Source organism: Frieseomelitta varia, unplaced genomic scaffold (genome assembly GCF_011392965.1).
Source record: "Frieseomelitta varia isolate USP_RPSP 00005682 unplaced genomic scaffold, Fvar_1.2 scaffold_259, whole genome shotgun sequence".
Taxonomy (NCBI): domain Eukaryota; kingdom Metazoa; phylum Arthropoda; class Insecta; order Hymenoptera; family Apidae; genus Frieseomelitta; species Frieseomelitta varia.
Window position 1 is genome coordinate 234,554 of NW_025109989.1, and position 71,679 is coordinate 306,232.

Consider the following 71,679-nt stretch of genomic DNA (forward strand, 5'->3'; position numbering starts at 1 on the left):
TGAAACGTTCACTCGTCCTGTCGATGGCAGTTCATTTTCTGTTGTACGAGCTCATCCTCTTGCCTTTCCTTGTCACTTCCCTATTTCGTAACTCTGATGGCTAGGAATTCGAAATTGTTTTAATTACAGCACCAGCGATCATCAATCTTTCATCGAATCGCCAGGAGCGAGGTATACGTCTCCCAAGGACGAAAGTGAAGTACCGTTTCTGTTCCTGTTAAACTACTTTCATATCTGTCTGCCCTCGTCTCTCCACACATTTGCCTCTCCCCTTGTCATCTTTCTTCCACTCCGTTTTTAGTGTGTCTCCTCCATTGCTTTTCAAGCCTCCGTGAAATTTTCCAATTCTCGACACTTTTCTCTATCTCAGCGGCAACGGGTGAAGAATGATCCATCTCGTCCCGCAACCGCCAGCAAAATGTACACAAAGATTTAAATTACGTTGCGAGTGGAAGAAAATTTCAGATTTCGCCAGATGCGAGGAGTGCACGGTGCACAACACGGTGAAATAAATACATCTCGCGAGAAGGGTGAAGATTGATCGCGGCGACGAGGAAAAAAATACGTAAACTCGTTCGGAAGATTGGCGCGATTACAGAAATCGCGCTGGGGATCGCGAGGGAAGCCAGTTATAAACGTGATTTAATAAACACGAAAGGATAATTCGTCGGAGGTTCGTGGAAAAAGGTCGAAGGAGAGGAACAATCGGGCGCAGTCATAAAAGTGGAAAAGTTGCACGCGCACGCAAGCCGAGGCCAATTGCTTTTACGTAACAGTTATCTCCCGAAACTAATTTCCTATCTTCCCTCCGTTGACGCGCCGCTGTCCGAGAGATAATCATCGGGAAAAACTATTAAGCAAGTTCCTCGAGTTAATTTAGCCATTCGTGACTTCCATTTATCCTTGCTCGTTTACCTTCCATTTTCACCTCCATCTCTCTCGCTTCGTAGCATTACGTGCGTTAACTCTGCGATCTCCTTACGAGTTTTTTTCTTAAATCTTTAATCATGCTTCACGGAATGAACGTGGAACGTGCCGGCGATTTTCGTCGAAGAAAGCGCCGCGGTGCATCGAATTCGAAAAGAAATTTTCGCGGCGATGCATCAATGCCAGGCGTAGCGTCCGCTTTATCAAGCATAAAACGGTTCGCCTCCGGTCATTTATTAAATCTGAACAGTCCGTGGCACCGCGTTGCGCGATGCGATTTATGCACGATGAGGATTCCTCTCGGGTCTCTCGCAACGCGGCCGATGTATAATAAAACGGACACGGCGCGATACAATCGAAACTGTTCTAAACCGATTAAGACGAATTTCAGGATTCGCCAACGCCATAAATCTCCGATCAGTAAAAATCTTAGATACCCGCCGCGCTATCTTACTCGTGTACGATGAGGTGCTGATACAATAAACCCGTGATGCAATCTTGCATAATGTATCCCTATCTTAACCAACATCCCACGTTGCCACCACCTGTATTCAGCACGAGTTCACTGATTGCACAAACTTTCATGCATCCAGGATACGAACGTGTGTACACGTCGTTGGACAGTTGAATCCGTGTGTCTGCGTGCCCTACTAATATAACGACGAGCGACATTTTTTTCTTTTCGGGATCGACACAAGCCAGATTTAATTGCCCGAACGAACGATATTAATCGAAGCACCAGGTTGAATTGAAGCGACCGATCAACGCGACTTTCATCGACATTTAACGATTACCCAACTAAACGCACTCGACGACAATATGTAGATTACAAAGATAACACAAAATATAGATTTTTAAAAATATCTGAGAAAGATGTTGCATTGTATCTCAATCGCCATTACTTTGAAAGCCTTTCAAGTTCAACAAAAAAAAAAAAAACAATCGCTTTCAGAATTCAACTTAAAAATCGTCGATCAACTCGCGGTTTTATGCAGCGATGAAAACCGATTTGTATAATTTGATCGGTATCGATGTATTATCTTCGGTCTCTTTCATCCATGTAAGCCGGTAACGACATGCCAAAGAACATGGTTGAGATGCATGAATTCCGGTCGATCGGGATTCACTGTATGTATGTGCATCTCAAGCAGCGATGTTCTTAACCCTTTCGTGTTTCAATGACGTGCACCTCGTAAAAACGCATGAGAAAGTCTCGCTGGCAGAAAGCACGTCGTTGCCTTAACCGCATGCGACATAATAGGTTTAATTGCCATCTCTCCTTTTCAAGTCCTCCCTACACGATGAATTACACGATCTAACTTTTTGTAGAATCCTTCGGTATCGTCTCGTGCACGGTTCCCTTTTTTCTTCTTTCTTTTTTTTCTCTCATTTATTCGTCGAACTCGCTCAGTAAAGAAAAATTGTCGGAAAATCCGAAAGGTCCCGAGAAACTCGATAAAGTGAGAAAAAAGTTCGTAGAATATTAACTTTTCTTTTTTAACTATTCTTTTTCTTTTTTTTTTTTTTCTCATTTATTCGTCGAACTCGCTCAGTAAAGAAAAATTGTCGAAAAATCCGAAAGGTCTCGAGAAACTCGATAAAGTGAGAAAAAAGTTCGTAGAATATTAACTTTTCTTTTTTAACTATTCTTTTTTTTTCTCTCTCTCATTTATTCGTCGAACTCAGTAAAGAAAAATTGTCGGAAAATCCGAAAGGTCTCGAGAAACTCGATAAAGTGAGAAAAAAGTTCGTAGAATATTAACTTTTCTTTTTTAACTATTCTTTTTTTTTTTCTCTCTCATTTATTCGTCGAACTCGCTCAGTAAAGAAAAATTGTCGGAAAATCCGAAAGGTTTCGAGAAATTCGATAAACTGAGAAAAAAATTCGTAGAATATTAACTTTTCTTTTTTAACTATTCTTTTTCTTTTTTTTTTCTCATTTATTCGTCGAACTCGCTCAGTAAAGAAAAATTGTCGGAAAATCCGAAAGGTTTCGAGAAATTCGATAAACTGAGAAAAATATTCGTAGAATATTAACTTTTCTTTTTTAACTATTCTTTTTTTTTCTCATTTATTCGTCGAACTCAGTAAAGAAAAATTGTCGGAAAATCCGAAAGGTCTCGATAAACTGAAAAAAAAATTCGTACAATAGTAACGTAACCATGTTTAAAAGAAACACTTCGCGTTATGTCCAACACAAGTGAATCGTATAATTTGCTTCGCTGTTTATTCCTTTCAGAATTCTTTTTTCGTTTGTGAAAAAGGTTTTTTCGAATTATCAATAGTGAAAAGGGACATTTTCGGAGAGATTTTACAACGAAGACACAATTTAGGATTCAACATCAAACAAGTGAAAAAATAGTCAATAATGATTTCAAATTTCAAAGAACGAGGATCATACGCGCCAACATGTTGAAATTGTTCTTCCGCTGTTGTACTCGTCAGAATTAATTTTATCTTCTGCAGAACCCCTGAAATCATCGTTAAGTACGACGGTGATAAAAAAAAAAAGAAAAAAAAGAAATAGTAATAGCGAAGCACACGCGGCCGTTAATGGACCAACGTTGCGAAATCGAAAGTGTGAGGAAAGTGTATTGCCTCACGTAAAAATTTGTCTGTATCAAACCCGTGACATTCGGTCGATCGAAGGCTACTTATCGCTTGCGAAATTAGACGGATGATCACGGGGATTGCATGGGAGGCAAGCGACGATTAACAAAAGAAAGAAAGAAAGAAAAAAAAAAAAACGTTTCCGAAATATTCGGGCTACCGCGTTTTGTAATCAATTACACGATCAAGTCGAAGAACCACTTTTTACGTTCTGAAATTACGCGTTCTGAGTTTACGTTAATAATAGCGGCAATTTCATGGCTGCGAGAATCATGCCCCAAGCACTCACTTCAAGTATTTTCTAAATAATAATTTCTACCTCCGCTCTTGCGATTGATAATCTATTATTATACTCTACGTTGTACAATATTGTACAATATTGCATATTTTATACGTGCTATACTTCGTCTATGCTCTCTACGAGCAGACGCACATGTTGCAAACGCGTATACGTACGTTTCACGAGCGCGCCAATTCCGTTTCAACGAAACGGAGATCACGCGTCGCGTTGTTGCACCCCGAGCTCTGCCGAGGTAACCAGGTACGAAAAGAGATTCGGATTTACCGGCTAATTAATCAGCCGGCCAGAAGCGTTCTATTAATCATCGTTTCGTATCGCGTTAAACAACATTCTGACTTCTAATTAGATAGTTACCTCTGTAATTAGTACGTTCGCTTAACGTTGCCTAATGTCTCATTCGGCCCCGGTCTCGGTTGCCCCGATGGAAGAGAATCGAGCGCGTCAGGGCATCGAGCGCACAATTTCGTGAAAGTTCCCGATGCGATACGAGAGACGAGACGAGAGCAGTATTAATCAAGCCTCGGTTAACGAAGACGAGCGGCCGCGAAGTTGCCATCCTTAGAAGGTCCGCATCCTTACGGAGGTCCTGCATCCTTGCCTCGCTTCTGACGTACCTCGCGATCCGACAGAGAGGCGAGAGAACGAGATGCTCCAAGTTAATGATGCGCCGCATTGCGTTACAATATAGGATTCGTAACCCGTGAAATATGGAACGAATCCTCTGTACTCTAGGTGGCTGAACGCGGTCCCACTCTTCTTCGCTCACCATCACCACCGTCACCGACTTGATTCAACACACCACCGTGACACAGTTACACCGGTGCGCCTCCGCTGTAAATCCTCCAACGCGCTTGCAACCAAACCGTGATCTAGAAACACGGATGAACCCCGGGATATATAAAGCGGATTAGAACCAAAGTTTGTCATTCCCTCGACACCATCCAACGGTGGAAGGTGTAACAGAGGCCGAAAGGTAGAACCGACGGAAACGCGAAGCACCGTCGCGTGAGGCGTCCATCGTCAGGCTCACCTTCTCAAGGATAAAACGGGGGAGAAAAAGAAACGGAGGTGCGCGAGGCTTATTGTTCTTCGCACGGAGGAAAGAGCCCATCGGCCCCAACATGTCTAAGGTGAGAATTCACAGAGCCAGCTGAGAAATTGTATCTGTTGCAACTGATAGGCATCTGGTAGGAAGAAGCGCGCGGCGCGTGAATTGTTTTCGTATGTCAAAATGTCCCGGGCTGTGTTTCGAGCTACGTTTCGAAGTTGCTTAACGCAAGTGGGAGAATTCATTCTCACCGTCTCTGTGGTAGAATTCGACAATGGGGAAATTTTGTTCACGAGTTATTGTGCACTCGTTCAGAGTTAGAGAAATTAAAACGATGGATGGTAATCAATGGAATTGCGATTTTTGCGATCATCTTTCAATAGTTGAAAAAAACGCGACGACTCAAGGTAGAGAGAGATCTAGCCAAATTCTTGTTTTTAAAAATCCCGAACTAATCATTCGTGTCATATGCCACCTAGACAATAGCTCTTTAATTAACCTAGACAACAGCATGTACAAAGCAAGTGTTTAAATCTTACACGTGCAGATTGGATTAGCACTGTTCATCGTAACGCTCACCCTGGCGCGCTCCGAGCCGCCGGTGAACTCGTACTTGCCACCAGGCGGCGGTGGTCCCGGAGGTGGTAACGGAGGAAGCGGCGGAGGACCGTCGAACAGCTACGGCCCACCTGGTTTCGATGGCCAGAATGGTATCGGAGGAGGCGACAACGGCCGGAACGGTTTATCGAACAGTTACGGAGTGCCTACCGGTGGAAACGGTTACAACGGTGGTGGTGATCACGGGAGATCACCTGGCTCAAACGGCGGGAGAAACGGCAACGCCAGGGGGAACGGTTTCGGTGGTGGTCAACCATCTAGCTCGTACGGGCCGCCGTCGAATGGACTCGGTGGAAACGGAGGTCCAGGAGCTGGTAGACCGTCCGGCAGCTACGGAGCACCTGGTGGAGGAAATGGATTCGGTGGTGGAAGCAACGGAGCTGGCAAGAATGGGTTTGGCGGTAGCCCATCGAGTAGCTACGGCCCGCCAGAAAGTGGGAATGGTTTCGGTGGCAACGGAGGCGGACCTCTGTCGGGCCTCTATGGACCTCCTGGAAGAAACGGAGGAAACGGCGGGAACGGTGGCAGCGGTGGACGACCGTCGAGCAGTTACGGAGCACCTGACAGAAACGGAGGTAGACCATCGAGTAGCTATGGAGCACCCGACAGAAACGGAGGTAGTCCATCGAGTAGCTACGGAACACCCGACAGAAACGGAGGTAGTCCATCGAGTAGCTATGGAGCACCCGACAGAAACGGAGGCAGACCATCGAGTCTGTATGGACCACCGGGCAGAAATGGAAACAATGGTGGTGGAAATGGAGGATATAACGGTGGCAATGGTGGCAATAGTGGATATCCATCAGGTGGACCGGGTGGTAACGGAGGTGGCTACCCATCTGGAGGTCCGGGTGGGAATGGTGGCTACCCATCTGGAGGTCCGGGTGGCAATGGCGGATATCCTTCTGGAGGTCCTGTTGGGAATGGCGGATATCCTTCTGGAGGTCCTGGTGGGAATGGCGGATATCCTTCTGGTGGTCCTGGTGGTAATGGCGGAGGCAACGGCGGCTATCCTTCCGGACCGGGTGGAAACAATGGCAATAACGGAGGTTACGGCAGCAATGGGGAAGACGAAAGTAACGTAAGTTAGATAGTTACGTACCGTGACGAATTATTTGCTGGCGTCGTTTATTTTGTCATATATTATTTCGATGCCAATTCAGGAACCAGCGAAGTACGAGTTCTCTTACGAAGTCAAGGACGAACAATCTGGAGCTGATTATGGCCACACGGAGAGCAGAGATGGAGATCGTGCACAGGGAGAGTTTAATGTACTGCTTCCCGATGGAAGAAAACAAATCATTGAGTACGAGGCCGATCAAGATGGATTCAAACCTCAAATTAGATACGAAGGTGAAGCGAATAATCAAGGATACGGTTCTGGCGGACCAGGAGGCAATGGTGGAGATAATGGATACCCAAGTGGTGGACCCAACGGGGGTGGTGCTGGAGGCAATGGTTATCCGTCAGGAAGACCAGGCGGAGGACCTGACTTCAGCGATGGTAAACAAAACGAATATCCACAAGTATTAGTTTAATTAATTAGTAGTAAGAAGACGCTGGTTTTTTGTTGAAATTATTTTCGTATCTAATTCAATATTTCAGTATTGCGAATTTAACGACTTTAATAACGACGATACATGTACCATCGTATCAAAGGCATAAAATTTTTGATATCGTTTCTCAATAAATTTTTGTGCGAATACTGGCTAGATATACGTAATATTTGAATTCTTAGGAGGATATCCATCTGGAAGACCAGGTGGTGACAATGGGGGTTACAGAAACGGAAACAATGGTGGCAACGGTAATGGAGGATATCCATCCGGAAGTGGTGGCGACGCCGCGGCTAACGGAGGATATCAGTACTAAATACTCATCTAGGTGTAGTAATATATATCGCGCGTATTACAGAAAGGGAATACATAGGGCAACGTTTATCATAACGCATAGGATAGTTTCTGTCTGGAACAGTAACAACGCGGCTGTAACTGCGAACAATGGGAATTTTAGCAAGATCGAATCTCTGTGTCGATGTCTATTCTGTTTCTGAATCGTTCTAGAACATTTTCAACTGAACGCTGACAGAGTGAAAAGAAACGATCGCTCGTTTAACATTGATTACGAGTTTTCATGTTGCAATGCTTCGTTTGTTTCAGACGTAGTATCCTTTCTAGTATAAAAGAGAAATAACTATTCGTAGGATAAACATAAAGACCTCAAAGTTAATCCTTAGATATAAACGATATTGTTAGCTATTAATGTGCATGCAACCTTTTGATATAAACTGACGGAATATACGTTGCAATAATTAACGATATCGTTTAATTAACTTAGCAAACGCAGTGTTATTATCTTTTTAATCAATTCCTCTTTCAATATATATATATATTGTGTACCACTCGTGTCTTTATACATGTTCTTGAAAAGAACATTCGAAATAACTATACTTCCTTTAACATTCGATGATTTATGTACGATTTATAACCATCACCAGATGTATACTAATTTTTAACGTTTGTTAAGATATATTTTGTATTTATTACTATTTATCATACTATACATATATATATTTTAACAATGTTTAAAATGTAGTTGTAGAAACGAACGTCCGCATAAATAAAAATTGCGGTAGGCCATAATGTGTTCAGTCTTTCACTTACACCTTTCATGCTATGTAAACGGTATTCTACAATTTATGGTATAGGTGTATAATTATTAATATTAAATGAATGAATGATTAAAAAAGGAAAATATGTACGCGAAATGATAACATATAATCATACATATTAATGAACCGCTTGTTTGTAATATAATTATCGTCTTGGATGCTTATGTATAACTCGCTCTTTTCATATTTGTAAATCAAATTCCTAGATATGTCAATAATGAAAAGAACAAGGAAGAAAAAAATACTCATAACCGCGAAACAAGTAACGAATGCTATTTCAAACAATTATTTGTTAAATACCTGTAATTTCACACAAAGTAGTATATTTCATTCGTAAAATACAGATCACGTTCACAATACAAGACAAAACGTGACACGTCGAGAATATGACAAACACTTTAAATCTAACGAATCAGTAATACCATCGTGCAAACGTAAACCTCGGTATTACGTAAGTCGAATATTTTCTTCGAAAATAAATAAAAATGATTTTACAAAAATTTTGTTTAAATTATATAGATAAGAAATACTATACCATAAGTTGTAGTACATTAAACGTTTTTTATTAATATGCAAAGAAAATATTATAAATATAATTATTGGGATCTCTGTTCCATCATATTTAATAGCGCTATTGAATCAACAAACTCAAGTATTCATACAATTCAGAATGAACTGAATGCATAATCATAAATAGCAAAAATTATAAAATATTTTAATCGCTCTTAAAATTCATTTTATACACTCAAATACAAAGTATATTTTAATAAATTTTAGCAAAATTAAATTATTCAATTATCAAGTAACATTTGAATGTATCAAATCAGTTATCGCTTTTTGCCTAAGTGTGTACAATTTTTTCACCCATTTATCAAATCTGGCTTCTTGGTCGATCATTATCTAAAATGAAGGAAACACAAGAAGTTGAAATTTTACAAGTAGAATTTCGCTGAAATTTTTATAGAAAAGGAAAAAAATATATTACCGACGAATGAAATATACTTTCGGAACTAGAAGGAACTTCAGCCACTGCTGGAACTTGTATAGTATCCGCATTAATATCTATAACAATGTTCTTAAACTTCTTTTCCTTCGTATTAGATGAAAACTGTTTAGGTGTAAAACCTTCAGAATTGATTTCTTCTAACACTCCTTCTTTAAAACGAGGTTCAATTGGAAAGTCATCTAAAAATAATAATCATATTAAATTAATATAGTTATTTTAAAATAACACTAATGTTGCCTTTACAATCGATACTGTCTCTATTTCAAAATAACGTGTATATATACCTTTTATTAGAATATTTTTGGTTTTCTCTGACACAATAGTTTTTACATTAGATTGTGAACTACTTGAACGACTTCCAGACTTTTCTCTTGAAGTTGATCTAGCTTTTCTCTTGGAACAATCCGAGGAGCGTGATCTGGAATGATATCTATGTCTCTCTCTCCCTTTTGAATTACTGTTTCTAGAGCTTTTGTAACTTTTTTGGCTTTGATCTCTATCCCTCCCTCTGCTTCTCGAATGCGAGCGATGCCTACGCTTTGTTTTTGAATGTCTGGAAGATCTTCGTCTATGGGGAGATGAATCACTAGAATCTGAGCTGGATGATCTGAAATTGAAATGCATGAATGGAAATGATGATGTTAAGCATAAAATTGTAATAAAATAAGACGCATAAAATTACATAAAAATAAAATGAAATCGAAATTATTTACCTAGATCTCCTACTACGCCTCCGACGATATCTGTTACTATGATCCGAATCTGATTCACTAGAGTATCTTGCCATGACTGTCAGTTAGTTCTTCGCCTACTTCCCATTTAGGTTAAGCTTAATATCACTGCTGCACAGATAATACGATAGCGCTATCTATACGTATAAATTTAAAGGCACATGGATTATAAATAATTTATTATTAAAGGGCTTATAACGAATTTAATAAATATCATTTAGACAGTAACTTTTTGGGTAAATTAAGTTATTCAATTTCTTATAAAAAAAACACTGAAGATTCTATTAACAGTTAGTGTTAATAATTTTACATGCATTAAACATTTAAATACCATATATACCCATTTATACTGTAATATTATTTCAATGCCCTCTGATCTATCTAATCTGTGCAATGCCCTCTATCAATATTTATTAAACAAAGCGTCCGATACTTATAAGTAAAACTTTCAAATATTTGATACATACTCTGAAATTTATTAAAATTAAAAAGTACTTTACAATAGAGCATTCCCTGAAATATATATCTTTGATTTTTGATGCTCTCTTGATAATTTCAATAATTTGTCGATTGTTTCCGGTAATCGGCTGTAAATTTTTTCAAATATAAATAGTTTACGTATTGGTGTTGCTTTTCAAGAAGTTTTAAAGTTAGTAGAAATTTAATGTAATATAACATGGCGCCGGTAGACAATTCACCAACAGAAAACATGGGAGCGTTTGATTTTATATATTCGATAAAAGCGAATGATACGATACCGGTACATATTTACAAATCTAGAGATACTGGAATTACGGTTTGTATAGCGGACGTTGAAGGGCCTGTTGTAAATGGTTACTTCTGTCTCGGTAATTTGTTTTTATATTTCTTGTGTTTTTTTTTTTTAAACATGATGTTTACTTAGTTTACTATCTTATACACATAAAAATATCATTCTTATAAATTTAGCTACTGAAGCGCATGATGATGACGGACTACCTCACACACTAGAACATCTTATTTTCTTGGGCAGTGAGGATTATCCATACAAAGGTGTTTTGGATTTATTGGCTAATAGATGTTTGGCATCTGGTACCAATGCAGCAACACAAATTGATTGTACCTTTTATACCATGACAACTGCTGGAAGTGAAGGATTTTTATCTTTAATGCCTATATATCTAAACCATATATTCTATCCAATGCTCACGGTACAAAATATTTATGATTATTTAATTTAATTTATTATTATTACTTAATTAATAAATCATAACGTAAGATGTTTTCGACAATAAAATTAAGTATAAAATTGTTCATTAAGGATGCAAGTTTTCTTACCGAAGTACATCACATTAATGCTGAAGGTGAAGATGCAGGTGTAGTCTACTGTGAAATGCAAGGAAAAGAAAATATAGGAGAATATTTGGTATATGTAGAATTATCTAGAGCAATATTCCCTGGGCGCTGTGGTTATAAGTCTATTGTTGGAGGTAAAAAATATATATAAAATTTTCTAAAAAAATATACATAAGTTATTTTATGTATTACTATTTTTATAAGAAAATCATCTTTTTTATAGGAGCACTGAAAAATTTAAGAGAAAGTACTACTAACGAAAAAGTGAGACAATATCATCAGGAATTTTATAGGCCAGAGAATTTAACAATAGTAATTACTGGCCAAGTGAAACACGCTGATGTGTTTAAGGCATTACAAATTATAGAAAAAAAAATAATATCAAAAGTATATATAATTGTTTGTATTTTAATTCTTCACTATTTCCAACAACATGATTAGAATTAAACAAATGTTGTAGGGAAATAGAGGTTTCTTTAAAAAACCGTGGCAGGATTCTGTACCAGCTTTCACTCAAAGTGTAGATTTGGATGTGTATTATCCTTGTGATGATGAAGATAATGGAATAGTAGATGTTGGCTGGCGGGGACCGTCTCCTACTACCGAAATGTATGATCTCATTGGTTGTACATTACTTTTAAAATATCTTACAGATACATCAGTTAGTCCAGTGCAGAAAGAATTTGTTGAAATTGATGATGCATATGCTAGTAATGTTGGCTATTCTTATTGTAAATATACAGTATCTGTATTATATCTCGCATTTGAAAGTGTACCAAAATCAAAAATTCCTTTGGTGCAATATCAGCTGTTAAAAGTATTAAATGATGTATATAAAAAAGGTATTGACATGAAACGAATAAGGACAGTTGTTCATAGACGCATCCTTGAAGTTTTGAGTAGTTTGGAAAACGAGCCTCATGATACAATTGCACACATGCTTTTTGGATATGCGCTTTATGGTAACACTAAAGAAGATGTAAGTGCTTGTATTACGAAATTTTACTACTTAAAGTCCTTGTAATAATCATACATTTATTTTTGAAATTTTAGTTGGATCAGAGGACCAATCAGATACAAACTCTTAAAAAATTTGAAACTGAACCTGAATCTTATTGGCTAAATTTGTTAAAAACATATTTTCTTGATTCTCCATTTGTTTTAGTTAAAGGAATTCCTAGTCTAAAAAAAAGACATGAATTAACTGAAAAAGAAAAAAATCGTGTGGTTAAACAAATTAAAAATTTAGGTAAAGAGGGACTCCAACAGAAAGAAAAAGAGCTGCAAGAAGCAATTGCTAAAAATGATGTACGTAAGTTTACATTCGTGTATATATATCAGATATAATATATTTTTTAACATTTTATGTATTTTAACATTTTTAGATACCAGTACCAGATGAAATATTAAGTTCTGTTCCTATCCCATCTACTCAACATATCAACTTCCACTATATAAAAAGTTATACAACAGAAACCAATAAACAACACTCCAGATTTGACATATCCAAGTTACCGTTTTATACATACTTGGATCATGTTAATACAAATTTTGTTTATGTATGTATTTATTATTTATTGTTTATTTGTATTTAAGACATCATTTGACTAATTATGTATTTTTTTCATAGATGTTTGTTATTATGAATACTGCAGATGTTAAAAAAGAATATAAACCTTATATTCCATTATTACTGGAATTATTAATGGAATGTCCAGTAATGAGGAATAATCAACTCATTCCATACGAAGAAATTGTAGCTGAGTTAGAAGCAGATACTATATCCAATGATACTAGCCTTGGAGTAACTAGTTCTTTAAGGTTTTCATGTGGGCCATACAGCTATACTGCTTTGTTAATGCTTCATGTAATGTTAATGTTTATTTATGTTAATGTTCGTTTAATAATTATTTGATGATCCCAAATAATTGTCTTTTTGTAGCTTGAAATGGAAAAGTATGAAAAAGGTGTACAATGGATTAAAGAACTTTTGTATGAAACTAAATTAACTCCAGATAGATTAAAAATAACAGCTACAAAAATAGTAAACGATGTCGCTCAATTTAAAAGACAAGGGAATAAAGTTGTGAACGATTTGATGCAAGGATTAATATATAAAAAGGGTAAACAGATATATAAAATTACGTGTACACATGCATGCATATACGTACGATTATAAATAATGTTTATATTTTTTTATTTTTAGAAAGTAACCAATTCGTATCTAGTATATTGCGACAACAAAAATTTCTTAATAACATTTTAGAACGTTTAAATGATGAAACAGGACAAAAAGAAATTATCTCAGAAATTGAATCTGTTAGAGAAGTATTAACAACGCCTAAAAATATGGTATTGTATATGGCAACTAATGTAGATAAATTAACTGCTCAAGTACCAAATGTTTATAGTCCATGGAACACTTACTTTTCTACATTTGATACATCAAGCAAGACCAAGTTAGTTTATTTTTATAATTTAAGTTATAAATTACATATTCGCATATAATTTTTAAACATGTAATTGTACAGACTTGAAGCCATTCCTGATTCAACATTGATAAATTCTCCAGATGAGATTCCATTTAAAGGTTGCGTTACGGGATTAGGTTGCATAGAATCTTCCTATTTGTGTCAAAGCTGCCCATGTATAAATGATTACCATAATCTAGATCTAGCTCCTTTACTTGTTTGCATAAAATATTTAACTCAATTAGAGGTAAATAAAGAATTCAATAATTCTAAAAATATTTCGTTATATATTTAAACATTAATATTTTTAAGGGCCCTATGTGGAGATTCATTAGAGGTCAGGGTCTATCTTATGGATATTACATTTATCCCAGGCCAAATGAAGGCCTATTATATTTATCATTTTTTAAATCCACGAATATTGTAGCAGCATATAAAGAAGCAAAATCGATTGTAGTAAGTATATATTTGGATTGCAATTAATCAAATATGTGACATCCACAAAATGAAAATGAAAATATCATCTTTTACATTATTACAGGAGATTCATATTTTTGAGAATAAATGGGAAAAATTGCTTTTTGAATCAGCAAAATCATGTTTAATATTTGAAATCATTGAAAAAGAGCATACTGTAGGAGACTTAGTACAACAATCACTATTATCTTACTTCAAAAATGTACCACATGGCTACACCCAACAAATGGTACAACGCGTATCTGAAGTAACAATTGAGGATATGGGTCGTATAGCATCGCAGTATTTAAAACCATTGTTTGATCCAAAACAATGTAAAACAACTATTGTATGTCATTCATCAAAAGTACCAGAAATTGTTGATGCATTTAAAACGTAAGTTAATAATTGTTATAATGATATATTTTTATATAGATAAATATAAATAAATATTTGTATTTATATATATATATTTGTATTTTTTTTTTTTTTTGTTACAGTCTCAATCACGATCTTAAATCATATAACACTCTTGAAGAGAGTTACTTAAATGATTGGTAAATTTTATGTCTAAAAAAACATGTCTGAGGTTTGGCAAGACTATATTACAATGTTCAAAACACAGTTTCAAAATGAATTTAAGCACATTCGTTATTCATTTTAAAATATGCTTGTTGATTTACATTTATAAATGAATATTGCTGTAAAGAAACTAATAAGATTTAGTCAGAATATATACTTCTATAACAATTAAATAATTCTACAAATTTGATACATTTGTGTATGTTTTATTACCTCTTATACAGTACATGCTGTCACGAAGTATTCAAAATACAATAAATTTAGTTCATACATTAATTATGATACAGAAATATTTTCTATTTCTAATGCTGATACACCTTTTTGTTTAATTGATAAATAAACCCCACCATACACTTGTAGACCAAACATTGTGATAATTGCCGTGTCTAATGGTTCTGCATCGGGTACTTCACGTCCACGATAATATGGTTTAAAATTTATCAAAGGCAATGTTACAGTTGAGAAATCAGTATCTGACATAGGTGCCTATTGCAATTTAATATGACTTTTGTATTAAATTAATACTCAAAAACCTTTGTTATTTGAAAATTGTAAACTATGCTATTTAATCAAGTTATTTAGAATATAAATTACAATTTATTATATACTCCAAGAGTAGTTCAAAATAATGTAACTAAAGATTACCATAAAAAATTGTTCATATGTTATGTCTTCATTTGAATGAAGACCCTTGTGTCTAAGAACAACTTTGTAATGACTATTATTGCCTTGACCTCGGCAATTGATATCAATATTTTCAAAATTAGACAAATTTAAATTAGTCATTGTACGTATCCCTGCAAATCCTGCACCATTTGGTTGTGGATTTAATAGAGTAAATAATACAGCATGTTGGAAAACTTGTGTTGTTTGTAATACTAAAGCAGCTTTTGATTTTCCTACTGTTCTAACAGTATCAGATATTTCTTTCCAATTATCCAGATTTTCTACAGTTGTAAAATCAAAAAGTATTTCTCTATGCCTAGTTAATTGTGAAAACAAAGAATAAATCTTATTTTCAAATAATATTGAAAAAATTATTTAATAGAAGCTACTTTTACATATCAACTATATGTATTAATAAGTAGCGTTAGAACTTATGAATTATTAAAATAGGTTATAATAAACACGAAGAAATACAATAAAAAAATTATATCGTTAATATAAGTGATAATTATTGTCACTAATTAACATCAACATTATTCATAATTTCATTATATTTATTTTACAAATAATGTTAAATTCAATAATGAAACAAGAATCCATTTTTATTTAAAAAAATTATTACTGTTAGTAAAAGTACAACTCACCCCCTTGTTAAGCGAAACATCATTCCAATCATAAAAGTACTATAAATATATCGATAATTCATTGTTGTTTAACAATTTCTAACTTATCATGTAATTACACAATTTTATGTAAAATTTAATTCCTCTTTTTTTATACTTAATGACTTTACGCATTAAATTTACGCGTGTAATGCAAGTCAAAGTGATTTATGTACATCTTACATTTGATGTTTAAAAATGCATTTATATAATGAATTTACGCGGCAAAATTAAAACCTGTTTTTATAGTATATAAACTAAAAGAATCTTATTCTGTAAAAAAGGTATTTATATACATTTACATATATACGCAGTAAATAAAAAAATTAGAAACTTTTTAAACATATATTTAAAAATCATTTATAATAAAATAATTTAGAGCACTACTGAAATTGTAATATGAAATATTATATATGTACTTACATGTCTCTCTGTTTAATAATAATACGATACGTGATTATACGACATGTTAAATTAAAGAGGTAATTAAGTGAAATACGCTATCATATTTTCTATGTAACGTAGATACAGCTCAATAATTTTACCGTTTAAGTTATAAAATATATTTTCCAACTTTCAAATTTTGTATATTAAGGATGCGAAATTAATCATTTTGATGCAGCTGCAATATAAATATTTATTTGTTATTATCCATATATACAAGATGTAAAAAATATATTGATGAATAACTAAAGTTGAAATTGGTTGTAAACAATAATACGCGCGAAATTAAAGAAAAATCCTGCTCCTATCTTGTACATTAAATTAGTTTTTATTAATCTACAATTAGATTTTATGCACACATAACAGAACAATAATTATTTTAAGTGAATCTAAAAGCTTTGGTCAAATTTATTTTAAACGATATTTTACATGTTTTGCCAATATAATTGTTTTGATATATATATATAAACTAAAACAATACATAATATTTAATTCTTTTTAAATTAATCTTTTATCTTCATTTCAATTAGGAATGATACATAAATTTATGATTTCAAAAAAAAAACATTGATGCTACATACAATACAGCTGTCAATTAAAAGTGTAAAATAATAATAAATTTCACAGGTAACACCTTCTCCAATCTTTTTTAAAATTAATATAACATGAAATGTGAATAATGACTTAAGGTACATACAAATCGACACAATGCTTCATTTTTAACAGTTATGAAAAAGACTTTCAATTTTTAAATAATAGTAATCATAACAATATATTAAATTTTTTTTCATCTAATTGGAAATATGGAATATTCCAAACAATCTGGAAATTAAAATGTTTTCCAAGCAAAAAATAAAAGTTACATATAGCTTTACATTAGCTTTGCATGATATGAAAATGGGGTTGTAGTCATATGGAACATAGAGTTGACATTAATTCTATTTCATTATGCCATTTTATGACAACTCTTTTGATGCTGTAGAGAAGTTTAGTTTTAGTTACCAACAATCTTTTGCACTTAAGCTTATAGTACAATAGCTTTCAAACTGTAAATTAGATAACAAACACGATTAAACGTGCTTAATCTTGTTACGCAAATTTAATTTACAATGGTAAATATTTGGCTGTGTCACATTCATATTTATCATATTTTCTTGTGATTAAAGTAAATGTTTCGTATAATGCACCTTATACACAATGTACTATAAGATTTGTGAGTACAACATATTGTCTAATAATAAATCTTTTACGCAATAAAGTATACGATCTATGCAATAATATTTGCATATATGCAAATTACAATAATCATAGAAAAGCTTTAACATTGAAATATCAGTTTCAATGTTAATACAGAATCATTGTTATCAGTACAATTTATATGCATATGTAGACTGAATCATGGATCTTTACTTTATTTGTGGAAATTAAATCTAACTAGAAAAAAACTGATATTTTTCATTGAATAGATTTAACATATAAAAGGTAAAGGGATAAAGACAGGAGACTATTTGCTTACTATACTTAGTATAAATCATATATGCATCAATAGTACCGATGAATTCATATGTCTATATACAAACAAAGACCTAACAGGAGCAAGAATCCTTTCCACCTTGTTGTTCATTAGATACACCTTGAAGATTAGTACGACCTGGTTGACTTGGATTATGTTGAACTCCAGATTCGGCAGCATTTAGATCCAAACTATAGATAAATATATCACATTAAATCGTATTAACATCACGCTAATGACATATATATATATATATTAGGTAAAAAAGGTCAATTTTACTAACCGGCCATCTTGTATACTCTGGAATATTTTTTTTGCTGTTTCCAAAAAGGCCTCTTCAACATTGTGTCCTCTGATGAAAAATAAATTTTATTATTATAGACAAAATCTGTCTACATATTTACATTTTAATTACATAATTTAGATTTAATGCAATTTAATACAAATTAAATATCTATTATCAACTTACGTTTTTGCACTAGCTTCTACAAACATAAGACCATTTTCATCAGCAAATTGTTTTGCTTCTTCATAAGTAACATCTCGTTGACCTTCCAAGTCACTTTTATTTCCAATTAAAAATATAACCTATAAATATAATACATAAAATTTTTTATAATATATATGAAATTAGGCTATTATTTATAGAGTATGAGAAATACATCATTCAACAGTTCTGCATCAATGTAGTTACACTTTACAGACGTAAATACCATTATGTAAAATATCATATTTTGCATACAGTGCTTGGATTTGTTAAATTCCTTGTATCTGTAAGCCAGCTGCTAAGATGATTATAAGTTGAACGACGAGTTATATCATAGACCATTAATGCTCCAGCTGCACCTCGGTAATAAGACCTATAACATAGATGTAGACATTATATTACCATTTTGTTAAAAATGTTACAATTTGATAAATATGAAAGAATATATACCTAGTAACTGCCCTAAAACGTTCTTGGCCAGCAGTGTCCCATATTTGTAATTTTATTTTTTGTCCTGCAACTTCAATAATTCTTGTCCCAAATTCAACTCCAATAGTATGCGGGCAATCTGCCATAACTTCAGTAAAAAAAAGTTTTTACGTTACTTTATATTATAATGATATAAATATAAAAAAATTTTAAATACAAATAAAAATGAAGTTACAACATGCATACTTAAATCTAAATTGTTTATAAAGACTAATCACTATCATTTCTATTTCAACTTACATTTTTTTTCTGTAAACTGATGTAGTAAACATGATTTTCCTACTCCCATATCTCCTATAATAATGTATTTGAAGATATAGGAGTAATTATATGGTCCAGTTGACATTTTTTATCTGTAAATATATAATTACAAATTTATCAATTTATATTGCACACACTTCATTATATATATTTAGTATACATTCATAGGTTACATTACATACATTAAAATCAATAGAATTTGAAACCAAACTGATATAATGACATATACATAAATATACTAAAGTATGACAAATGTCATATTCATAATAAAGTTTATTGAATTTGATCAAGAATGTACAATAGAAAGGATATAAATAAGTAAAATACAAATTGTGACAAATAATATTACTACTACACGTGAATGACTAACATAATTATATAGATTATATTATATCTGACATAATTATGACATCAATATATTTGACGTTGCAACAAATTATAGGTACCTCTTTTAACAAAATTTTGATTACAAACTGCTGGTGTAAATGAACATTTTAATAGTGATAAATTTACAAAGATATTACATGTGTTACCTAATATATTATTCTAGTAAAAATAACGCATTGCGGATATTTTTGAGAAAAACGATGTAAAAATATAATAATGATTTTTACGCGTTTATTCAAATGTTTTTCAACAGAATATTAATAACAAAATAATAATCGCTTAAACAACAATTATCTCGCTGTTAGTTGAAAATATTGGACAAATTATAATTTATCAGGTAAAACAATACGATAACATCAGTTTTGACATTGATAAATACAAGCGCGATGAAACCTGTATTTCCTGATGACAACTGTTTGCTAAAAAAAGTTTCTGATGTCAACAATGCATTGTCTACTCACCGTTTTGCAGTTCACTACAGTGGAATGTTTTCCCACAAACCGACTTACAACGATTTTGTTGAAATGTTATTACTACATAAACAATAAATTCTCGTACTAGATGTACAGATAACAACCGTAATACCGTAAATGTATTACAATTCTTTATATCACGCGCAATATGGCAGATCGCTGTCGCTAATAACGATGGCGGCGAATAAACGTCAAACCACCTGTCACTATTTTTGAATAATTCTACTTGTTAGCCTTCGCCTATTCGCTTCAATTTTAATTTCAATATAATACAATTTAACTTTTAAGAGAAATAGAAATGATATCTTCAGCTGTAACTATAATGTTTTCGAGTATATAATTTTGTTAAACCATAGAAAGGTGGATACAGATAGATATCATTTGACCATAATGGCAGTAACTCTATACATACATGCGTATATAAAACTACAGTGCTAGTACATTTTAAAACTGGAATAACGTTATTAATCAAAATATTCTTTCTATTCTAAGGGAACATATTTTAGAATTTCATACTAATATCGCATTTACATATTAAATGTAGAAATATGACACTTCTATTACCGATTGATATTCTGCTCACCTAATTCATTAAATCTATATAAACCAACCGCATACTAGTTCCTTTGAAACAAAGATATTGATTGGTTTTTTGTTCCTATTTAACGCCAGTTAATTCCATAAATGGAAACATCTATAAATTGCGACAACAAAATATAATAATATTCTGTAATTAATATTCTTTTCAAGATCGTAATCTTAATTTTATATAAAAGACAGTTTTGATATAATTATAAAAAATAACAATTAAAATATAATTATTGTTACTTAGTTATTTTGCTTATTTTAATCGTAATTTATGCAAATTGATTGATAAGTTAATTGATAAATTCGTATAATATGCCAATAAAATGAAAATCTTTATAGCGAAAAAATGATAAAAATCAAAATTATTTGATCGAAGAAATTATTGGAAAATTTTGTTTGAGAATAAAGTATTATCCAACCACCGCAAAGTTTTAATGCATTCAATAATAAATAATACTTGTGAACTTAATTGAAAAACCACCCAAATGTTTGTCGTTCGAACTGTTTGGAATTTGTAAATGTTGATACTAGTTATATGTAGTTAGGATGTTAGAATATGCGCACTTTCGTATCTTGCAATTGCTGTGTCATGTGTCCATTTAATTTCATTTCCTTCCAGTCTAAAAATCTCAACAGTGCTCTTATTTCTCAAGAAATCGATTTGATCGCGTCATTTTTAGTAATTGATAGTAAAGTATAAAAAGATTTCTAATTAAAAATAGCATCGGTGAATTAAATTTTGTACATATTAACAGGTGAGTACACCTAATTTAATAAGAATTATTAACAATAATTCTGAAACAGAAGGTTGACAAATAATGATTAATAAGAAAATTGCATATGTGTGCAATATGTGTGTGTCAACAATATCTATCAGATATACACAATTAGTAATTGTGTCTAAAAATTTTAAAAGTATAAAAAATGTAAATTAATACAATTTTAATTACCAAAAAGTAATTTAATTTCTTTTATTGTAATGTAATATTTATATATTTGTAGTATCTCTATTGCATTAAATTAATAACTGAATAATCGTGCTTTTACATAATAAATTACAATAATTATTCTAATAATTGAGTTTATAGGAAGAAACATTATATTTATATATATACATATATACCATATGCATTTATTAAGAATGCATTATTAAATTTAATAACTGGTGTTAAAATATAAAGTTTATATATATCAGTATAATTTAAGTATACATGTATGTCTTATAATGTAAATATTTATTAAAATTTGTGGTAGAATAATAGTATAGATGCCATACATTTTGGTACGTGGAAATCTTGCATCATATGGTCACCGATATCCATGGAGAGTTTTAGTATCAGGTCTTAAAGGTATAATATTTTGTCTTAAAGCTTAAATATTTAATATACTTATATTTAATTTATTAATGTAATAACAGTTTAAATAATAAACGTTGCTAATTGATATTAAATTTTTAGTTTTTGAATATAAAATATTGCAATAAAGAAAAGACACAGATAGATTTCTTTCTAAATCTACATATTGATAAAGTAATTAATCAATCAATTGTCATTTATATTAATATGTTTATTAAATGTTTTCTGAATAAAGAAATCAACCAATATAAAATCATTTGACAATATAAAATCATTTGAGTAATTCTAAATTTATCATGCAATTTAAATATATTAGTTAATCTGAAATAAACACAATTTGAAATTTATTAAAATATTTTTTAAAATTAATACATTAATTTAATAAATAAATATAAAATGACTTTGTTTGTATTATTTTATCTAAATTATGATATGAGTGTAATTGATATCTTATAGGTTAAGTAAAACGATACGTCTGCTGACATTACTTCTTGATAAAATGATAATAATTTATCGCGTATATTGTATGCAAGATCATTCATATCGCTTTTCAATTGAATTCCGCTGGACGTATGATTTTTATAATTCTTAATTTTGAAATGTTATATATGTAAAAAATCGAAACAAAATAACGTTGAAAACCTAGTATGACATTCACGTGTGTTATAGCATCAGATATAGAACAATTGAGCCGCTTTGCTTCTGGGGGATATTGTGATGATTCGACAATAGTGTATTTGCAACATCCTTGTGTAATATTAACTGCTTTAGAAGTTCTTGGTTATAAAGTCGTAGCATCTTCAAGTACAAGTGTCAAACAAGATTATAATGAATACATGTGGACTATGAGAAAAGATTTTTCTGAACCTGAACCTGAACCTATTATCAAAACAGGTATGATTACGTTATAATAACCAATTTATTTTTATTGATAATTATACGATACATTTTGCATCAAAAACCTAATACTTTATTATTTTAAAATTAATGAACATTATTTTCATAAAAATTGGAAATTCGTACTCAAAATGATCGCATAAATTTATAGCTTTCGTTTTTATGTAAATTTCATTTACGTCTTAAATACATAATGTTAAATAAACACGTATTTTTATTTTTAACTTTACACTTTACATACTCTATAAATGAAATGTTATAAATTTTTTTGTATGTAATCTCATCGAGAAAAATGCAGTTAAGAGTACAGATTTAAAATGTTAACAAGTTAAAGATTACATTGGAATACTAATTTTCGTATTCATTTTTGTATCTTTTTGTTAAAATTTTCCACTCACAAGATATTTTAATATTTTGCTTAAAGAAAATATTTCCTATAGAAATAATGTTTTACTAAATTATGCAAAATTTTAATATATATTTTAATATACATTCATACATATATAAATCGCAACAAATTATAGGATTCAAAATATTTATTATTTACAAATGTACGATACATTCTCATAACAATGGCGAACACGCATATATCTCTTACAGAGGTTATGTATTTAATGACTAACGTTTTAATTTGATGCCACGGCATCAAATATATTCTATTAAATAATGATCATTTTATGCAACAATGTTTACGTATGTAAACGTGTAACGAACATATTCCTTAATGCAATATTTGCTTAAAATTTTCGTTGTTGCATAAGTCAACAACTCGTTTTATTACGAATTTGCATTGATTTTTATTATGCACTAAATGTATGCAAATTTGCCAAATTTTTGATAATAAAAAATTAGTTTGATTACTTGAACAATTGAAAGGTATATAATCTTAATTTATATGTTTAAAAAGTTGCAAATAAACTGTATTTTTTGATATCTTTTAAAATTATTAGAATTAATTTAACTTTTGATGCTGCGCTAATAATAATAATACTTTTGAATGTAATCTTTACATTGTAAATCAATTTTTTTCATCTTTAACTTGTGCTCATTTTCCTATACAAACATTAAAGGTTTTAGTTTTGATTCCGTATAAAAAAAAAATGTATAACAATATATAAATGACGTTCTATAAAAAAATTTTTGTTTTTATTGTGTTAAATCTCAGTTGGCTCCGTATTTGAAAAATTGAAAGTCTTGTAAACATAAAATAAATAAAACATATAACAGTTTGAAAACATATATTGTGAAACTTGAAAAAGGAGACATAATAAAGAAACAAGGAATTGTGTGGAACTACTATAATAAAAAGATGTTGGGATCTCAAGTGATTACATTTTGTAAATTTTGTAATCAGTCATACATTCAAATTGTTACTTGTATGAAACGATATATGGAAAGATACCTAAAGTGTCCAAAAGATGTCAGGCAACAATTTAAACGTAACAATATCGCATAACGAGAAACAGAAAGCTAATAACCTTGACATAAAGTGAATTATGGCTGATCAAAATACGAAAGAAGAATTTAACAATTTAAAACTTGAGCTATCCAGATAATTGGGTGGCTCAAGTTTTATTTGAAACACTTAATGCAATAGCACAAAACATGACGTTATTAATGCAGATTAATGGACAAAATTGCATAAATCAAAATAGTGCAGTCGAAACCACAGATGAAAATTTTGCCAGTTGAAATGCGGAAACAAATCAAAATGATACTTCAACTACTACATCTGATAATTTAGAAAAAAAATAATTTACAATCGAAATTATTGTTAAATTATACAGTTAGTTTTTAAAAATAGTTATTTACAATAAATTTTTAAGATAACTTTAAAAATTTTGTATAACTACACCTCAAGAATATGTGTGTCATCAAAAAGAATCAAGTAGTCAAGTAGTCAAGTGTGTCAAAATTGTCTCAGTCTTACTTGCAAAATAAAATATCTGAAGATGATTTATTTCATAAAAGAGCCGCAAGAAAATTTGCAGAATTTGAAGTACAATGTAAAATGTTAGAAATAGAAAGATTACAATGGGACTTTCACAAAGAAAAATATACCCGTTGGTCTTATGAACTTCGTATGATGCAATATAATGAACAAAGAGTAAAATGTAATTTAATGGAGACCTAAATAATAATTATATAAAATAATAATTATATCTGTTGGTCATGAATAATACTATTGCATACTTACATAATATTTAAAATTCAAGATTGACCTTATTGTTAATGAAATATAACTATAGAGATAAAGAGAAAAGAGAAAGATATTATCCATTTTAAAATATGACTTATTGTGAATATCTATAAAAAGAATATTATTGTGAAAAATATTGTGAATATTTATAAAAAATATGCATTTTGCATATTTTTTTTTTATATAATATTTTTAAACGAATTATATGATATTGAGAAATATATTTGAGTCTAATTGTTTGGATTTTTTAATTTAATTTTTAATTACTATAAATTATATATATATATATAAAATTATAATATACTATAATATACTATAAATTATATATATAAAATTATACTATAATATATTATAAATTATATATATATATATAATGACTTGTCTTTTCCTCTACATACATTAAAAAGAAATTAAATTATAAATTTACGATGTTATATAATTTCTATTTTTTGCTTAAATATAATATTGTAAGTTTATTACAACATACTGCCTAATATTATTTTAAATAAAATTTTTTTATCGATTTTACTGTAAACTTTTTTTATTATCAAACATAAAAGTATATTTTTATTAAAATAGAAGTATTGATTTTTTATTTATGAAATTAGACATACTTGTATTGTGTATAATATTCTTAATATTATATAAGATCTAGCAATTAAATAGTAGGATTTTCTCTTTCAAGAGAAAATGAGGGAGTTATAAAATATGTTTATATTTTTCCCAACAGCATTCTAGAAGCAACATTTTTCTTTTGACAGTAAAAGACAACGAAGTTTAACAATCCCTTTTAGCTCAACAATGTCGCAATCAGGGAATACATTCGTCGGAAAATCAGCCAGCATAATAAATGATGAGAGTTACTATTACATTGGCTTAAAAGGCTCCCCATTTGGGGCTGTGAGTTTTGTGGTTGGTTTAAATTCGGACGAAATTTTGGCTCTTTCCGAGCGTTTTCCAAAGTCTGAGGCAAAAGTGTCCAACGGCATTATGATCACAGGTGACCGATCGATCATTTTATACAAATTCTTTTCATGACTCATTAAATTTCATTTACCTGAAATATTTTTTATTTCGTTTTTTGTAATATCGTTATGTAAAATACAATATATAAGTTTTATGTATGAAAAATGTTCTGGATAAAATGAATCCTGATTTTTAAATTATATATTTTGTTTCTGGAAGTTGATAGTAAAAGTAGTAATAATTAGAATATTTTGTTAGTCATTACATATTTAGTAGCTGGAATTGTTTTCATTTGATAATAAAAAATTATATTTATAAATATCGTGCATTAAATTTACAAATAATATTGGGTATATTTTTGTCGAAGACGAGAGTAGTATATTCGTACATTTTTGCAATTATGGAATATTTCTCTTAATTTATGCAATAAAATTTATTGCAGGACCACCTCTTTCCGTCATTAACGCCTTGGCAGAATTAGGATATCGAGTTATTGGTACCACGGGAGACATTGAAATATTTTGGACACTGCGAAGGGAATTGTAAAATCAACAGGACTATAATTTATAAAAAACTACTTATACATTTAAAGTATGCGTGCGCATTTCCTAATATGCACGCAAATTAAGAAACCAGTATGAATATAGCATTATTTAATTATATAAAATATTTATATACAAAGAACACACGTAGATAAATAAAATAGTGTGTATCAACTTTCGTGTACAAACTTTCGTTATTAAATTTTTATCAATATTTTTTAACTTGCTTTAGGAATGTATATTTTTTATCTGACGTATATTTGTACCAACAGATTTTCACAAGTAATTTTAGCAAATTTTCATATATTACATTTAATAGATTAAAATTACATCGTTTTATACTTAAATATATTTAATTTTTACTATCTCGAGATGAATAAAATATAAAATGTATTCAGTTTATTTTTATATAAATTAACAACAAGACTGTACAAAATCAAGTTTCTAGTTTTTATACTTTTCTGGGTCAAATAATATCTTTTTTTTTTTGAGCTACTTTATTAATTATTATAAAAACGCATAAAAATAATATGCTCATAAAATTAAGAGAGATTAAAAAAATAATAAGGATATCAACGCTTATCTTTTTCGCTATTATTATATACAGTATCAATATTAACCTTATCATTTTGTGCAATACTAATCCGGTTTATGTCTTCTTTATGTCTGAGACATTCTATATTTTCTATTTGCAATTTAATTTTTAATTAAATTGAATTGTTATGTTTATGTTATGTTATTTTATTTGTGCATATTTGAACATTTTTATACAATATACGGAATCAAAACTAGCATTAATATTATATAATATTGCAAAAGAATTTACATTGTATTCACTATTTGTTGAATTCATTTATGAAATGATAAGGTTATATTATATTTGTTGGTACAGTATTATGCTAAAGAAAATCAGTAATAATTATGGAACTATTAAATTTATAATAATATTATAATACATAAAGGTCGATTTTATATACTGGCCTTATTCTCATGTACAAATTCGATATACAGACACGCATATATCATAAAGTTATACACATGTAAACTATATAAACAAAATACATTTTTGCATATTGTCAATGAACATTTATTGAAAAATATATGACTGCTATGATTTAAAAGTGATATTTTATGTGCCTTCTTCACAATTATCTATGAATTTTAGAAATATAAATATTTATTTTTATACATATATAATTATGTAATGTTCGAATTTACATACGATAAAAATATTGTTAAGCACAATTTTTCTTTTTTTTTCTTTTTTGATGAACTGCTAGGTAATTACATCTGCAGCAAACATGGAACACAGTCATAACTGTAATAATCGTAATACATGCTGCAGTATAAATAGCAATATCGGTGTCAGTCAGTCTCTTGTGGAAATGGAGTTTGAACGTGGTATATGGTACGCCGGTAAATAATTAAATTTATTTTATCTTAACTATACTACTGTATTTTTTAAATTATTGTTAATAATATTTATGTAATTTTTAGCGCAATATAATGATTTGGATCGTGTAAAGACATTATTGAAGAAAGGTGTTTTACTTAATGCAGAAGATTCTGCCGGATATACAGCGTTGCATTATGCAGCTCGAAATGGACACTATGAAATTTGTAATATTTTATTAGAAAATGATGCTGCAGTGAATATAAAAACACGTTGTGGACATGCTACTGCTTTGCACAGAGCAGCTATGCAAGGTCACTCGGAAATTGTCGAACTATTGTTAAGATTCAATGCAAACCCTAATTTAAGGGATGTTGATGGCCATACTGCTTTGCATAGAGCACTTATGGCACGCTCCATATCTGTTTGCAAACTATTGATACCATGTACTAATTTATCATTGCTGAATAGTAACACGCAGAATATAGAACAGTTAGTAAAAGAAAAATGTCCTGACATTTTACCATTTTTAGTAACATATATGAATAAAGAAAAGTAAGTAAATAATCACTGAAAATAATTTAAATCTTCTAAATTTCTTAAATTTTTTACTGTTCTAAATTTTTTAATTTTCTTTTTGAAAAAAACCAATGATGATCCAAATATTAATGTTTGCAATAGAATAAATATGTAACGAAAATGGTAAATGGGCTTGTGATATGGATTTTTCAAAAATACCAGATTTTTTACTACTATTTTCTAATTCGTTAACAATTAAGTTATAACTGTATACAGATATATTGTTAATGGCAATAAATTGATCTATACAATCCTCTTCCGCTTATACGTACATATTATCAATATTTCAAAAATAGGATCAATATTTAAAAACAAAATGTAGTTCTGTAGTATCAGTATAAAAATCATCATATATGCAAATATACATTTGTAAGTTTATTTTATGTGAACAGTGATTTCACAATTGGGTGAGTATAAAAATTTTTCAAAATAAATGATGTGAGAAAGTGGGGAGGGGGGGGGGGGTGCAGACACCGCAGCATCAAACACGATGAAGGAACATAAGCGTATAAATAAAATTGATGGACACGCAGCGTCATTCGCGCGGTTCCATGTGCTCGTCGGAACGGAGAGAGGGTCGTGCACTTGATATTGAATCGTTCGTGCACGATCGTGAGTATTCGGGTTGGATCGGGAGTAATCGTTCGAATTCGACAGTGCTCGATGAGTTGCGGTACCTACGCGGAGCGCAGTATGCACGGCCGCCGGAGCCCCCTCGCGATAAATGGTGGTGCCATCTAGCGGAACATCTCTCGTCTCGTCTCTCTGTACGACTACAATCGTTGCATGGAGCCAGTCGTTTCACGAATACCGCGGGTGGTTTGCGCGAAGGCTCGCCGCCGCCTTTAGCCGTTGCGCGACGGATCGTCCGTCGTTTCGCGGTCCGAGGTTCGTCCGCGTGTCTTCGACCACCTTTCCCGCCTGAATTGTTCTGTGGTTTTATTCGTCGATTTGAGTGACAATCGCGAGCGATGTAATCGCGGCCTGACGTCACACGGCTAATCAAGTGCACACACGAATGCAACACAGGCGCGCGCGCCTGCCACTCGTATTCGTATACACGGATGGTCTACGTAGCTGCGCACGGTATACTACGTACACACATATAGGGCCGTGCACACGGCTATACTGATAGAAAGAACGAAGCAAAGGGAAATAGTGTGTGAGATCGCGAAAGACGGAGGAGAAAGAACGGAAACCAAGAGATAAGAAAGAAAAAGGGAGATATATATATATATGTGCCTATACACATATATGTTGCGTAGAAAGAGAACGGTATTAGAGAAAAGGGGTGAGGCGTAAGACGTATACACAGAGGACAATTCACACTCGCATACGTCTATATGGGCTTGTGCAAGCCTTTCGCCTTTATAAAATATTACGCATATATATTTTGAGTGAAGAAAAGACGAGACTGTAAGAGGCGCGATCTTTCTTTCTCTGTTCAGTACGTTCGAGCCTCGATTTTTCTCGAACGACGTGTTTTTCGAACTCTCTGCAAAGGATTTCGCGTTTTCGACACGTGTGAGACAAGGCTATGAAATAGAATAAAGAAGAAAAAGAGGTGGTGGAGGAAGAAGAAATACTAGTAAGAGCGAGAGAGAAGTATCTACATCTCGTGGCGCCCCGTTGTGTTTTTCTACGGAAAACTGTGCTCGGAACCTGCGTGAACTTTCAGAGTGGAAGAAAACGTCTAGCAAACGCGGAACGAAGAGAGGAAAAGTCTTCTTTCGGAAATGACGAACGACACGAAGCGGAAAAAAGATAAGAAATTTCATTTAGTACGTCCTCGTCGTCCGGTTGGTTGAGTGTAACGCGTGTAACCAAAACGAGAAGTTCGCGCTGGAGCGACCAACTTCAATGGACAAAACAAGTTTTATTCCAGTCGAGCCCAGAGTCAGTGAGTGTAATATAATTTTCGTACGTTATCTCTTGTCGAAGCCCGTCTTTCATTTTCTCGCTGTTGCGTGAAACACTTATCGCGAGCATAGGAGTGTGTACGCGTGACACGATCGCTAGTGTACCTTGTTCGCGCGATAATAAGAAAGTGGGGTCTCTACGTTCCGTTTTTATTAACTTGTCGGACGGTCCACTGCTTTGAGAGTCAAGTTCGTCGCGCTTCGCTGTACGCGCCGTCTGGCGCGCACATATTTCCTCGCGCTTTCGGTTGCGCTCCGCGACGAGCTTTCTATATTCCCCAAGTGAGATGAAACATTTCCTCTCTAGCATATCGGGAATCATCGGTAAGGGTAATTACGCGAATTATGCGAATTACGCGACAGTTATGTGCCTTACACTTTATTCGCATTTGCGTTTTCGTTACGTCCTTTCCGTACTTTCTATCATTTTCCAAAGTTATAACTCCTTGACCCAGGTCGGTGTAACCTGGATTTTTCAGTTCAAAAACCAGTAAAATATGTCGAATAGAACATACGTTTATTTTGGTAATTGTACCATCTCTCGCAAGTAGAAGTAGTGCCATATTGGATATATTTTATTAAATTAACGATTTTCCATGTAGTACGTATGATACGTGACAGTGCGCGTTAAAATTGAGAACACTTTGAAAACTAATTTTCATCGTCTGTGAGAGGATTAAATTTAATTTAAAGTTTTGCAATAGTGAATCGACGTAATAAATTTGACATTTACACGAAGCTTGTTACCAATTTCGAATGCAAGTTGGCTTAATTTTGAAGATAATTTATAATTACATCGCGTAAAAAATATTGTCCAAAATGCATTCTCTCGTACTTGTTTCGAGCTGTCAAGTCGGTCGACGAATCTTGAAATTTCACGGGGGAAAAAAGTAGTGCCCGTGGGTAGAGAGAACGTAAGCGTCGACGACAATATCGATCAACTTTTCCCAAACGTGCCTCGGTCTACATATGTTCGGAAGCAGAATGGGGTGTGGACATGCGCATATACAGACCATTGTATTAGTAGTGCGTTGTCAAGTGCGACGCCATGTGATGCGTGAGATTGTGATACAGCAATAAGCGTTTTTCGGTTCACAAAAAAAAAAAAAAAAAAAAAAGAAAAAANGACAAAAGAAAAAGAAAACGATGTCCTAATTGAAATTAATGTGCTCGTTATTTGACAACATGTAATAAATTGGCGCGACGACAATTTGTGTAAAAAGAGGTTAACTACGTATGATTGTCAGATTTTGTGATTCGTAATGATTCATTATTAAGTGGTAATTTAAAAATTATCATTTTTTAGTATATTCGAGAAAAAGTTATCCAAATTATCTTATTAGCAAGAAATGGATAGTTTATTGAAACTGTTACGACGCCGGAGTTTCACAAGTGTCTATATCTACGTTTTATTGTATCGGTTTCACTTTCTGCTTTGCTTGTACCACTTAATTGAATCTTGGATAAAATATTGGGCAACTTATAAACGTGACCTCAAAAGTTTCTGTTAAAATATTTTAGATGACAATTGCTTTCTTTTGAAGTATTTCAGATGACAATTGCACAGTTTAGTGATATTTTTCTAACTTTGTCCACTTAACTTCGATATCATTTCGATTTAATTCACGTGGTATTTAAAATTCATCGAAAAAGTTGAGCCAAGATAATTCAAGCTTGAACTAACAATTTTTCAAGTAAATTCTTGCCGAATTTTGATTACTAAGCGAATGAAACCAAATAATTATATTCTCTTTGATTTTAAAACAAAAAGAACGTGATTTCATTCGTTTCATCGAGCTCCTTCCAAAGAGAGTGGAATAAAGAAAAAGTCAGTAAATTGCGCAATTATCTTTTCCCCTTTCGTAGATTTATTATTTACAATAACGAAGTAAATCGTTTCGATCGACTTTCTTCAACGATTATTTTCTTCTCCGTTAACAGGATCGGCGAGATTACGAAGATCTGCAGAAGCAGTCAAGGTTCGAGGGAAGCTCGTCGAGAAGGACGAACGAGTCGTCGACAGTTCAATCGCGGCGAAACGATTCCTGAAAGAAATAATAATTCTCAGGCGTTCTTCTCGCACGTGAAACGTTTTCTCGTTGATGGTGTCTTTGCGCGCGCGAGAGAGTCGCTCGTCATTGAATATTTATAGGAGATTGCACGTTTGGAGAGTAAGCGAAGAACGGATCGCCCCGTTCCCGGCCAGTGACAACACACAGTAGCAGTTAAAAAAAACAGGAACGCCCCTAGGATTTCTATTCTTCGCCGGTAGATCACGCACACGGTGAACGATAGAGAAGAAGGAGCAGCGAATATCGAGTGTGGACGTGTGCGAGCGAAAAAGTGGCGGACGTGTCGAAAAGTGAGGCAAGCCCGATGTTTGAGGGCGAAAAGGAAACGACGGTGACGGAGCTGCTCGGTCGATAAGAAGAGCCGTGTGTCGTCGTTAAGAAGTGCCAAGAAGAAGACCCAGAGAGAAAGAAAGCAGTGTACTTAATACTCCGCTGGGGATATTTTTGTTTTTTCGTTCGCGACACAGTGATCTTGTGTTTATCGGTGACGTGACGCGATTCTCGGGTAAAAGGACATTCTCCGAATGTCGGTAAACGAAGAGAGAGCGCGCGATAGGACGATGCGATTAAGAACGCGTGCTCGGCCAGTGAGTGTCGGTCGAGGAAAGGAAACTATCCGTCTTCGTTGATTTTTCGTCGTTTTTTCTCGATTCGACAAAGCGGGACAAAGCGGGAGAGTAGCAGCTGAGATCGAGACGAGAATTGTACGTTTTTTTCCGTTTGTTGTTTTTCACGGACCTGCGAGCAGTTGTCGCCGCTGCTGCTCGGCGTTGAGTGTTTGACTGGTGATTTTGAAATCAACGGTGGGAAAAACGTGATAGGGAAGGGAAGGGAAGGGAAGAAAGGGGAAAGGGAATCTCACGAATTTCATCGCGGATTAGAGAAGTGCCTGGTGGTGATTGATAGTGGTGCGTTGGTTGATTGTCGTTTATAGTGATATCCGCGATATAATATTGGTTGTGTGGTGAAAAATAAAAGAAGAGAACGGGGTGGTGGTGGTGGTACATGGTGCAAAAAGAGAACACTCGACTGTGACTCTTAACTCATTACCACGGATCTCTCCCGGCAGTTTGACGCCACAGCCATCCTCGATGAGAGGAGGCACATGTCCATTGCTGCCGCTGAAAATGCAGGGTGAGTCTTCCTTTTTTTTCTCTCTCTCTTCTTTTCATTTCTTCTGTGTGTGTTTTTTCTTTGTTTTTCCCTCTTTTTCGTTTCAATCTTACGTCGTTTGTCCACCAACGGACGGTGAAACTCGTTCTCGTTCAACGTCCAATTTATACGGATGTCGTTTATTTATTTAGGCGATTCAAAGATCATCGTTTTGTTACCTCGATATCGCCATGACGTGTCTCGCGCGTATGCAGCATCCGCAGACGTAAAGTAAATGGAACTGTTACCGTAGTTGCTTAGCACAATTAACCTCTTAAGCGAATAATTACTCGGGCGAAAGTTTTACATGCGTTTGCCGCAGCTTCCATGTTGCCGCTTATCGTATATACTTTTTTTTTTTTTGCGCAATCGTATAATCACTGAGATTAAGATTCGTAAGTAATCTACGAACATTGTTCTAAAAATTTTTCAAAAAGAAATTTCTCTTTTTTTACAAAAAACATATTTGTCTGTTCGCTCGATTTTTGCGATATAACACAGTATAATTATTTATTTATTATGCGTTCTAATATCTTTAATGTTTAATTGAATATTGGATAACATATTCGAAGTGGAATATGTTAATAGTCGAATGCGAGTCATTTAGCGTGCAGTATATTCGTGGAGTGTCTTAGTTGTGTTAGGGTGATTGAGTTAGTAATGAGGGCAAGAGGTTTTTGAGGCCATGCAGGGCCCCACGTAGAATTCGATTGCAGGACAAAAATGGCTCACGCGTTTCTTGCGTGAGTCAATTTCAATTAATGAGCCAAAAGGGATTCAGCATTCTAGTTGATCTGAAGTTGTCGAACATCTGTTGTGCATCGAGAAACGATATGAAATAACACTTTCGTTGCGTCACATTCGATATCTTATTATGCAAGACGGAGTAGTTTAAAGGACAAAGATCTTCGTTGTTTGTCGCGTTGTTTATTTGTTGTTCCCCGTTGTTTTAATTCATTTTGAGACTTGGAGATCATAAATTTCGCGCAAGCTTGTCAAATTGATACAAATTAATAAAATGATACAAATTAATTTTAAAAATATTTTTCTAATTCAATTTTTAATAAAAGTTTCGTATTCAGCATTGAAAATAATATAAATATATTTGAAATTATAATTTTGTAAGTAACTTCAGGATTTATACAAAAAATCGTATTTAATTACCTTTATTAAATGAAATAATACATGTACAAAACTTTCAAATAAACATCAAATTGTAATACAATCAATTTTGCTTATTTGCAAAATTATACTTAAAATTAATCCCACGAAACAAATGGCTACTAGCTTTGCTGGTACTTTAACAATTAGAGTTGCACTCGCGAGCCATGTGTATGCATATTAGCCGTTTAATATTCGACATAAACACATCTCTGCGCGATCCGTCTAATAGTTCGGCGTCCCTGTTCTCGCGTGCACGGAAATACACAAAATCTTCTCACGAAGAATGAGCGAAGAAGAAAGAAATACACGGCGTGTATGTATCATCCGTCGTTATGTTTGAGTTAAAAAATTTAAGAGCTCTCTCCCTTTGAAGCCTCGAATTGTGCCGACACCTGCTGCTCTTTTTTTTCTTCTCTTTTTTTTTTTACCTCGTGTTTTCTCTCTCATTTTTTTTCTTCAAAGAAAACCTTTTGCATCCAACATCTTCCAGTTTCTACTGAACCTATCTCGAGGCCCGTTCTCTACCTGAGATACCTACTATTACTACTACTACTACTACTACTACTTCTTCTTCTTTTTCTTTTTCTTCTTCTTCTTTTTCTTCTTCTTCTTCTGCTGCTGCTTCTGCTTCTTCTTCTTCTTCTTCTTCTTCGTATCCTAAAAGGCACCGTCCGTTATATACGCCTAGGTATTTACACGCTGCCTAAAACTATCTCGCTGCTTGTCTGTTGTTCCTCGTGGCTCTATCAATATTAACACTTTCGCTAGAGGCGCGACTAGCCAGTCGTTCCCCCAGTAATGGTAGGTTTTATGTTGCGGAATTTCGATATTTTTCGATGGTTTAGGATTTTCTAAATAGGCTTGCGAATATTTTCGTTATCGCGAACCAGACGCTTGGGTTAGGCTCGAATTTAAAATCGCGTGGTGAATTTATTTCGATCTCTAGGAATTTGTAATTTCGTTTGTTCGTTTTCTCAAAAGAGGAACAATTACAACTGTCGATAATTCTATTATTTTTATTCGATTTTTATTCGTATTATTTTATTTGAATAAAAAAAAAAGAAATTTTTTTTTTCTCTGAATTATTATATACACTGACTGCGTATCAAGTGAATCTTTGTAAATGTCTCCTGAAATAATTTCACAAAAACAATTCCCGATTCTGTTGTGTAAGTTGTATCGAAAGTCTAAACATTTTCATGCACGGACGTTCTTCAGCCACGACGCAGTATTTATTATTCGTGGGTAATTGTTACGTCGTGAAACAATCCGAGTTCATCGTCCTCTATTAAAATACACATAAAACACGATAATTAACGCTTTAGATTGCTCGCGATTTTATTCGAAAGCGTTCTGTGCAACTAAAATAAATCAGCGGAATTTGAAATTAAATTCAATTGAATCTCGAAAATTCGAGTGATTTGCTATCAAATATTATCGTTTATTAATACTAGAACTACCGACGACTAAAGCCATCCACATTTCCATCAGAGATGCTACAGTAAAAGAAACAGAAATCTTTGTACAAGAGCTTTTATTTATGTATTTTACAAGGAATTATTGAAGTAAAAATTGTCTAAAAACACACACTGTTTTACATTTATAAAATGCGTAACAAAAATTATGCAAATTGGTCATGTTGATCATTTTGATAGTGTTAATTACGAGGATCTTCCTTTTCACGATAGAAATAGACGGAGAGAAAAATAATACGTGGAAAATATGTCGGTCAGTTATTAGGTCGACGAACATGAGCCATTTAAAATTCCAAACTTTGCCAAATGCACGCTCGCGTATACACAATTGCGCGATTACACATAGTTCCATGGTAATAAACCAGCCCGTTCAGCGTTATACATTTTATGACATAAGGAACGATTTTCCGGTGGCGCAGGGAAACGTGTGGGAGAGCCAACTCGCGTAAGCGGCGAATAATCGCTTCGAAAACCGATATTCTCGTGGACGAATATGCGCTGTGCACATGCACAGGGAAGAAGAGGAGGGTGGAGACTGTTGCTATCGTGTGTATGGCGTGTGGAAACGATAGTAACATTTTTAGACACTGTTATAGACACTGTATACCGCGTGCTGCGTTAAACAACTCGTTCGATAAGAAGTTGCGTAACGATACATATTCTGTTGCTTTGTACTGACAATTGATACACACGTGTATGATATATATATATGTGTGTGTGCGCGTGTGTAGTACCTGCGTAACAACCGACGTACTTAATTCGAAACAGATGACACGAAACACGAACGTGTTCTCGGCATTCTCACGTAACAAAGCATTCTCGCGAGGTTATCCTATTGTATCCTCGATCTAAGGAGAGGAGAGATTCGTAATCTCAGCTTTTTCGAGCTGAGGCGCAGCAGCTCGGTCGACGAAGACGAGTTTTTCCTCTTTTTTTCCACCGTGAAATTGCGACAACTTTCGCGCGGACGCGTGGCTCGTTCGACGAAACAACCACCGGGGGCCGAGTACCCTTTATTCTATTGAGTTTGCTCGGGGACTCGCGAACGACTCGTCGTAAAAACACGCCGGTGGAGATGAATTTTCGTGTCATTAAAATGTGGAACGAGAAGCGAGAAAACGGAGGAGAGTACAGTTATCAAGTTGTCCTTCAACCGACTATTTTCTATCGTTCGAATTCGACGATTTCCGTAAGTCCTCCACCACTGTTTTGTGCGTTTCGATTGGTCATCGTTCCCGGGGGAGACGCGTCGTATAAGGACGCGTTTAAGTAACACGACTTGGCATAGTCGGTAATCGAGGCCCGACAATATGTTTTATTAGCTCGTAAATAAGACCTTAGAAACTCTCTCTCCTCTCCACGCGAGGTATCCGGCGCGGCACATTCGAAAATAACAGCTTCCAGAACGAATTCCTTGACTCGGCTTTCAGTACTCGCCGTACGAAGGATATAAACGACACGGCGTTTCCCCCTCCCCCTCTCCCTCCTCCTCGGGAGGGGGGAGACCTCACTCGCGTGTCTCCTACGTATCAATTCCCTCGTATTAAACGAGATGCAATAGCGTATCGAAGAACAAGACGTATCCACAGGTCGTCGCTGAGGAAATTATAGAGGCACACGAAACGTAAGATAGAAGACAAGCGAGACGAGCGTGTGCGGCGGCTGACTGGACTCGGATCGAGTAGAGAGAGAGAAAGAGTCGCGTGCGAGCCACATGTAGCGAAATAGAAACTTGGCTCGTCCTCGCGTGGGCGTACGGGCCCACGTATAGCTCTTCGCCACTATGTAACTGATTCATCATCGAGACGGTGTATCCACGACACGGTGTGCGTGCCATCGCGAGGCATTACGCGCTCTCGTACGCGAACCGTGAGTAATTAAATCCACGTCGTCCATCAGTGACGGGATCTCTCTCTCTCTCGAGTTGCCACGGTCCAGTAGAGTCGTTGTTTTGGGATCGTCAGTTGTCCGTAGCCCTTGTCTACGATCGTCCACTGTGTATGTATGCATTTAAAGGAGACGATGACGACGACGTGTGCAACCGTTGGACGGGAGCGCGCCGGAACGCGGAAACGCACAGCGAGCGCGCCTCGCTAAACGCATCGATCGAGGTGACGATCGATAAGGTTAGATTCCTAGATACAAACCGGTGATTGCGCGTGGAACCACAAGAGGCCCCGGAGGAAGTGTAAAAAGAAAAAATGAAAGAAAAAGAAAAAAAGGTAGAGGAGAGAAAGGAAGATAGAGAGACAGAGAGAGGGAGGAGAGAGGAAAGAAAAAAAAAAAGCAGGCAAAATCGGCCCGATGCCCGTCGAATAGCGAATAGCGTGTAGCAAGTCACGTGGTTGCTTGCGAACCGAGTGGAAACGAGTGGAAGCGAGTCGCGCCGAACCAACCGTGCCGTGCCATGCCATGCCGCGCCGCGCCGCGTCGCGTCGCGTCGCGTCGCGCCACGCCACGCCATTCTGCGCCAGCTCGGGATATAGATCCTCCGGTGTACGACGCGACGTTGCCAGGTCGTTGCTGCGAAGCCGGCCGGCTGCTCGACCGGCCGACTTCGTCCGTCCGCTTGCTCGCCTCTCTATGCCTGCCTGGTTGCTGCTTGCTTGCTTGCTTGCTTGTCTGTCCGACCACCGCTACTTCGTTCGTTCCTACGTTCGTAAGTTCGTACGTCCAACCCATCCGTCCGTCTCAACGGGAAAAATAACGTTGCCTTGGCTTTCTTTCTTTGCCTTGCCTGACTCACGCCCTGACCGCGTTTCCTTTCGCGAAAACACCTTCAATTTTCGATCACTCTCCGTGTCCGGTGATTTCTCTCTCTCTCTCTCTCTCTCTCTCTCTCTCTCTCTCTCTCTCTCTCTCTCTCTCTCTCTCTCTCTCCCTTTCTCGCTTTCTCGCGCGCTTCGATGATGTAATTCCTTTGTTTCGGCCCATCGGTTCCATCGTTCCCCTTTGTCGAATCTGCCCAGACGCGGCGCGGGTTCGCTTTATTCGAGGAACGTGAACTTCCTTCCTGAAAACCTAATTCACTCGTTCGTATAGTAAATTATTGTTATTTAATTCATTAGTCATTGTTATTTAGTATTATTGTATACACAAACAATAATGCTAAAAATGTTTCGAACAAAAAATGTTTTATTTCGACACTTTACCGACCGGTAGCGGTTGATAGGTAGCCGATTAATAGGCTACCGGTCGGTAAAGTGTTAAATTAGTTTTGCAATTATTGACGAATTAATTTGGAGAATTAGTGACTAAATTAATCATTGAAAAGTATTACGTTAGGAACCATGCGAATAAATGTTCATGCTTGTTTGTTCAAACAATTATCTAAAATTAAATTTATCACCTTGCTCTGTAACGCATCTTAAACTCTACGCATCTTTTCAATTATAAAAATTCTAACACATGCTTTGCATGCGAAACTATCAATCGTAATAATAGCATGGAGCGTACGCGGCTTAAACGGAAATTAATCAAAAATCGACGCGGCAAACGGAACGTGTTAATCGTTTTGAAGAAATATCAAAGTAATTCTTTCTGCAATCGATCTTTTTTCTCGTTTTCGTTTCTCCGATCCGGTCTGCTTCAAAGAACGATACACCAGCGGGACCGATAGAGGCGCGGGAAAGGAAGATCTGGCAACGTATATTTTTCTAAGCACACCAAGGCAAAAATAACACGGCGTAAAATGCACCGTTATGTATCCCCTGTGTGTATATACATATATATATATATATATTTATTATGCGTAAACTTACACAATGCATCATTAGTACACGCAATCATTTGTTGCATAACGCGTAATGAATTAGTAATCGTTCCTGGAGGAAAGACGTTTTACGGTGTGTACGTGTAATCTGTATAAATGGCAGGTACCGTTTTCTCGGATAACGAGACGGATATCGATTAATTTTGTCCCGCGCGAGAGGGCGAAACGTCGCTACACGACCTCTCGGCTTCTTCTCGGGGTATCTCGGAAATATTTTTAACGTAATTTCGTCTTCGAATCTCCACGGCCGGTATTTAGAACGCACCGTTATCACGAACAGTGTCTATTTGTTTCAGTTCATTTTGCTTGTCCCCTTGGATTCGAATTCACGCTGCCTTTTTCCTCGCCTCCGAATATAAATGCGTATCTTTCGATCATTTCAGAAAATCGAAATTTCGGACAACGTTGCAACGATCGGGGGTGCATCGTTTTTTTCCTAATCGTCTGTTTGAACAACAAATGATCGAGGATACATCCGCTTGGTTGTAAAACGTCGATTCCACAGCGAAAGGAATAATCGGTGAAAGCGTATGATTAATCGTAGGTGTAATATTCGAGCCAAGGACTGCACAATAACGCTTGTTGCAAATACAAATAATTTCCACGATGCGTTGTCGATTAGATTTCGCACGTACCTCTCGAACATTCCGTCCGTGCGAACGGTCAACCGCGAAGGTTTTCGATAGTTTATCTCGATCTTTTAATTCATGCTTAACCTAATACTTTCGAACGCATAGCCGCGGAAAAACGTGATCGGCTGCGAAAAAACCAGGAGGCATTAAATTTACAATTTAAAAGAGATGAATAAAAGAGGAGATCTCTTTTATCCTTAATTTAAAATTTAAAACGAGCTAATAAATTTCTGGTGAACGGTGTCATAATTTTCTTTTTTTTTTCCCCCGCGTCGAGAAAAACCTTCGTTCGTTATTTTAATAAACGTAATTAGCGAAAGTGGAATTTACTTCAGTCGCTGTACTTCGCCTCTGCCAGCGTCAGCTTGACAAAACTTTTTTTTTTTTTTTTTTTAATCAAAATTTCCCCGTAGAAACTTTTAATTCGACGTTCCAGCAAAGTGAAAACACCAACAAGCTTCAACTTCACTGTGGAAAGTGACTTCCCGTCGCTTTTTATATGTCTAGATTTTATTGGACCGCTGTTTAATTGGTCGCTCATTTATTCACATGCGAATATACCGCGGGTTACACGCGGCCGTGTATCCACGGAGCGCGTGCTGAAGTTACGAGATTATGCGAGTTTCTTCACGTGGAAAACTCTGAAATCGTCGCTGTTGTCGGCAGAGTGTGACACGGTATTGCGGCGTTGCCAATGTTGCAGCCACTCAAGGGCAGTTCACACCGTGTCACTGTTACCTGAACGAGTAATCGCATTAATCTTGTCATGCGCAGTATCGGCGCTGCGAGTCTCTTTACGCATTAAATAAAAATAATTACCAACCAGCGTTCAAATTTCGTGCAGGTCGTTTCTCACCTTTTTCACTCGCGCGGTCCCACAGATTGTCTTTGACTCGAAGCTGAACCAAAAAAAGTCGTCAGACATTGGTTCGTTACGTTGGTGCGGGGTCTACATGTCTAGGGACTTTTTCCTAGTTTCATAGTCTCGCACTTTTAATCTTCGAAGGAAGAACGTTTTATTTAATGCGCGCCGAGTTTAACAATTTTGGAAAGTAACTTGCTTTGGATATCATTGAGAAAATTTGCCAAACAGTGTGTCGGGTTGGCCAAAAGTAATTTTTTTTTCTGTAAAGTGTAACTAACCTCGTTCTAAACTGCAGATTCATCGTTCGAGCTTGTTTTGGAAAAACAAAACGCACGATTTTGTTAACGATTGGTTGTTCGACGATTTTTCGATTTTTGTCATGTTTCGCCGCCCTAGTTCCGAGAAGGAACAAATTTTCTCACTGTGCTCGTAAAAAATTATCCGACGTGTATTATCTGATGAAGAAGCCTTCGAACTACGGCAGTGTCAGAATTGGTTTGCTAAATTTCACTGCTGGTCAGGATGGATATCAAGTCGTTCTTGGAACGTTTCTCTTCTTTTGAACGTGGAATCGCGAAGTTTGGCTGAACAAAATCTAATCTAATAGAGCTAAGAAAGCTTTCGCTTCTCACAAAAAAATTCGCTTTTATTCATTCATTTGCACACACAAAAAACGCGGACCTAATACATACATAAAAGACGAAACTTTTCAAATTACTTAATTCATAATATAAAGTATAAAATGATCGAATAAAATAGTGAACATAAATATATTGTCACTATATAAAATGTTTTCATGGAAGATTTGCACCCCCCCCCAAAAAAAAAAAAAAAAATATAGTTACCGTTTAGGCAACCTAATGCTAGAATCTATCTGAATCAGTGTATGAAAATGTAATGAAAATTACACGAAAATGAATTGTTGTTGAAAGTTATTGTATAGACGAACGAATTTTTTGGTCACCGTACAGAAATAATGAAGTTGCAGGTCGTGACAAAGTGTTGTAGAGAATTCACCGTGGTCGGTGGTAGGAATACCCGAGGAACAAGGTTTTTGAACGAAATGATTTAATCTAAAATTAGAGGTGATTTATGCACGTTGGATATGAATCATTTAGGATGGATTTAGGGCTTGTAGGATCGAGGACCGGGCGTGCACGTTATCTTCTTCCTCATATCTGAAAATAGTAATATCATAGGGAAAAGCCTAAGATAGTCGAGCGCGCGACAAAATCGCAACTTGCAATTCCACACGATTCGACTGGAAAATCGTACGTGTTTCACGTGCTTCTCGTCTCGTCGTATATTACCCATGGGACATGGACGTTCGTTTGTTAAGCATTGTATTTTGCGCCAGTTTTTCGTGGCGAAACTCGATATAATAGTCGTGCACGATATCGATTTTCTTTTATTTTCTGTATAAAGTTTCAAGCGTCCGGATTACAGCGTATCAAGTTTAGTTTCCACTTTTTTGTCACGTGGATTGACAAATTTGAGGTTCCGATCCTTACTGTCCAAGAGTCACCACATTTTAACACGTCGAGGTGTGATTGAAATATTAATTGCTCCATGCACAAACTTATGTAACAGAACCTATTCAAGTAGCCTCGGTTTTTTTCACGAATCTGAGACATTTGTCTTCCCCTACGACGCGTGACGTAACAGAACAACGATACGCACTGTAACAAAAGGAGGGAAAATAAAAAAAAGAAGAAAAGATAAATTTGCTGAAAATATAGGGTGGGCCTAAAATAAATCCGTAGTTTTTTTGTTATAAGTATATTTAAAGAAAAATTTTTTTACCGATTTGTAGAACGTAACGGAAAAAAAATTATCAGTTTAAACTTAAATTTAGTTTAATTTTAATTTAAAATTAATAAAATTAGTTTTTTTTTTAAAGAAATGGGTGGGAAGAAACTTTGGCCCACCCCATGTACCGAGAGACTCGTCTCGTAAATTTATTATTTCGTTGAACGAGCAAAGAGAGAGGCGCCCGCGAAAATTTTTTCGAAACGGAGGTCAGTCGCTTCTCGCGCGTTAATCGTGTGAATTCTTAATTTCTCGAGGAGGGAGGAGATAAGTTTATTCTTCGCGTTTGATCGTGAAAATTGACAGAGGAACTTCGCCCGCCTCTTTTCACGTCTACGTAACAGTTTCGCGCGACCGTTTTTCGCGGCATCTCTACTGAAACGTCACGCATCTCGTGCTCGTGAATTTCGGTTGTTCCAACAGACAAAAGCAAGTCACACTCGAATCTCGCGGGTTATCGCTTTCTCCGGTTGTAGGCCGTAATGGATGTTGCCAGTTAACGTCGAGATGAGTAAAAGAGGAGCAAACGTTTCACGATCGCTGGCACGCAGATCGAGTTTGTAATGGCGTGTATATTGGGTGACGCTGAAATAACCGTGCAAATTTCGCGACGTTGTATTCTTCATCTTTCTTGCCATACGTGCAAACACAATCCCTTGCCTTATGATTTTCATCTCATTGTCAGTCTTCATTGAACACGTTGTACGTATAATTCGTATTTATTAATCCTTAGATATTGAGTTGAAATTGAAAATTCAGTTGCTTTGTTTTTTCATTTTTTTTTTTTTTTAAATTTCTACTGCGACATTATAGTTAGAAAAGTCAAGAGAAGTTTGGTCGAATTGAAAAATAACATTATATTATCTTTGTTATGTATATTATGTATATTATACGTATCTTATAACATAACGTTATAAAAACATTGTTGCAAAGAATTGAATTGTTGCAGAAATTTCCACGGTAGTCGAATCTACGTCTATTGTGGGAAGCAATTATTTCAAAGAAAGATTTAACCCGTTTCGAATGCCCAAAATAGCAATATTTTCTCAGTTTCAAGTATATTGAAATATAAGTATATTGAAATATTGAAATATAAGTAAATTAAGCATTTTGAAATATAACCCAGGCAAAACAAATAATAAACTTATTACTTAGTAATTTCTATCCAACGATACACCGATGAATTCGAAAAGAAGGCGACGGTCGCTCGTTATGGTCCGCGGATCAGCTTACTAGCGCAAGGGGTTAACAACGTTCGTTGTTCCAGGTTTTACTAGTTTTACAACTTCCAATAAATAAGTATAATTTCTTAACTTCAACTTCTTCATCTCGCGAGGTTGACGATTTTAAACGAAAGTCATTCAAGTTTAGTTCACACAGTTTGCGCGGGACGTGGCGCATCGCATGCGTGACGCACGGGACAGTGAACGTGTTAAACATTCTTTCAATGTCTCGTCATCTCGGGGATGGGAAAAGCTTTTTGCGTTTGTAAAGAACGGAATGTGTATCGCGACGAAGTTTGTAGTTTGTAGCTACGTAACGCTCGTGTCACCGAGTGTGTACAGCGCGACGAGAGACGAGAGACGACGCGGCATGCGCTCGCTCGTGGAGAGAAAGTGGAATAATTTAGGTAACCTTATTATTGCTTTTATTGTTGCGTAACAAGTGTGTAACCTGCGCCTGGGAATGGCCCGTTAACAGGACGGCGCGGCATTGAAAAATAATTACGCGCCACACCTGCACGCGTATATGTGTGTGTGTGTGTGTGCGTGTGTGTGTATGTCCAACGGGAAACGCGATCGGGAGGGGAATTTTCGCTCGCCGGTGTTTCCCGTTTTATGCGTTTCCACTTTTTGCTCGCGGCCTTAGACCGCTTTTCTACGGCCTTAGACCGAGTCGTGCTGCTTCTCTCTCGGCGAGCGGTCCCGAGGTTCAGCCCCCGCTCGTCGTTCCGCGTTTCGAATTAATTCGTATCACTTTCCTACGCCGGCCGAGGAGCTCTTCTCTCTCTTCTCTCTACACGGCGCTCGTTAGAGAAGTCTCGCAACCGGATTACGCTACGCGAGATTTATTTCTGCGATCGATTCTGTTGGTATGAACCTTCTTCAAAGTTACCACCGGATCGCGTAACTAAATAATATTTGAGAAATTCGGTCGCGGCCATTTCAGCGAAACTAAAAAATTCGTGCGATTATTTGGCTACTTGTATTTTTTATGTTATGTAAATTATATTTTTTTTTTTAACGTGTACTCTTTTATATTAATAAAAATCAAGTGTATTTATCAGACTGAAGTGTCCGACATCGGTCAGACGAATAATAAACTGTCGGTCCGCAGGGATCGACACACCGTCTCGATCGTGTTAATTCATGTTAAAATTATATTCGTATGTATATTAAAGAATTGTCTTCGAATAAATTTTCTTTATGATTTATTCTTTATCAGCAAAAATGTTTTAATTCGTATTCCAGAGTTTATGTACTCTGTATACCGAAGGGTCGCGAAAGTACTTGCTTTGGTAAAGGGGGTCGTTAGGTGGTGAAGTTTGAAAAGCTCTGACATATTGTAAAAAGGGGGTCAGAATTGACAAAACTTTCGAGGAACGAAATGGTTGCCGTGTGTTTTACAATAATTTTCACTGAAAAATTCATTGACGTTTGATTGGTCAAACTGACCAATTTATAATCTTATAGATGTAAAACAATATATTTTTGAAAGGTTGGATAGTTTGTTTCGTAAAATGTACAAATAAAAGCTCTAAGGCAGGTGTGTCAAACCCGTGCTGTATAACCAAAATTGGAATAAGTAAATAAGTAAATAAGAATTTTACTGTTTGAATAGTTTCAACCGTGAATGTTCATGATATTTACTCTCTTACCTCATGATATTTACTCTCTTACTTTAATACTTCTGATGGAAATTTTATACACGTATATGGTTTATGGTATATGGTATATGGTTTAATCATCGGTAGTTCTAAGCGTTAATTACAATATATTCGAAAATAATTGTACCAATTGCATCACGTATCAATTGATATTGAGTTTTTACTTTTGAAAATCACACAAAGTGAAAGACACATGCTTTTCACTTCGAGCGCATCAAGTGACCAGAACTGGCGAGATTTCACATCGTGTACACTTTATACAACGATGGAATTAAACTAAACTAGCTGAGGAGTAAAGAGTCGCGAGGAATCGATACATCACGATAGATATTTGTTAAATTCGTTAAATTATTTATCTTGAGGTAAAGATTTTGCACGATTTCTGGTTGGTAAAATTATTCAACGCGTGGAATAATTATTTGTTCTCTGCGTGGACGAGGTAGAGTAGAAGATTGCGCAAGCAAAGTAATAATTGGTATTTGCTGTCAACCGAGGGAACGCGGTGCCAGGAATTAAACGTTGACTCATTACGAGTTCGTACACGAAACGAAACGAAACGAAACGAAAGTAAAGTGACGCTGAATGCCAGTTGCCTTTGTGCGTGAGTGCATCATCCCTTTATATATCGCTTGTAAACGTATCGCGGAGCCCCGGTTTAATATGTTTCGCTCTTCCTTTCCCTTCGTTTCGTTTCGTTTCGTTTCGTTTACGCCGACTTCTCGACGTTCTACGAGACACAGAGAAACGAGAAACGACAAACGCCGAAACTGGAGAAGCGAGTGTAGAGACAATAGTTCTCTCTTGTATATAGGGTGGGATTCTCTCTTATATAAAACATAAAACAATCGTGTTTGAACTTTAATTTAAAATTAAATCATCTTCTCGTTGATTTCATATCAAAAATATATATATGCCAATTTTTTACAAATGCCTTTACTTAACAGAAAGATGAACATTTTTTACTTGAAACAAACAAAAATAAAAAAATTGTACTTAAATTTTAGAAAAAAGTTAAACTGTATGAAAAATGAAGCGTTATATATGTTTCGCAGAAATGAGAATTTAGTCCGTATATAGAATTACAAATTTAATATATTGAGAAGTCAATAATCATTTTGTTTAGTATGACATTGAGACAATTTTCCATGTGTTATGAGACTTTACAAGATCTACACGCGCACAACATTCGTATGATTCGCGTCAACGGCATCATTTGTAGATAAGGTATTAACAAAGTTAGTTTTCTCTTATATTTTCGTATCAGTTTTATCAAATTTCATATCAGAATGACAAAAATAAGTGGAAAGAAGGATTACAAAGTAATCACTGTCTCTCGAGACTCGTCTGAAAAGTTCTGGAACGTGTAAATTCTTTCTCTGTTGATCTCTCAATTCGTTTCGATCGTGCTCGACCGGGCGAATCTACGGTCGACAGGACAAATTATATCACGCGTGGCGTACTTAACACGCGAGTTACACGCTCGCCGTGCTCTAGAGTTATCTAGTAGTATCGTTTTGTCGTTTTCAACTGGACGCCGACTGTCGTTCGACGTAGCTAACTAATCGGATATCTCTTATCTGCCGCGGGGCATCTACGAATAGCAATTAATGCCGGGAGATCGTATCAAAAATCGGGTTGTAGGCGCAGAGAGTAGTAGACGGGCGTGATGCGTCCACAGCTGGCTTGCGATTCGGTTTTTCACGTTTAGATTGTCAACAGGTTTCAGACCGACGCGATATTGACTGAGAAGAGGCCACGTGGAGGGAAAACAGACGGACATGCACGTTCGAACAAATTAAATTGGTTGGAAACGCAAATTTTACGAAATTTAAATTTTGGTAATGAAAGAAATGGCGAGTAAAACAATCCTTCGTACAAGTGAAATTGGTTAGAAGCAGATTTCAGTTGGTATTAATTTAAATTTTTAAAAAATTCTTCGTATACTAGGTGCAGATAATAATAACAATAAATCACAGAAATTTTTATGGAGAAGAATCTCGAAACTTGTTTATCGTGTTTGTGTATACGTTGAAAATATTAATCTCAGAATGTGAAGAATATTTTTGAAAATACTACACGATCAAGAAATTAAACCAGTTATTTGGTTATAAATAACGATTATAAGCGATCGACAACTTTTTTTTTTTCGTTTCATCATTTTATCGACGAGGGAAGATTCTATATTTAGGCCGCTTGTAATAGTTGTCGATAAGGGAAATTTATTTCGATTGCTCGTAATAGTTATCGATAAGGAAAATTTATTTCGGTTGCTCGTAATGGTTATCGACGAGGGAACCTTCATTTCGATCGTTCGCAATAGCGTGAGGTATAAAGTATTGTTGTGCATTTTCTTTATGTGCCAAAAATGAAATGAAATTAAATTCAGTTCCTTTGTTTTAACTGAAATTAAAAATTCGTCCCTGAAAATGTTAACGCGAAGAAAGAGAATCGAGATAAATTTCTCTCGTCGGTAATTATTATCAACAATCGAAAAAAGAGTTTCCCTTCACCGACAACTGTTACATATAAATAAATTTCTTTCATCGGTTTATTAGCGAAAGGAAAGGAAATTTTTCTTAAAACTTGCGATCAGAAACATTTCGATTAAAAAAAAATAACTGTTATCCTTAAACTTTTTTCATTCCTTGATTATAACAGTCATGGTTCCTCGTGTGATTCTACTGTCGTTTTCTTCAAATTTAATAAATAATAGTATTCTAGTTAAATATATTGACATTTAGCGTGCTTATTGTTAAATCATATTATAGATTAAAATTGTATTAACTCTAGTAAAATAAAGTTTTGTAAAATAAAGTAAAATAAAATTTTGTATAGTATGAAAGAACGACATTATGGGTGTCCCTAATTAACCTCTTGCGCTGGAATGACGTGTCACGCACGTCGAGAATTTTTTGTTCCAAAATTGCAACATTTTCTCAGTTTTATATTGAAATGTAATCCGGGCAAAATAAAAGAATAAATTTATTCTTAGTAATTCCTATCCAGTGATATACCAGTGAATTCAAAAATAAAGCAACGAATGATTGTAATACGGTTTGGTCACTCGTTATGGTCCGCAATCAGTTGCCAGCGCCAAGTGGTTAATATTTTCCTGAGAAAATCTTTATTTTGCTATCTAATAAATGATATTATCTTTGTAGATACTTTTTGATATTTTCATCGTTTTTCGTCTGTTAGGTATCTCACAATTACTACGGCGGTTCGAAAAATTCACAAGCCTCGATGAATCACTAACGATATGATAATTTTCTTCTTAGCTACGAATATTTCATATTGTCAGGCTTTGTTTGTAAATCTCAACGTTGTTAATCCACGTCAATTGGAATTTCATTTTTCGTTGAACGTGTTACCTGCTGAAAGTCGCGGTAACGCGTTATCATCTCTTTCACCGCGTTTTGTCCGTGCCTCAAAATATAAATAGCTTGAAACGCCTGTTCCTAACTGAGCACCGCAAGATTGTAAGAAATGCAATTCCCTTCTATTGTGTGCGCGGAGCACGTTCATTCATTCGCTTCATTTCGACTGTTTCATACCTTGGAGCCGTCACAGGGGTTCTCAATTGGTCACCGAGCAATTTTTACAATTGTAAATGAAATACGGATCATTGGCAGCAATTTCTTTCCTCTGGGACGCAAATAATATGCTTTTTCTGAACTATCTATTAAATACGGACAGCGGCGATAAACTCCACAAGATTCATTAATGTATTTGAAATACATAATTGATAATAATAAGAAAACGGCGCAATTTCTCTCGCTGTGTGAATTGATTAATTAATCGGCACAAGTACAACTAAAGAGGAATGACGATACTGATAATACGAGTTTTCGTAACGCGATACTGGTAATAATTTTTCGTAACGAGAAGCTTTTTTTTTTTCTTGTTTCCATTACTTCGCGGTAATTTCACCGCGAAGTCAAAATTCGGTTGACGATTTCGTCGTTGCTCATTTTCAGTTACGTGTACGCGGAGCAATTTCAATTGAGAAATTCCTGGCCTCGGGAAGGATGGGTGGAATTCGTAGAGTATGTCGCAATAAGCCAGGGCAAAGATTGTCATCCATTTGCTTGGATATTCGTTGTTCGAAAAAAAAAGAAAAGAAAAGAAAAGAAAAGAAAAAAAAAAGGAAAAACGTCTCGTACCGAGAGCGGTATTTTCAAATAATCAAGTCCGTCGAAACGTTAAGAACAATGAACGGAATAATTTCCAACTTTTCTTTCACCGTGTGTTACAGTCCTTCCTTTCCAGTCGTCACCTTGTAACACTTCTAATCCCGTAGAAAGTACATATTTTCGTTGGCTCTAATCTCGAGTAGCGTTCACAATTTCATCGATCATTCGACCAGTTTGTCGAAAGATCGATCAACTCTCTGTGTAATTCTGTGTCTTCGATATTTTTCTTTCTTTTTTAATACAGTAATCTCCAGTTATAACCTCTTGCGCTGGAATGACGTGCCACGCACGTCGAGAATTTTTTGTCATAAATCAGTTTTAAGTATATTTACGTATAACCCGGGCGAAACAAATAATAAATTTGTTAAATTACTTGTCAATAATTTCTATCCAGTGACGTCATGCCGACGAGTTAGTTCAAAAAGCGACGAATTATTGTTGGTACGGTTTGGTCACTCGTTATGGTCCGCAATCAGTTGCCAGCGCAACTGGTTGAAAGCATCCAGTTTAATGTGGAAAATGAACCTAAGTACAAAGTTATGGGACGAGATTAATAATAATAATAATAATAATAATAATAATACTAATAACAATAATACTGTTAATTTATATGATAATAATAATAATGTTACTGCTAACAAATAATAATAATAATCTATTATTAATTTAAAAAGATTTCGTCACTACATACGTAGTTTAAACTGGAAACTGAAACCAGTTATTTCTATGAAAATCGAGTAACAAAGTATCTGGCGAATAATAAACAGCAAACATTTCACGAAATAACAAATGAACCATTCAATTGGAAATAAATTAATTCGATTTTTACACGAAGTACAACATATTATTGCTTAGTATTTTACAAATGAATTATTTGTGAAACGACTTCCAACAATTACTTCCGAGACAATTATTTATTTCACAAACAATCAATTTACAAACGAATTATCTCTGAAATGACTTTGGAAAAAAAATTTTCACACCAAGTACAACATATTATTGCTTAGTATTTTACAAGTGAATTATTTGTGGAACGACTTCCAACAATTACTTCCGAGACAATTATTCATTTCACAAACAATCAATTTACAAACGAATTATCCCTGAAATGACTTTGGAAAAAAAATTTTCACATCAAGTGCAACATATTATTGCTAGTATTTTACAAATGAATTATTTGTGAAACGACTTCCAAAAATTACTTCCGAGACAATTATTCATTTCACAAACAATCAATTTACAAACGAATTATCCCTGAAATGACTTTGGAAAAAAAATTTTCACATCAAGTGCAACATATTATTGCTAGTATTTTACAAATGAATTATTTGTGAAACGACTTCCAAAAATTACTTCCTAGACAATTATTCATTTCACAAATAATCAATTTACAAACGAATTATCCCTGAAATGACTTTGGAAAAAAAATTTTCACATCAAGTGCAACATATTATTGCTTAGTATTTTACAAATGAATTATTTGTGAAACGACTTCCAAAAATTACTTCCTAGACAATTATTCATTTCACAAACAATCAATTTACAAACGAATTATCTCTGAAATGACTTTGGAAAAAAAATTTTCACACCAAGTACAACATATTATTGCTTAGTATTTTACAAGTGAATTATTTGTGGAACGACTTCCAACAATTACTTCCGAGACAATTATTCATTTCACAAACAATCAATTTACAAACGAATTATCTCTGAAATGATTTTGGAAAATTTTTCGAAACACCTCGGGCCTGCGTCGAATGGCGAGCAACAAATGCAACAAGAGAATATATAGAACGGCAGAGGATGAACGCCGATCCCTAAGCTTATCTGGTGCCCCGGCAGTAATTAGGGCCCGCGTTGCGTTCGCGATTACGACGAAAGGGGACTGCGAAGTTTCGCCTTGCGCTCTACGATAACGAGGAGGAGTACTTGGGCGGCGGTGATTGCTGCACGCGTTTAAGGCCCGATGTGCTTGCATTAGCCTTGCGACTTGACGCCGCGGTGACGCTGCGCGGTAATTCCACGGATAAACCGAGGGATTCTCTGTCAGGGAGGGAAGTTGTTTCGAAGCACACATACACACACACACACATCCGCTCCACGTGTAGATTTCTTTTACGCGAATGAAAATCGGTCGGTGGAAAATATTGGAAAGAAAGGCTGGTACAAGTTACAGAGATACGTACATATTTATTTCACATGGGTTAACAAAGAATAATAACGATAACAGTAATGACATTCAGAAAACAAAAGTAAATTTTATTCAGTGTCACTGTACACTGTAATTCGAAACAGTTCGACCTTTTCTTTTTAATCGGCACCACAAGCGGTCCACTTTTTTTAGCGGTCCAAGTCAGAAATTAAAAAAAGAAAAAAGAGTTTATCAGTTATTTGTTTCGCGTCGCATTCTTTTAAAATCAAATAATCGTATGAGTTTATTAATTTCTAAGAAGATTAAAAAATTTATTTCATTTATTTTATTAGTTTGTAATATTATTTTATTAATTAATATTAATTTATATTAATTTATAATATTATGTCTATTTATTTTATTAATATCCAAGAAGCTGTAAAAATTTAGAAACATCACAAATCGCTCGACACTCGAAATCCCATTTCCGAGGAACGAGAGGGAAATGAGAAATGATGAAAATTAATCACTTAGAAACATAATTGTAAAATAAATTAATAGATTTGTTTAAAAATTTTTCTTTACAATAAGATTCATTTTTTTTTCTTTTTTTATTGTTGTAAGACCTTCCAAGTCATTTCAAGCATTTCGCAAAAATCATATTTCCCAATAAGCTACAAACACAAGATTTCATAATGTATGACAAGTAGTCATAATGCATGACAAGTAGTCATAATAAATTCTTATCTCGCAAGACCAAATATTTCCTGAAATATTTTGCATAAAAATATTTTCCAATTCATTCAAACGCAAACGCGAAATATATGACTTTATTGTTAGGTCATCATTCGTGATCATCGGCGCAGTTGTTCGAGGATTAACTGTACCTTCTAATGGCACACTGTACCTTCTAATGATACGTGATCCCGCTATTGAAAATAAACCTGCGAAATTGCACAGCGTCGCCACGCTGCAAACGCAACCGTATCGCGATCACTTGTTCCGCGCCAGGCTTTGAAGATTCTCTCTCTCTCTCTCTCTCTCTCTCTCTCTCTCTCTCTCTCTCTATCACTCGCCAGAGTATCAATAGATTCTTTGTAATGGCACTTGAGACAATGGCAGTGACACACAGTGATTACATAGCGAAGGAGATGATGGAACGAGCCTTTTCGGCCTCTCCGCGGTTCACAGTCGCGTCTCAAAATTATTTCAACGTTACTTCGGGATGTAAGATCGCGGTGGCGAGTCTTTGGATTCGTCTTGACGCCAGATTCAACGTGTTATCAAGTCAAAAGTATGCAACGACGTTTAAAGAGTACAAAACAAAATTTGTAGAAGATAAATTTTCATTCCAGAAAAATTTTTTTTTTTTTTTTGTTTGTCAGATCATCTCTTCAATTACTGAAAAATTGTGGCGATAGTGCTCACTGTCCTTTCTAAAATATTTATTAGCGTCTATTTAACACTAGAACTGCCGAGATAGTCAAAATGACCGATTCATAATTTTTCGTAGGAATTTTGTAGACGTAAAGCAAGATGAATTTTCAGAGATTTAATTAGTAGATTTAAACTTTATGTTAAACAGAGATTTAAAGCTTTTCGTATGAATAAATGTTTCTGTACTTCAACGACGAGTAAAAGTTTCTTCACAATACAAGATTGTATTGTAAATTTTTTCTCTTTTTATCTTAATGCTTGTGATGGAAATTTATACTCAACTTAACAATTGTTTCAACTTTCACGTGATACAAATCTGATCACTCGTTCTTTATCATTCTTTTTAAAAAACCGTTCTCAAAATTTGAGTCGCGTTTATAAACGTTCGTATTAAAATACGTTTTTAAAATGCAATTGTACAGTGGAAACGCGCTTTATCGATAAAACAATCGATTAAAACCCTCTATTTGCCTAAAGTTCTATAATTAATAATTAAAAGAATTAACTTCACTTTGATTTTCCAAATTGTGATGATCAATAAAAAAATCAATAATATATTTTGGATTCCAGAGTTTCAAAAGGTTCTTATATTTCATAGGAAAACAAAATCTTCTGAAAAAAAAAAAATTTGACTTTTGGCCACAAAAACGTGGCTTTTCGGTCCGATACACTTCTTATCGACTTGAAAAAAAAAAAAAAAAAGAGAAAGAATGAGATGAAGAGGGAGCCCCCCCCCTCGATACAGATAAAAAGAACGCAACCAGGCGGCGTCTTGATAGCAAAGAGAAAGCTCGCGCGTGGAGAGAGAGAGAGAGAGAAAGAGAGAAAAGTAAAGTGTAGCGCGTCTCGTATCTGCCTCTTCTTTATCTCTCCATCTCCCTCTCTCCCTTTTTTTTTTTTAATCGTTAATCGCTGCAATTGTCGACTATAGAGGGTAATTTGAAAAAGCGTAAATAATCAGTCGCTGAACTAAATTATACGCTTTTTGAATTATACAACGCAGAGGCTCGACTCTCTCGCCGCGAAACGCATAACAACGAAATGTATCCATACACGTGTGTGTGTGTGTGTGTGTGTCGTTGAATTTTACGGATAATTGCTTTTCCGTTTTCGTTTAGTTTAGCAAAAACAAACGTGCTTTTTCTCTCTCTCCTTCTCTCTCCCTTTTATCACGTGTAGATACGTACTACGTGTATATTGCGATCGGTTCGCGTAGGCCGCGATTAAGCGTTGGCTGGTGGTAGGATTAAAGTGTTTTCCTCGGAGTGTTGGTTCAACGTTGTTATTGGTGAAAGCTTTGGTAGTCGTTGGCTGATTACTTCTATCTTTGGATCGTCGTTGAACTTCGACGCGAGAAACGGAGCTGGATTTCTAGTAATAACCGGCTCGATGCTATTGTCTATTAGCCGAATAGCTCCTTAACGAGAGATAACTCGCGTTAATTGCACACGTCTGTCACGCAACTGGCTCGAACAATACGTGCCCACCCCCCTGTTTCAGAAATCTTGGTACAAGTGCCGTGTATCTGTCCCAACGTGATCAAGGTAGCGCGATAGATGCAAATTGTAAATGAAATATTTGCAATATAAAGTTTAATGTAATATAATAAATATAAAAATATAATATATTTGCAATATAAAATTTAATATAATACAATAGATATAAAAATATATTATATTTAAAAATATAATTAAATAATTAAAAATATAAAATATAAAAATATACAATATAGTATATAATAAATAAAATAAAATATAAAATATAATATATATAGAAATATAAAGTACAATATAAAATATAAAAATATACAATATAGTATAAATATATATAAAAATATAAAAATATACAATATAGTATATAATAAATAAAATAAAATATAAAATATAATATATATAAAAATATAAAATATAGTATAGTATATATAAAAATATAATATAATATAATAAATAAAATAAAATATAAAATATAATATATATAAAAGTATAATATAATAAATAAAATAAAATGTAAAATATAATATAATATAAATTGCACAGTGTGAATGTGTAACAGAAATATAAATTGCTCATTGTCAACGTGCGTTGTAAATTATAAATTATTTACAATAACGTTTGTACGTTGTGTCGTAAAATGTTCGTTAGTAGTCGGCGATAACTACTGAATATTAAAAATAAAAGTGTCCCAAGGAAGCTCTTTTGAATTTGAAAGTGCATATATAAATATTTAACTCAACGACACGTTGTTGAATACTCTACAAACAATTTATTATTTTCACAAATATTAGCAGCGTACTGTAATTGTTAATTATTTCGTATATTGCTGATATTCTCAAGCGCTGAGAATCGAAGCGCGAGTTCGATTATTTTGCAACGAGCACTATTTCTGGCTGTAATATATCGGCAGGGGGAAATAACGAACCGAGAGCCGCGAGTTATCTGACAGAGATAAAGAAAATGCCTAACTCGCTCGCGGTCGTGTCGAGCGAGCGAATCGACGAAAGACAAAGTGTTTCTCTTTCTTTTCTCCCTTTTAGTTTTAATTCTTTCTTTCGTTTCTGCACCGTCATCGACGTGTTTGCACCCGGCGTTTTCTCGAAATCTCACGTTCAAGAACAAATAAGAAAGAGAGAAGAAGAAGAAGAAAAAGAAGAAGAAGAAGAAGAAACGAAGGAACGTCGTCGTCGTCGTCCTGTTCCTTTAACAAACCAGTCTTATTATCTCTGTGCTCGATTCTCGAATTACGTCGGCGGCACGGTGAAAAAAGGAGTAACCACCTCGGCAAGCCTCGGCGTGTTGCGTCGTCGTCGTTTTGAATGAAATATCGGAACGAACGCGCGAATTCTCGAAAGAATACCGTCTTCTCCGCAACGCAGAAGGGGTGCGTTGTTCTTCGAGCGACCTCCCCCCCTTTTTTTTTCTAGCCACGGACGTTCGTCTCTCTGCAAGAGGATGAGGACCAGTTTGCAAATATGTCGAGGGTTAGTTCCGTATTTTATAGCCTAAGCGTTGCCTCGTCGCATTGTGCAAACGGAGGCATAAAATCGCTGCTCGTGGCTGTTTCACAAGGGCTGGACGGTGAATGCGCATGGTGAGAACAATGTCGAGTGTCTCGTTGTATACCTCGTGATTTTCACGATTAATCAGGATATTTTGTTTCTCTGAATTCTATCGTTTTCCTTCGTAATCGTGCTCCTTTTTTCCCCCCTGTCCATTATACAGTAATAGTTGTAGTATTATAGTATATTATAGTATAGTAATAAATAATTATAGTATATTGTACAATAATATATATTGTATAGTAATATTATAGTATATTTTATAGTAATATTATAGTATATTATACAGTAATATTATAGTATATTGTATAGTAATATTATAGTATATTATACAGTAACATTATAGTATATTATAGTATAGTAATATTAGAGTATATTATACAGTAATATTATAGTTATATAGTAATATATAGTAATATTATGTAGTATATATAGTATATATAGTAATATATAGTAATATTATAGTATATTGTATAGTATATTATACAGTAATATTATAGTATATTGTATAGTATATTATACAGTAATATTATAGTATATTGTATAGTATATTATACACTAATATTATAGTATATTGTATAGTATATTATACAGTAATATTATAGTATATTGTATAGTATATTATACAGTAATATTATAGTATATTGTATAGTATATTATACACTAATATTATAGTATATTGTATAGTATATTATACAGTAATATTATAGTATATTGTATAGTATATTATACAGTAATATTATAGTATATTGTATAGTAATATTATAGTATATTATACAGTAATATTATAGTATATTATAGTATATTATACAGTAATATTATACTATATTATACAGTAATATTATAGTATATTATGCAGTAATATTATAGTATATTATAGTATATTATGCAGTAATATTATAGTATATTATAGTATATTATACAGTAATATTATAGTATATTATAGCTCGTAATAGCTTTCTTTCGATTTTTTCCCCAGTTCTTTCCACCCGTTCCTTCGAATAAATCCCGAGCAAACGCTCGACAATAGCGTCTCCTTAGATTCCTAATCGCATCACGTCACGCGTGACGAGATTAGTAGAAACTCCTCGAAAAGTCACCCCTCGGAGAGGGGTCGAGGAACCATCCTGTTCCTCACACAATCCACATGTCTCTTGCGCGTACACCAGATATATATATATATATATATATATATATATATAATACTCGATTTCGTAAGTCGCGTTTAACATTCGACCCTCCGTGTGCTCGAGATTGTCGCACGACGTAGAAACGACGAACTAGTTTGCAAATGTTCGCAGGGTTGCCATGTACGCACGTACGTCGTATTTTACACGCACGCGTGATCCATGCTCGCAGATCGGTGGTGAGACGAGACGAATCGAAGCTGGCAGTGTTATTCGGATTCGTCGTGTGAAGGAATTACGAGCAACGCTTCGTAACTGGAGAAAATCAGATTTAAGGGGGCAGAGGACAGTTTGAACAGGCCTAAAAATTACGAATAGAACACGCAAGAATCGCGTTGACAGAACTAGAGCCGTGGGAATTCTAATCCGCGAGACTATCTTTTGTATCTTAGGTTGTGTATATATATATATATTAGGTTTTGAGGTTATTGTTACATTTCCATAATGAGATGCTGTTGTATAATTATAAAAAAAAAAACAGACTATCGGATTAGGATTCATCATGAAATAGTATATATCATGTAATAAATATAGTCTACATAAATAGTCAGTAAATATTTTTCTAGAGAATCATTAATTAAATATAATTGCCAGTTGAATGTCAAAAGAAAATCTAATAATAGACGATTGACGGACAAACGAAGTTGTAACGTCATCAATTTATATGCATCTACTTTCACAAATATTTTTGATATCGATTATGTTCAAGACTAATAATTTACCAATAATTTTGTTTCCTCAAAAGTGGGCCATCACTCCCCTACTTGTTATATTATTATACAGTTACTCTCGACTTATCCAGTATTACGTAATTTCATAATTAACGTCTATAGGAAAATTCGACGAGCAACGAATCGAGCGAATATCCGATTTTTCGATCGTGGAGGGTACCGATCGGCGGAGTTGCGCCGTTTCGGAATGCATCGCGGGGCCCCCCGATTATCGTTTCTACGCGCGTTTCTCTGCCCCGATCCGCGATTATACGATCGCGGAACGCCCGAGACTTTCACTTCGACCATTAATTAACTCCGTTTCGTTCTATAGAAGTCGCGAGGCACACGCCGTTACTCGATCGTCCCGCGATTTGCCTGCATAAAAGGCATCACAGGTCGGAGAAATATCCCGCCGGTCTATCGAACAGGTTTTTAATCGTCTTCCTCGCTGTTTTTCTTTTTCCTCGAAATTTATGAGACACTTGTAATTACATCAGCTGTAAAATATAAGTCTTACGATCGGAGATGTTCCTTCCTTTTTTTTTTTTTTTTTTTTTCTTTCTTTTTGGCCACCGTGCTTTGCATAATTCACGGTTACCTTGTCCGCGTATAAGGCTGGCGGCCATTGACAGCCGCGAAACGAAGAAGATGAAATATCGTTACGGCCTCGCCCTGTTCCGGGTGGGGTTCGTTCCTTCCGGGATCACCGACCTTCGAAGACAACGTGATCCCAGGCGATTTCATTCTCGAGCCAACCCTCGTCACACTGTTGCTCCGTTTCTCGGTTATGCAAACGACGCCTGCGAGAACCAGGATTAACGTTACTCTCGTTTCTTTTCTTTTTTTATCACGTTTTCATTTTGGTTTTCCCTTTTTTTCTTTTTTTTTTTCTTCTTCTTTCATGACGATGAACGTGTGGATTGTTCTCGCGCGAACGAAACTTGATTAACATTGTCATAAGAATTTTTAGAGTAGAAAGGGAAAAGTGAAATAATGACTTTTTGAAATTGTTTCCGGGAAATGTGCGTACTGTACTGTTTGTTGCGTCGAGGAAGTGATTTTTCGCTCAGGTTCTACATTTCACTCTGTATTTATGCGAAACTACTGTTCAAACGACACGTGATTGAATGTTACTTGGATAAAATTAATTTACAAACGTTCCTAGATGTACCTTAAAGTACGAATAATACTCTATCCTTGCTCTGTCTTCAAAATCTGAGTCGTTCCTTCCAGGAGTGGATTCTGAAACTCGAACGAATCTTTTATGGTACTTCTTAATTTGATTTGGCCGATAGTTGCTTCGAAGTGCGGCTTAAATTCGGCCGTTAACGGGAATTAAAATTCGCTTTATAGACCCGTATAATTTGATCCCTTGCTTTTATGTCTGGACGTTAATCAAGTCACGGTTTCACGGGGTGTAACACGTGAAAACAAAATTACAACGAGCATTAACCTCCGAGATGCTGCGCCGTTTTGCTTAAAACGTATGAAACGTTCACGATCGTGCAACGTCAAACGTTCTTCGTGCCACTTTTCCTACCTTTGTTCCTCGCAAAGTTACTTTTCTTCTGCCTGCTACTCTACGCTCCATCAGAGTTTTAGAAATTAGAAATATGTAATAAATTAAATCAGTGTACAATTGCTCACGAAAGTATTCGAACGACCTTTCCGCGAATGTATTAGGTATGTAAAAAGTGACGCGTGTTGTAAACATTTTGATATTTCAAGAACACTGTGACGAAACACGACTATCCTGGTTAATGTTGGTCAAGTTTAAAACAAATTTAGAAATGTGTAGAGGTTGCAAGATATCTGATAATATTTCAGGATGATCACGAAAGTATTTAAGGAACCAATTATTTCACAATAATATTACGATTTTTTATTACACGACTTATTATATATTTATATGTGTAGAATGGATATTTATGCTGTACATTAACTTTTTAATAAATATCTTGCAAATACTATATATATTTTCAGATTTATATATATATATTTTAAATATTTTATATATAATTATATTATATTAAAAATATAAATATATATATAATATAAATATATAAATACATAATTAATATTTTAAATATTTTATATTATTTATATTTTTAATATTTTTATATTTTATATATATATATATACTTATATATACTTTTAATATAATATAATTATATATAAAATATAACATGTATAATATTTAAAATATAATTATGTATTTATATATTTATATTTTTAATATAATATAATTATATATAAAAAATATTTAAAATATAATTATGTATATATATATGAAACCTCAAAATGTTTTATATAATACACAAAAAATCTCCCACTTGTTCAAATGTCCTCGAAAATGCAATATTTAATAAATCTTCATAGACTGTAAAAGTTAGAAACATCCTACATTTCAGTTTCATATGCTTCGAGATCGTTAAATGTTTTATAGTAGCGAGCTGCCGTTCGTCGAGTACAGACTCGACTTTGTTCAAAATTCTCCGAGGGAGAATCTTACCTCGTACCCTGTCCGCTAGCATGGAAATTAACAATATCGCGGTATTTTAATTTTATCAACCGTGATGAAGTCGTGGAACGTGAGGGTGGCAGAGATTGTTCTTTCATCCAGAGACTACATTTCCGGGCGATAAAGTTCGCAGAAGCACGGCCGCGCGGTCGCGCGAGTTCGGCGAGAACTTAAAACATTTCCACGGGAAATGAATGTAACGCGACGTGGAGATTTAAGATGGAAATATTTCACACTTAGCCAACAAATAAAGATACATTATCAGCGCCTGGCTGAATCCGTATCACCGGCGTAGAATAAAATGTCCGAATATTCGTGAGATATGTAAATCAAGGAACGAGAACTTGTCCGTAGAATATTATATATCGTTCGTACGATCTTTTCATGAGAATTTATTGCACTCCTCGGTATGAAACAAAATTACTGGATAATTTGCGAATCTGGAATATACTCTGGAATACACTCGCGTGATGAAACTTGCTTCTCGATTTTGAGAAAAAAGAGTTACTTGTCACGTGAGAACGAGCAACGGTGCAGCGAACTTGGCGGCTCTGGACGATATGTACGAATCACGTGGCTAATTAAGGTGGAAACTGGTGAAACGATGATTGAAATGTTTACGTTAAATATTATTAGATTCTATTATTTATCTCTACACTGTAGTTCATAAATCCATCAAATGTTATAAAAGCCTAATTCCACTTAAATTTATTTCACGTAGAATTTAATATTAATATTAAATAGTACTTATATTAATATTAAATAGTACTTAGCTTAATAGTAATTATCGCAATATCGATAAAATGCTCGTTGTAATATTTAGAAAATGAAGTAGTAAATTCTTCCTCTTCTTGAATTGCATTTTCTATCACTCTAATCTGCCTGTGCATTTATAATTTACTTTACTATTTAATATTGAACTTAATAGTACATAATATGAATATTAATGTAAGTCTTTCTTAATATACTTGATAGTACACAATATGATCAATTGATTTAGGTCCTCTTTAAAAACACAAACATTCACAGTCTATTTTAATTATTACCATCCAATGTTCGTTAAAATCAATTTTGCAGAAGAGACGTGCTCGAAAACAACGTCTCTGAACTGTTGGAAAACCTACACCAAAATATGTTTCTTCCAGCCAGTCTATAAAACTAGTCAAAAACATATTATAAATTTAATCAATCTCTGAAATTGCAACGAAAAGAGAAAGAAAAAAAAAAAAAAAGAAAAAGAAGAAACACCAGGGATTTCCAACGTTGTCCAAGGATATCGGGGATTAAGCATCGTTCGTTCGTGGTGCTCGTTGCTTTAACGAGACTCATTATACGAACAGGGCGAGCCGTGTTGAATCGCAAGTACGTAAAACACGGAGAGGAGAGTGCCGTTGGCGAGACGCGACAACGATGAGTTCCGCCGGAAGACTTCCGGGAGGCTAGACGCGGTGGAATCGCGTGTCTGCTGACGCTTGTTGGCTGAGAGCTTTGCAACCCCCTCCGATCTGTTACATTTGGGGGATGGTTAGCTGGCCCTACAGCGTCCAAATTGCTCTAATCTCACTTTTTTGTTTTCACTCTGTCTTTTCTTTCCTGTCTGTTGCAATATGTTTTTACAATATTTATTTCCTGAAATTAACATCATAGTATAGTATATTTATTTATAGTATATTTATTTACTATATATTTATTTACATATAGTATATTTATATTTAGTATAATATATTTATTAGAGTGTAAATTATTTTTTATAGTATATTTATAGTATATTTATCTGTTGAAAAAGGGTTTGTAAGACGATATTTAAACGAACGAATGGAAATGTTGAAAATAGGTTTCCATGATAATCTGGCACGTGAATGTAAAATTGATTTTCGTCGTGACTGGCAGACGAGGAATTATACTAAATTAAATCGTACTGGAAGAAGAGAGATAAAAAAGTGTAGGCAATGTAGTTTCTTATGTTACGTGGTTTCTCTGGATAATCTTTTACGTGCAAATGATTTCTTTCACCGTGACATTAATTTTTTTTTTTTTTTTTTTTTTTACAACAGACTAAAAGAAGAGTTTAAAAGGTTAATTGACTTACCTATATTTACATTACACGTTCAAACACTTTTCTGAATGAATGTCTGACGTATCATATTGTTATTTATTTATTATTACGTTAATTATAAAACTAAAATAATTATATCGAAGGAAATTAAAGATAAAAGGATGGGAAAACAAGGAACAGCGACTCGGCGACTGTATTAATACCGCATCGAACATTTGTTTCTCTGTTTCTGCCCTTTATATTTCTTCTTTTGACATCGGTGGTCGTCATCGATTTTAATTTGCTGCTAATACTCTTGCGCGAAAACTTTCTCTCTCTCTCTCTCTTTCTCTGTCCCCGTATTTCTGCTTTTTTTCATCCTTTTTCCCATGCTTTTCGCGTTTTTCCCACCGGTCGCCCGTTTTTTTCACATTTGCGACCGGCGGACGTTTAAATCCCTCGCGTGCATCCCACGAAAATAAACGGATTACTGACCGAAGCATCTGTTTTCTTTTTTTCTTTTTCTTTTCTGTTTTTTCGAACTGCGGAGAGGGTGAATAAAGGAAAGGAAACATGTTATCAATCGAACAGTTCACAGAATTCACGTGGCGAAAGATGTTTACCATCGATCACGAGATTGTTTTCTCTTACATTTGTTGGATAGTTATTGTACATATTAGAACGAAATGAACGAAATTTTACCAAACTGTCGAAAAAGTTAGTTTCCAATGTTCAGCTTTAATATTTTAACTATATTTTAATATCTTCACTGTTTCACGTATCTTCTTTTATCAAATTTTAAATATGTAAAAACTTTCTTAAACTTTTTTCGTTAATCGGTGGATTTGGATTTAGCTTTCGCTTCAAATGTTTCAAATTATTCTATTGAGTACAATGTTCATATTAAAATTATTATTTTTCAACAGTTTCATTTATTGCTGTTTCGGTTTTTCTTCGTCTAAAGATATGAAACACTTAATTTTTAAAACTGTAAAACTTCAATTTTTATCGTGCTTGTTTCTCCATGTTCTTCGTGTTTAGTTTCTTTTTTTTTTTTTTTCTCGGAGAGGAAAAAAAGGAACGTATTATGAATCGAATACGCCGGAGGCGTTTCACATGGAGCAAAATATTTACCGTCGATGGCATTCTCTCTCACTTTGGAATTTGATGCACGATATGGATTTGAAATTGGGGACCGGACTTTCAGAGAGAAATGTGAAATATTTGCCGAGAATTTGGGTAATAATACTAATAAGCTTACTCCGCAATGATAAAATAACCAGAGGCGTGGCTTTCTACAATAATTTGCTTTCTAAATTTATAATTTCATTCTATTATCTGCACACCGTGATAATCAAAAGCTAGAATTTAAACTATTTTGTATTAATTAATTTCGAGGATATTCAATGATAAAGGAAGGGTTTAACAACCGCATACAATTTTATAAATTTTTAAAAAGATGTTAGATATATATATATATTTTTGTGTATGATCATTTGATGCATTTTGTAGATTTTAACGTTTGCAATAATTTTAAATAAAAATCAATATTCGTGCCAAGCTCGAAATCGATAATCATATGTATAGATCGTAACAAGATAAAACAGAAAATAATACAAATCTCATCAACAATAATAATCTTAGAGTCTACGATATGCACAATCTCTAGTCACATGATTGCACGCCAATCGATACATAAATTTACCCTAAAGCACACACGTGCCTTTATGATACCATATTACTCTGTCTATCCAGCTCGTATTCACGTATAAATTGGCAACTTAGGAATTCAGGCTAATATTACGGTCATTGTTATATATCTTGTGAAATTTATAGGTAACATAGATTATCAATCGATACGATATTAGATTTGATTAAATTACGTAGGAAATGAGATTTTTAATTATACTAAGTACTTTTTAGTTATACTAACACTACTCTCGATTTTCCAAATTATTAATTCTCATCGTCTTTATTTTTATCCAATCTAATTACCTACTCTTCGAAATTTATCCATTATTAATTTTGATCTTCTTCATTTCTCTCGCAGTTTAACTTTGTAAGAATATATAGATATGTTCAATATTCAGAAAAGACCATGTCATACCTTGGTTGTATGAAGATCCATTTGATGAATACATAATAAGATTAATATTCACGTACAATTTACGTAATCATTTTGCCCCTGTTAAAGTGTCGAATTATCATATTTACTTGACAAGCAACTTCGTAGCAGTTCAACTATTTTCATTTGCAAAATACGCGTGTTACACGTTCGCTAAAGTGCCGCATCACACAAACTCGAGTGCCTTTGATCTAGATAAATTTGAATGAATTTGCCTGAAAATAACTTTGCGCTTTTTGACATCTGACGTTCGAACTTTTATTCGAGAAGCTTGACGAACCTTTCACGAGAAAGTGTCAGTCGAGCACGCGACGCAAAATGACACCCAGTAGAATCTTCGAAACTCCGACGCGAAAAAATCTTGCAACCCCTCCTATTTCCGAACACCAGGACCAAGCCACTTCCATCCTTCCTGTTGCCATCTTTTCACCAGCGCACGCTACTCATAACTCATCCCGGCGTCGAACGCCCTCGTGCCAGAGCGGTACGTATTTTCACCGAGCGATTTTCACAGCGATACGAATTTTCAGCTGCAAACGTTCTCCCCCCATCAACTGAATTTCCCCTGGCGAGCAATTATGTAAAGTGCCTTCGTTACGGCTCGCTTAATTATTTCCGGTTCCATTTTTTCGATGATCACCGCCGCCTCTACGCTCGATATCTTGCGAAACAAATACCTACCATTCTCTCTCCTCTCTTCAGCTCTGGTGGAACGGATGGTGCAGAGGCTGCAGAGAGAGAATAGTGGCTACACTACCGGCTGAAAGTTGGAATATATATATATATATATATATATATATATATACACCTGCTGCGCGTGAAGGATGTGCATGCTGCGGCTCGTAAATGTGTTCGAACTTTTTACGAATATATGGGCCTTTCTGTTAACAAGATATTTTGAAATTACATCGATACCGTAACGAGAGACGAGAATCACGATTACGAGGTGGTTGAACTAATCTGAACATGTGCGTGGATGTTGCAAGTTAGTGTACAACCGCGAATGGCGAAATGCATTCGCAAAAAATTTCTACAAACGTGTGTGCGAATCAAAAATGATTTTTAGACTGTAGACGTTCGTATTTTTATGTAATATAATGTATTTTTATATAATATAATTTAAGAAAAAGGGAACCTGAATAGAAAATTGATTCTTTTTTTCTTCACTATTGTATACTTTACTTATTTATTGCGATGGTTCTTTTTACTAATTATCACACGTTTTATTTTAATACGTCTTGTGTAGAAAATCAACATGTCTGTCGTTCGACAGTATAGCCAAAAAAATATACAATAGACATTGACGTGCAGCTAAGTACGAGTACAAGTTCGCCTCGGAGGTGTGTCGAAACTTTTAGTCGACACTGTATCTGTCGGTTAAATACACATAGAGAGAGAAATTCTTTAAGATATTCCGATGGGGTTGAACGCGTCGGACGTTAGTTGAAAAGCTGCGGAACGAGAACCGGTAGCGAGAATGCGTTTCTCGTAGCAGTTTCTTCGATTTTGTGAAGATTACTCGGTCTGTTTCTCGTTACCCTTTCGTTACTGGCAATGAATAGGCTTCTGGAGTTTTGCGAGGTTTCTTGTTACCGCGGAGCAAGCTTCTTCGGAGGGTTGCACGATCGTTTTTTGTTGCCAGAGAATGTGCAAGGTGAGTGAAATTAATATTTTGTGAAGAGAGCAATGGAATGTCGAATTAATCCTCTGTAATTAATACAGTATATAAGTTACAAATTAATTCCCTGTAATTAATACAGTATATAAGTTACAGTTGGTGGTTAGGTACAGTTAGTCACAGAATATATCTGTACTAGATCAGACTATAGCCCATGTAAGTCACGAGCCGAATATTTAAAATAAAAGAAAGAAAAGTTTTGGACACTCTAATGGATTCTAATTAATTTGTTATAATAATTGACAGTGTTCTTTCTTTTATAGAGAATATAAGAGATATTTTATTAACAAATAAATTGATCATTCTATTTGTAGTATAATCTAACAAAATTATAACATAAACGAAAGATGATTTTATTGTTTGTCAGAATTATCGTATTGTAAAACATTGCAACGAAAAAATTTATTTTTAGATGTTACGTGCAATGAAATCATACGAACTTTACAAAATAATTAAATTAAAAGTTCAATTTCATTTGCTTTTACGAAGGAAGCTTCAGTACAGCGTGAAGAATTACGCGTGACTGTAATTGGTTAAAGTTATATTTTAACACGTGGTGTTCCGACTCTTTCGTTCTGGAAATATTACTTGTCATTATGCTAGTGCTATTAATTACTTTTGTAGAAAGAGATTCTTGAAACACTGGACCTTGGACTGTGGAAAATTTTTATTCCGCGGCCCCCTTTTCCTTTTCAGGATTACATTAATCCCGCGTAATCGGATTTCCTTTTATTTCTGGGGGAAAAACGTAATGGTTTAGTTTATTGCAAGTTCCCATTTGAATTACGCACTGGAGCATTTAAAAAAAAAAAATAATAATGCGGCAGACAAAAACAAATTGGGGGGGGGGGCTCTTGAAATGCAACAACGGCGTTGCAGAGGATCAAAGAAAGAAGATTTATGAGTCGCCAGTGAAATAAAATATAAATTCGATCATTGTCGCGTAATTATAATTTTACAATAATTTCATATAATATAATTTTATTTTATATATAACTTAATATGATAATTTTATATCATATAATTTTTCTAACAAACGTTATTCTTCGTGTAACCTTGCGCTTCTTAATTTTGCAATTTTTCATCTAGAAAAACTGACATTTTTATTTATACGATTTAAAGTGTCGGAAGAGCAGTGAACTTTCAGAGATTGAATTTAACGTAAATTGTCAAAAACAGATTAATTATTGAAAAGTTGAAAATACAAAAGTTTCGATCTTCCGATACGCGGTTATTATTTCACGACGAACGTTAAAATTTAATTGTACGATACTTCAGACAATTGTGCATAATTTGTCATCTATGTCGGATATTTGAAATTTGACTCGTTACTTCTTATATTTTAGTCGAGAGAAGATTTATCAAACTTCAAATGCTTGCGACGATAATTTTATGAACCAACAATTTCTCCTCGATTAAATAAATTTACGAACACATTTAGAAGTTTGCTTGTTATTTTGTATTCTTGACAAAGAATAATATTTGTCCAAACAGGATCATTCTGTGCCTGAACGAATGATATAAATCTTACGTGTCTCATTCTATACTTCTGTACAATGAATAATATTTCCGAAGAAAATCGACGATTTCGCGATGAAATCGTTGTTCCAGGAACGACGTAAAAGCGAATGGATGGATGTGAGAGGCGATTGCGTGTTATCGAGCTCTTGCAAATCGCAGACGAGTGCTTGCAAATAAGCTGGCGTGATACGAGATATCAAAGCAATTTGAAACTAAGTGCATCGAGATACACGGATGATAGTACGTCTTGTTTCTGTTCGCGTTTTCTGGCTCGTCAGAGAATTGTATATAGCCTCGAACGGTGATGGCGGACGGGAATTAAAACGAAATTTTCTTTCTGAATGTCAGAGACGACGCTGCCTTTAGAAATATTTAGCTTACTCTCGCCTGGCGAGTAGTCGTCTTTCGAGATTTAATCTCGCTACCCTTCCATCTTTCCTTTATCTTTTCCTTGCTTTTGCCTCGCCGGTAATGGTAAATTCATCGCGATTCGAGGGAATTCGAACGTGTTGCTGAGAGAAGCGACAAGAGAAGTGTGACGAAATCGACGAGAAAGATAATCATTCGCGGATTTCAACGTGTTTGAAACAAACCAAGATCGAGTCTTGTTTATTCGATTTAATGGTCTCGTAAATGAAAATTTGTTTCGCTGGGATCGGCGAATGTTTTGAATCTCGAGGTAATTTCATCAGTCGCGCTTTATCAATCAAAGAACAATTTGCGTATAAAAATGACGCGACGGCGAAATTTAATTTCGTTAATGTCGTAAAAATCGCATCGAAATTTCATAACAATTATTTCGTAAATTAATATTAATACCACAACATTCAATTAAAGTTTTGATCGACGTTACTGTATCAGAATGTAAAATATTATGAAAAAAAAAGAATATTTTGTATCATATTACATTGAAATTCATTAGCAATTTCCTCCGATAAACAGCCAATATATATCCTCCAAATAAAATAATTCAATAGCAATAAAAGATTTTCAACGTCACCCAACACACACTATGCTGGTTTGCATTAACTCTGCCTGATGCACAATTATTAATAGCCGTTTAGCCAATTATAAGCATCCATTGTTCGCCGAATATTAGAAAGATTGTGAATCGCGCGAGTATTAATTGGCCGGCGAATTAACGTCGCCGCTCGAATTAATTAGCCGCGTTATGGCTGTTCGCGAATATTGATGCGAAAACTTTGAACCATCGTCGTAATTCATTCGTCTCGAATGACAAATCGCGATCGAATGAAAAGGAACGTTCCCGTGGAGGAGAAGTCTCTTAAATTTAACAGCGAGCTCTTGTTGCGTGTAAACTCCAACGTTGAACGTATTATAATAATTTCTACGAGACGCTACTGTTTTTAAAAATATCCGCATCTTCAGTTTTTTTTTTTTTTTTTTTTTTTTTTTTGTTACGATCAAAGTAGCCGGAATTCTGCATTTGATAAAATTATACCAAAGAAAGATGTCGATAAGAATAATCCATTTTCCCGATTCACGTTGGATACGTTAATTAAATTAGCACGTAGATATGTTGCAATGAACTTGCCAGAGGTTAAAGCAATTTTTAATTTTAAATCGCGTACCTCCGCTTCGTTATATCGAAATATCCGTACGGAAGACAGGGATCTCTAAAAAAAAAAAAAGTTACACGTTACAAGTGTGTAATAGAATAGTTCGAGTTAATGGACGTGAACGACCGCGATGGTTTGTTGATGGCTATATATAATAACGTTCAATTGCTTTCGAAAGGTGATGTGTAATGCGTGAAATATGCACTTTTGGTATAAATCTCTTGCTCGTTGTTTGAAATCTTCGAACGATTTGAAAATCCATCATTATACTGAATTATTGTTGAAATAATGACTTCCTCGAGTCAAATAAATAACAATATAAAAAACAAATATTTTATTCGTGTTATTATTTTTTTTATGGCATTGAAAGTTTATTATAAGTAATATAACATATATTATATATAAAATATAATATTATATATAATATAATATAATAAATATTTTATAATATAATATAATATATATTTTATAGTATATTTAGTAATATACTATATAATAACTTTTATAATTATAATTTACAGTTCTCGCGTAAATGGAATTTATGTCTAACACTGATATATGTGTCATCAGATTATAAGCAAGTATATTATATTCGAGAAGTGTATAATAATTGGACCATATTTACTGGAATAATTCTGAATAACGTGATAGAAAGACGGAAGGAGGAAAAAGAAAAAGGCAGCAAGATAATGACGAAGGGAAATCTGGCGTTGGCTGAAGTTCAAATGTACACACATACAGCCGCCATCTTTTATCCATCAAGCGGAATCGGAAATGAAAACGAACGAATAGAGACAAAGAGCAGAGCCCATGAAAAAGCCAAGAAGAATGAGATTGGTACCCGCATTCGTTGCACGTTCCCCTGATTTTTCGTACGTGCATTGCCCGTTTGAAATGAGAGTCATCCGTTAAAAATATCAATGGCGGGGTCGGTTCAATATTTCTGGATTTCTAGGCTTCGCCCATTTACGACAGAACTCTGCCGCCTATTTGTGACGAAGGATCTTTCATACTTGAAATTTTTAAACAAAAGCGTTTCTAAGCGACACTCCGAATGCTCTGAATATTAATTCAATTAAATTGAGACGACACAAATAT

General features: G+C 34.4%; 7 protein-coding genes and 1 long non-coding RNA gene across 17 annotated transcripts; 5 read left to right on the forward strand and 3 right to left on the reverse strand.

Annotated features, from left to right (window-relative positions):
* Positions 1-4,679: 4,679 nt before the first annotated feature.
* LOC122528797 (pro-resilin-like) lies at positions 4,680-7,490 on the forward strand. Of its 2 annotated transcripts, none has more exons than XM_043654307.1 (4): positions 4,680-4,968; positions 5,434-6,585; positions 6,668-7,007; positions 7,243-7,490. In XM_043654307.1, exons 1-4 carry the CDS (start codon positions 4,960-4,962, stop codon positions 7,374-7,376), a joined length of 1,635 nt encoding a protein of 544 aa, XP_043510242.1. In that variant the 5' UTR covers positions 4,680-4,959; the 3' UTR covers positions 7,377-7,490. The 2 variants fall into 2 exon arrangements, with proteins under 2 accessions (XP_043510242.1, XP_043510243.1); XM_043654308.1 differs by having other exon boundaries at positions 7,246-7,490.
* Positions 7,491-8,716: 1,226 nt separating this feature from the next.
* LOC122528798 (luc7-like protein 3) lies at positions 8,717-10,101 on the reverse strand. Its single transcript, XM_043654309.1, has 4 exons — positions 9,895-10,101; positions 9,466-9,788; positions 9,161-9,360; positions 8,717-9,075 (listed from the first exon to the last, which is right to left on the reverse strand). The coding sequence occupies exons 1-4, from the start codon at positions 9,966-9,968 to the stop codon at positions 8,974-8,976; spliced, it is 699 nt and encodes a 232-aa protein (XP_043510244.1). The 5' UTR covers positions 9,969-10,101; the 3' UTR covers positions 8,717-8,973.
* Positions 10,102-10,323: 222 nt separating this feature from the next.
* Positions 10,324-14,769, forward strand: LOC122528796 (uncharacterized protein C05D11.1-like). Its single transcript, XM_043654306.1, has 14 exons — positions 10,324-10,760; positions 10,861-11,102; positions 11,213-11,381; positions 11,471-11,634; positions 11,708-12,226; positions 12,301-12,555; positions 12,633-12,806; positions 12,878-13,114; positions 13,190-13,370; positions 13,454-13,706; positions 13,779-13,965; positions 14,031-14,174; positions 14,260-14,570; positions 14,675-14,769. The coding sequence occupies exons 1-14, from the start codon at positions 10,589-10,591 to the stop codon at positions 14,733-14,735; spliced, it is 3,069 nt and encodes a 1,022-aa protein (XP_043510241.1). The 5' UTR covers positions 10,324-10,588; the 3' UTR covers positions 14,736-14,769.
* A 177-nt stretch (positions 14,770-14,946) lies between these two features.
* LOC122528802 lies at positions 14,947-16,282 on the reverse strand. Its single transcript, XM_043654311.1, has 3 exons — positions 16,067-16,282; positions 15,402-15,738; positions 14,947-15,242 (listed from the first exon to the last, which is right to left on the reverse strand). Exons 1-3 carry the CDS (start codon positions 16,126-16,128, stop codon positions 15,033-15,035), a joined length of 609 nt encoding a protein of 202 aa, XP_043510246.1. The 5' UTR covers positions 16,129-16,282; the 3' UTR covers positions 14,947-15,032.
* A 1,083-nt stretch (positions 16,283-17,365) lies between these two features.
* On the reverse strand, positions 17,366-20,512 carry LOC122528799 (ras-related protein Rab-14). Its single transcript, XM_043654310.1, has 7 exons — positions 20,127-20,512; positions 19,258-19,370; positions 18,979-19,105; positions 18,784-18,901; positions 18,511-18,629; positions 18,325-18,393; positions 17,366-18,232 (listed from the first exon to the last, which is right to left on the reverse strand). The coding sequence occupies exons 2-7, from the start codon at positions 19,361-19,363 to the stop codon at positions 18,115-18,117; spliced, it is 657 nt and encodes a 218-aa protein (XP_043510245.1). The 5' UTR covers positions 19,364-19,370; positions 20,127-20,512; the 3' UTR covers positions 17,366-18,114.
* A 707-nt stretch (positions 20,513-21,219) lies between these two features.
* LOC122528804 lies at positions 21,220-27,807 on the forward strand. 9 transcript variants are annotated; one of them, XM_043654315.1, is made up of 4 exons: positions 21,220-21,481; positions 21,981-22,075; positions 22,751-22,975; positions 24,144-24,316. In XM_043654315.1, the coding sequence occupies exons 2-4, from the start codon at positions 21,994-21,996 to the stop codon at positions 24,176-24,178; spliced, it is 342 nt and encodes a 113-aa protein (XP_043510250.1). In that variant the 5' UTR covers positions 21,220-21,481; positions 21,981-21,993; the 3' UTR covers positions 24,179-24,316. The 9 variants fall into 9 exon arrangements, with proteins under 9 accessions (XP_043510250.1, XP_043510248.1, XP_043510252.1 ...); XM_043654313.1 differs by lacking the exon at positions 24,144-24,316 and adding an exon at positions 25,973-26,169 and having other exon boundaries at positions 21,221-21,481; XM_043654317.1 differs by lacking the exon at positions 24,144-24,316 and adding an exon at positions 25,909-26,048 and having other exon boundaries at positions 21,225-21,481.
* Positions 26,650-28,646, forward strand: LOC122528803 (ankyrin repeat domain-containing protein 39-like). The gene is made up of 3 exons (XM_043654312.1): positions 26,650-26,735; positions 27,967-28,102; positions 28,184-28,646. Exons 2-3 carry the CDS (start codon positions 27,988-27,990, stop codon positions 28,636-28,638), a joined length of 570 nt encoding a protein of 189 aa, XP_043510247.1. The 5' UTR covers positions 26,650-26,735; positions 27,967-27,987; the 3' UTR covers positions 28,639-28,646.
* Positions 28,647-53,359: 24,713 nt separating this feature from the next.
* LOC122528783 lies at positions 53,360-64,945 on the forward strand. The gene is made up of 3 exons (XR_006306667.1): positions 53,360-53,426; positions 61,938-61,945; positions 64,934-64,945. It is a non-coding gene; the product is annotated as an uncharacterized LOC122528783 (long non-coding RNA).
* The last annotated feature ends 6,734 nt before the right edge of the window (positions 64,946-71,679 follow it).

Bases quoted from the DNA above. Each gene is read 5' to 3' on its own strand.
- LOC122528803 (XM_043654312.1), top strand. From the start codon at position 27,988: ATGGAACACAGTCATAACTGTAATAATCGTAATACATGCTGCAGTATA. The intron at 28,103-28,183 runs GTAAATAATTAA...TGTAATTTTTAG, and splicing joins ACGTGGTATATGGTACGCCG to CGCAATATAATGATTTGGAT.
- LOC122528804 (XM_043654313.1), top strand. From the start codon at position 21,994: ATGCCATACATTTTGGTACGTGGAAATCTTGCATCATATGGTCACCGA. The intron at 22,076-22,750 runs GTATAATATTTT...CGTGTGTTATAG, and splicing joins TTTAGTATCAGGTCTTAAAG to CATCAGATATAGAACAATTG. The intron at 22,976-25,972 runs GTATGATTACGT...AATCCCTTTTAG, and splicing joins TGAACCTATTATCAAAACAG to CTCAACAATGTCGCAATCAG.
- LOC122528798 (XM_043654309.1), bottom strand. From the start codon at position 9,968: ATGGCAAGATACTCTAGTGAATCAGATTCGGATCATAGTAACAGATAT. The intron at 9,361-9,465 runs GTATATATACAC...TATTATTTTTAG, and splicing joins CAAAAATATTCTAATAAAAG to ATGACTTTCCAATTGAACCT. The intron at 9,076-9,160 runs GTAATATATTTT...CCTTCATTTTAG, and splicing joins AAAGTATATTTCATTCGTCG to ATAATGATCGACCAAGAAGC.
- LOC122528796 (XM_043654306.1), top strand. From the start codon at position 10,589: ATGGCGCCGGTAGACAATTCACCAACAGAAAACATGGGAGCGTTTGAT. The intron at 13,115-13,189 runs GTAATGTTAATG...GTCTTTTTGTAG, and splicing joins CTGCTTTGTTAATGCTTCAT to CTTGAAATGGAAAAGTATGA. The intron at 14,571-14,674 runs GTAAGTTAATAA...TTTTTGTTACAG, and splicing joins ATTGTTGATGCATTTAAAAC to TCTCAATCACGATCTTAAAT.
- LOC122528802 (XM_043654311.1), bottom strand. From the start codon at position 16,128: ATGAATTATCGATATATTTATAGTACTTTTATGATTGGAATGATGTTT. The intron at 15,739-16,066 runs GTGAGTTGTACT...ACAATTAACTAG, and splicing joins ATGTTTCGCTTAACAAGGGG to GCATAGAGAAATACTTTTTG. The intron at 15,243-15,401 runs GTAATCTTTAGT...AAATTGCAATAG, and splicing joins CATATGAACAATTTTTTATG to GCACCTATGTCAGATACTGA.
- LOC122528799 (XM_043654310.1), bottom strand. From the start codon at position 19,363: ATGTCAACTGGACCATATAATTACTCCTATATCTTCAAATACATTATT. The intron at 19,106-19,257 runs GTAAGTTGAAAT...TTTTTACTGAAG, and splicing joins TCAGTTTACAGAAAAAAAAT to TTATGGCAGATTGCCCGCAT. The intron at 18,394-18,510 runs GTAAGTTGATAA...ATTTTTCATCAG, and splicing joins GTAGAAGCTAGTGCAAAAAC to AGGACACAATGTTGAAGAGG.
- LOC122528797 (XM_043654307.1), top strand. The intron at 6,586-6,667 runs GTAAGTTAGATA...ATGCCAATTCAG, and splicing joins ATGGGGAAGACGAAAGTAAC to GAACCAGCGAAGTACGAGTT. The intron at 7,008-7,242 runs GTAAACAAAACG...TTGAATTCTTAG, and splicing joins AGGACCTGACTTCAGCGATG to GAGGATATCCATCTGGAAGA.